Source organism: Thamnophis sirtalis, unplaced genomic scaffold (genome assembly GCF_051295495.1).
Source record: "Thamnophis sirtalis isolate CommonGarterSnake01/CBP01778 unplaced genomic scaffold, rThaSir2_p1.2 scaffold_4, whole genome shotgun sequence".
NCBI lineage: Eukaryota > Metazoa > Chordata > Lepidosauria > Squamata > Natricidae > Thamnophis > Thamnophis sirtalis.
Window position 1 is genome coordinate 114031572 of NW_028261384.1, and position 66172 is coordinate 114097743.

At 38.7% G+C, this 66172-nt stretch overlaps 2 protein-coding genes across 2 annotated transcripts; both read left to right on the forward strand.

The window, feature by feature from the left end:
• The first annotated feature begins 9734 nt into the window (after nucleotides 1-9734).
• LOC148046280 (vomeronasal type-2 receptor 26-like) lies at nucleotides 9735-26285 on the forward strand. The gene is made up of 9 exons (XM_087714656.1): nucleotides 9735-9966; nucleotides 10808-10922; nucleotides 13965-14114; nucleotides 14980-15129; nucleotides 15745-16240; nucleotides 19068-19925; nucleotides 22198-22425; nucleotides 22886-23012; nucleotides 25384-26285. Exons 1-9 carry the CDS (start codon nucleotides 9735-9737, stop codon nucleotides 26283-26285), a joined length of 3258 nt encoding a protein of 1085 aa, XP_087570782.1.
• Nucleotides 26286-34227: 7942 nt separating this feature from the next.
• Nucleotides 34228-45586, forward strand: LOC148046281 (vomeronasal type-2 receptor 26-like). The gene is made up of 7 exons (XM_087714657.1): nucleotides 34228-34463; nucleotides 36694-36843; nucleotides 37445-37940; nucleotides 40225-41082; nucleotides 42040-42267; nucleotides 42725-42851; nucleotides 44682-45586. The coding sequence occupies exons 1-7, from the start codon at nucleotides 34228-34230 to the stop codon at nucleotides 45584-45586; spliced, it is 3000 nt and encodes a 999-aa protein (XP_087570783.1).
• The last annotated feature ends 20586 nt before the right edge of the window (nucleotides 45587-66172 follow it).

Sequence of the window (66172 nt, forward strand, 5' to 3'; positions counted from 1 at the left end):
GAACCCTTAGGGATCAGTCTGGCCTGTCTCTCACTTTCTTTTTCTATGATTAATGTTTTTTGTGCTTGGAGCATTTATAAGGCACCATAATGCTCCCATTGTGGTAGCCAACAACTGGGATATGACTTACACTCTCCTCATCGCCCTCCTGCTCTGCTTCCTTTCAGCACTGCTATTCATTGGACAACTAGGAAAGTTTACCTGTCTCCTAAGACAAACAACTTTTGGAATGGTCTTCTCAGTGGCTGTTACTTCTATCTTGGCAAAGACCATCACAGTGGTTCTGGCTTTTATGGCCACCAAACCAGGATCCAGAATGAGAAAATGGGTTGGGAAAAATTAACTACTTCCATTGTTATTTCCTGCTCCCTGATTCTAGCAGACATTTGCACTCTGTAGTTGACAGTCACTCCCCCCTTTTCAGATATTGATATGATCTCAGTGACTGAAGAAATTATCCTGCAATGTAATGAAGGCTCTGTGACCATGTTTTATTGTGTCCTTGGCTATATGAGTCTCATGGCTCTTACCAGTTTCATCAGAGCTTTTCTTGCCAATAAATTGCCTGACAGTTTCAATGAAGCCAAGTTCATCACCTTTAGCATGTTGATCTTTGGTAGTGTTTGGTTGTCCTTTGTCCCAGCATACCTGAGCTTCAAATTGTGTGGTTGTTGAGTGTTTTTTAAATTGTTGTAGTTGTTTGTCTGTTGTCTTTTTTCCTCCTGTTTGTATACCCCCCCTCCCTACTTGCTTTGTGAGCCGCCCTGAGTCCCTCTGGGAATAGGGCGGCATAGAAATGCAATAAATCAAATCAATCAAAGGGACATACATGGTAGCTGTGGAGATCTTTTCTTCCACAAGTCTTTTTTATTTCCATTTCATTCTATACAATCACATGTTTACTGTGCATAACCGAGGCATATAACATTGGGTAATAAACACAGCCCTCACTTTTATAGAAAATGCCCCCTACAATACAAACCCAATATACCGCCTTAGCCCACCATACACCCTCTTTCAACCCCCTCCAACTTTCATTCTTCCTTCTCTCATACCCCTCTACACCTACTTCCCCTCCCCCTCTATCTAACCCTAACCCTATCACTCCCTCTCTTTCCCTCCCTTCCTTCTCCTCCTCCTCTCTCTCACCCTCTCCACCGTCCTTCTTCTTTCACTCAGCTCCTCCCTTCGGTATACTTCTATTACCTTCCAATATATTCAGTTTGTTCTGTTTTGACACTAGCATTAAAAAGCCACAATATACAAGTGCAATCATGCTTTAAAATTTAACACATATTATATTTCCCCCTCCCCCTAGATCCCCACCTCCCTTCCCTCCCCCCGACTTCCCAGAGCCCATACATGGTATAACTTTTTGACAATCACAGTCTAAAATATCTCTACATTGAACTCAGCTTCTTGCTGTTACCCAAATTTTTAACAGTTTAAGTTGTTATTGATTTTAAGCATAAGCTATCTGGAGTTTCTTAGTCCCGTATTTGCTTTGTATATAATCAATCCATTTTTTCCAGTCTCGTTTATATCTCTCGTTTGAATGTTCTTTAAGATATGCTGAAATTTTTGCCATTTCGGCTAAGTTTATAACCTTCAAAGTCCATTCTTGAATTGTAGGCAGGTCTTTCTTCTTCCAGTATTGCGCCACCAAGAGTCTTGCTGCCATTATTAAATACAGAACCAAATTAATCTCTACTGCTGCAAAGTCAATACATATACCTAGTAAAAACAGCTGGGGAGTGAATTTTATCCTTTTTTTGAAGATATTTTGCAGGATCCACCAAATTTTTATCCAAAATGCCTTAACATTACGACATGTCCACCATATATGAAAATACGTAGCATCAAAAGAACCACATCTCCAACATTTAGGCTGAACATTTGAATACATAGAAGCAAGCTTTTTGGGATCTAAGTGCCATCTATAAAAAATCTTATAAAAATTTTCTCTCAGATTTTGTGCTTGTGTAAATTTTACATTTCTTACCCATATTTTTTCCCATGTGTCCAGCATTATAGGTTCTTCAATATTCTGAGCCCATTTTATCATACAGTCTTTAACCATTTCCGTTTCTGAATCCATCTGTATTAATACATTATATATCCTCTTTATGTGCATTAAACTTTGATCTCTTATTTGTTTAAACAAGTTATCCTCAGCTTTTACAAAGCCTGTTTTTTGGTCTATTTTCCACCTGGCCTGTAATTGGCCATACTGAAACCACGTTTGAACTACCTTCTCTTTTTTAAGTAGCTCTAAGGATTTTAATTGCAACACCCCTCTTTCTATAATAAGGAGTTGTCTATAAGTGGTTCTATCGTGTTTTTGTTCTATATTCATATTTTCAATTGTATGTCTAGGAATTGCCCATATGGGCAATTTGTCATTTAGTTTATGTTGATATTTTTTCCAAACCCGCAATAAGGCATTTCTTAAAATATGATTTTTGAAATTCTTATCCAGTTTTTTGTTAAATAACAAGTAAGCATGCCAACCATATACCAAATCATGTCCCTCAATATTCAATATTCTGTCATTGGTTAAATGGATCCAATCACTAATTGCAGATAAGACCACTGCACCATAATATAATTTTAAGTTTGGTAATTTCAATCCTCCTCTTTCACGTACATCTTGCATTATTTTCATCTTTACCCTCGGCTTCTTTCCTGCCCATACAAATTTGTTGATACCCTTCTGCCATTCTAAAAGATTCACATCTCTTTTGAGTATTGGTAACATTTGAAACAAAAATAAAATTTTTGGTAAAATATTCATTTTCACTGCCGCTATCCTTCCCAGCAAAGATAAATGCAGTTTCTCCCACCTTTTCATCTCCGTTTGTATACTATGCCAGAGTGGTTCATAATTATGCTTGTATAATTTCCCATTTGAAGTTAAAATATTAACTCCAAGATATTTGACTTTTTTAACAACCTCACATCCTAACATCACTCCCAATTCTTCCTTCTGTTTGGTATTCATATTCATTGCTAATATTTTGGTTTTTCCTAAATTAATTTTAAATCCAGAGACTTGACCATATTGATTAATCATATTCATTAAGACCTTACTGGATTCCTGCGGTTGTTTCAATATTATAACCAAGTCGTCCGCAAAGGCTCGGACTCTGTATTCTTGCTGTCTGATCTTGATCCCTTTTAAAGCATCCAAGCCCCGTATCTTATTCAACAATACTTCCAAAGTTATAATAAACAATAGTGGGGACAAAGGACAACCCTGTCTTGTACCTTTTTCTATTTGAAAGGAATCTGTTAAACTTCCATTGACTATAATTTGGGCTTTTTGCTGCTGATATATTGCACCAATTGACCTTAAAAAGCCATCTCCTATCTGCATTTTTTGCAGTATCTTCAACAAAAATTGCCAATTGACTCGATCAAAGGCTTTCTCAGCATCCAAAAATATGAATGCGGCAGGGATTTGATTGTTCTTTCCCAAGTATTCTAAAGCATTAATAATTAACCTGACATTGCTCTTCATCTGTCTGCCCTGTATAAAACCTGTTTGGTCAGTATGTATCAGTTGTTGGATAACCACCATTAACCTATTTGCTAATATTTTAGTAAAAATTTTATAATCTACATTAAGTAATGAAATAGGTCTATAATTTTTCGGCTGAGTAAGATCTTGGTCTTCTTTGGGTATCAACGATATGAACGCTGTCTTCCATGAAGGGGGCACTTTACCTTCCGATTGAATTTTATTAAATAATTCTCTAAGAGGTTCTACCATTTCTAACTGTAAGTTTTTATAATAAACAGCTGTTAAGCCATCTGTACCTGGTGCTTTCCCTAGCTTTAATTGTTTGATTACCTGCAGGATTTCCCCAGAGGTTATTTGTTGGTTCAACCTATACCTATGTTCTTCGCTAACTAGGGGGATTTTCTCTTTATCTAAGTATTTATTTATGTCTAAGTCCCTAATTTTGTCCCCTTTATACAACTCTGTAAAAAATTCTCGAAATCCTTTTTGGATCTCTTCCTGTTGAAACACTTCCTTCCCTCTGTAACACAATTTGGATACATTTCGAGTTTTCCTTTTTTTCCTGATCTGATAAGCCAACCACCTACCGGGTTTATTTGCATTGCAGAAAGTATTATGTTTGGCATATAATAAACTGGTGGCTACCTGGTCAGAGATCAGCATATCAAATTGAGATTTTAATATGGAAATTGCTTCTTTAGTCTTTGTATCACCCGGGTTCAGCATTAATTCCTGCTCTTTCCCTTTAATTTCCTCTTCCAATTCTTTACATTTTTGCCCTTGTTTATGTCTATGTATTTTGTTTATATTTATCAATACTCCTCTCATATAGGCTTTGCTTGCATCCCATACATATTCCATAGGTGTACCCTTATTCATGTTAAAAACAAAGTATTCAGATAACAATTTTTTACAATCATTAACATACTTTTCATATCTGAATAAATTTTCATTCAGCCTCCAAGACCTTCTTGCCTGAACTACCCTTCCCAGCTCCATCCAAACTGGGTTATGATCCGAAAGGACTCTGGCCGTAATCTTTGTCCTCTTCACCCTAGAAAGTAAATCAATAGTAATTAATATAAAATCGATCCTTGAAAAAGATTGATGTCTGTCGGAAAAGAAGGTAAAGTCATATTCTTCTGCATGCCTTTCACACCAAACGTCTCACAGTTCGAAGTCGTCCATCATGTCAAAAAAGGATTTGGGTAATTAAGCTCGGAATTTAGTATTCGGGCGAGATGTCTTCTTATCTCTTTTGGTGTCAATCACGCCATTCCAATCACCCAATAGTATGCATGACTTAAAGTCCCACTGTACTAATTTAGCATGGAGATTTCTATAAAATCCATCTTGTTGTTGATTAGGAGCATAAATTCCCAAAAGCAATGTCTTTTTCCCTTCTAAGATTAAATCTAATACGATATATCTTCCAAAGGGATCTGCTTCGATTAGCTCGGCTTTAATGTCTTTCCTTAAATATACTACTATACCATTTTTTTTTCCGTAGCAGAGGTCACAAAGTGTTGACCAAGTTTGGGATTGAACAAATATTTTTGATCAGTTGTTTTGATATGAGTTTCCTGCAAACAAATTATGTCGTTCTTAGACTGTTTAAGATAATGAAATATTTTCTTTCTCTTCTGTGGAGAATTCAGTCCATTAACATTCCATGTCAAAATCTTAGTTGTCATTTTTGGTTGCCTGAAGCTTTTTTAGAGCCTCCCGCATGGCCTGTCTCACCTTTGGTCTGGCTCCTCCCACAGCTTCTGAGCTTGTTGCTGTAGCTCCTTGATCAATGGCCGATGATTGTGGAGATTGTTGCGTTGTGATTTGTTTTTCTGTTTGTCTGGTGGTCATATGGTTAGATCTTTGTTCCTTAACCCCTTGCCCTTCCGGGAGGGGGAGATGATACATTTTGTCTGGTAATTGTGTAGTTTGCTGTTTCTCTTGTCCTGCTCGTGGTTTTTCTCCATATCCCGATGGTTCAAGGTGCCCCACTTTCAGAATCTTATGATAGAAATCTCAAACTTTACATACAGAGTTGATTCAACTTCAATTCAACTTCAACTCAACTTCAACTCAACTCAACAAAGCTGTGGAGATCTTTTCCATCCTAGCCTCCAGTGCTGTGCTTCTGGTTTGCATCCCCTCCCCCCGCAAAAAAAATTATATGATTGTGTTTAGGCCACACCTGAACAAAAGGGCACAACTAATGAGAAGAAAAGAGTAATTAATCTCTTTCTTTTTAGATCAAACATTTTTAATCTAGATTTTTGCATTTCTAGTAGAATATTCATGAAAATGTCCCTCTCAGAAAGTGATTTTATTTAATTGTTCTGCATTTTTCAAACATTCTAATATATCTTACCTTTTCTCATCAGTTCTTGGCATTCTCTTTTTCAGCATATTTGCTGAAGCTCATTCATTTTTCTTTCATTATTGCTTCCTTCATGATGAGAAGAATCTCAATGTCTAGTATAGGTTACCATCTTTCTGGAATTTGTCAGAGACATTTTGGTGAAGAAGAAACATGAGTAAGTAAACCTTGAATGAGGCTAGTCAATAAATGCTCTAATATTTTCAGAGGTCAGTTAGTGACTGGAAGAAGACACCTCAGTTTATTGGGTTTAATTAAACAGAACTGAAATCATCCAAGATTTAAAGAAGTATCTGTTACACTAGACAACATTTTTTCAAAGGTTTTGTTTTCTAAAAAAAATCCTATGGTGATTATTACAAATATACTTTCAGAATTACTCTATCATGTATGAATCTTGAAAAACATTAAGTTTTAATTATTGTGTTGTATTAAATTGCACAATGTTTCCAACATTGACAATGAGTTCAACATGATTAAAAGTATTTTCTTGCTTATGTGCATGTGTACTTTTTGTCCATTAATAATCAGCCAGCATTGAGGGAATTCAGTTATCCTAGTACCATTTTTCCATTATGGCAATGTCCAGGTGAAACCTGTTCATCATTGACTGTACCTAGAATTTTGGGAAAGAAGTCCAAGTGTGGACTTCTTAAAGAAAATTAATCTTTAGTAACATATTGCAGTTCATTATCTTGTATGCTTAAGAGGTTTGTCAACCAACTGTATATAGCAGTGATTGTGAACCTTTTTTGGCTGCCGTGCCAAAAGCGGGGGGAACAGAGGGGTGGCATGTGCCAGTGTGTCATACCCATAATGCTATGCACACATGCCCACCAGCATGCATGCATGCTTGTGATCAGCGACCTCCCCCTTCCACTTTTGCCTTTTTCCCCTCTGTTTTTTCGCCTTCCCCAGGCTCCAGAGGCTTTCTAGGAGCCTGGGGAGGGGAAAAACAGCCTCCCCCCTGCGATACCCTCCAGAAGCCTTAGGAGCTTCCCTGAAGCCTCCAGAGGGCAAAATCAGACCTACAGGGAACCCAGAAGTTCGGGAATGGTGACTTCTGGTTTGTCCCTAGGCCCGACTTTTGACCTCTGGAACCTTCAGGGGATTTCTATAAAGGCTCCGGAGGGCGAAAAATGGCCTTAGGTGGAATTCGGAAGTCACTTCCAGTTTGCTCATAGGGTCAGTTTCTGCCTTCCAGAGCCTTCAGGGAAGCCTCCTGAAGGCCTCTGAGGGCTCCAGAGGTCAAAAATCCACCCTATGGACAAACCGGAAGTCACCATTCCTCAACTTCTGTATTCCCTGTAGAGCTGGTTTTTGCCCTCCCTGAAGGCTTCGGAAGGCCCTCCCTGAAGGCTTTGGAGAGCAAAAACCAGCCCTACAAGCAAACTGGAAGTGACATCAGGTGTATGAAGGGACACTCAGGCTTCAGAGTAACAAACAGCTCTTTGTTAGCACAATTCAACTATGTACAATCCAGCGAAGGTTGAGTCTGACAGCAGCCCTTTTATAGGGAGCTATCAGACCCTTCGACCAATCAGATTGAATCTCTGTTCCTGCCTGAAGAGAGCACCTTGGCGAAAACCATTAGTACTGTTTCTGATATCTAACACCCCTTCCCTCTTAGATTGGATCAACCGACTTGTGCCATAGTCACACAGGTAGAAGGGCTTTCTAGTGGCTCACCCAGACGTGAGCAGTTCAGTTGGTGGGTGTACTTCAGTCAGGTCAGATGGACCTGTTGTCTCCTCATCTTTGCCTGGTGGAAGTTCCTGGAACTTCTCACAAGCCGCGGCTGGAGTTTCTGGACCTGGTTCACTTGGAACTCGCTGTGGGCCTGCAACAATTTCAGATAAGTGCCCCAGTACCTTCGGGATTGAGTTATCTGTGGAAGGAGTGAATTTGTGCTCCTTTTGAGTAGGGCTTTGGATAACTCATGCAGGAGTTACCTCTGGTTGCCTAAGATTGGACTTGGAGATGCAGCCACAGAGTTGGTCAATGTGCTGTCTCCAATTTTGACCGTCCTCGGGCTCTAATAGGTAAGAGCGAGATCCGGTGATGCCTATTACTGTGGCAGGAATCCAAAGAGACTGGATTACTGTAACACGCTCTACATGGGGCTGTCCTTGAAGAGTGTTCGAAGACTCCAGTTAGTCCAGAATGCAGCCACGCAAGTGATTGTGGGCATACCTAGGTACACCCATGTCACACCTATCCTCTGGGAGCTGCACTGGCTACCCATTGGTCTCCGGACACACTTCAAAGTGCTAGTCATTACTTTTAAAGCCCTACATGATATCGGACCTGGTTACTTGAGAGACCGCCTCCTGCCAATTACCTCCCTGAGGCCTATAAGATCCCACAGATTAGGCCTCCTCCGGATTCCATCTGCCAGTCAATGTCGGCTGGCGACCCCCCGCGGGAGGTCCTTCTCTGTTGCTGCTCCGGCCCTATGAAATGATCTCCCCGTGGAGATCCGGACCCTTACTACCCTTCCGGCCTTCTGCAAAGCGACCAAGACCTGGCTGTTCCGTCAGACCAGGGGCTGTTGAATTTGTCCAGCCCCATCCTAACTTGTGAATGTTGTGGATCTTTTAATGTTGTCTTGTTTTAGTATGTCCTTCCCTTCCCCTTTTTTACTTGTAAGCCGCCCTGAGTCTCTCTGAGAGTGGGCGGCAAACAAATTAAATAAATAAATAAATAAATAAATAAATAAATACATACATACATACATACATACATACATACATACATAGTTCCCCCAGCATAGTTGTGGGCATAAACGTGATCCCCTATGCTAAAGTTTCTTATTTTGCCGATCAAATCTGGGGGCGATGCAGCAGAGTAGTTTGGGTGTAGCCGGTCTAAGTGGGACCTTAGTCAGTGACCCATTAGAAGCTCAGAAGGGCTTCTACCATTGGTAGCACTTGGCGTAATGTGCTGTATGAGGAGGAATTGATCAACCCATGTTTGCCAATCTCCCGGGCCCATCCTGGATAGGGCTTCTTTTGCAGATCTCACCATTCTCTCCGCCTGACCATTGGTAGCCGGATGGAATGGAGCGACCAGGGCATGTTTGATTCCCTCTTCTGTTAAATAGATCTCGAATTGCATGGGCTTAAATTGGGGCCCATTGTCAGAGACTAAGACATTGGGCAGGCTGTGAGTGGAGCAAAGTCTCCGTAGTGCCTTGATGACCACTTCTGCCGTGGTGGAGGTCATGAGGAATACTTCTAGCCATTTCGAGTAGGTGTCCACAACTACCATAAAGGTCTGGCCATGAACTGGGCCAGAAAATCTATGTGCACCCTAGACCATGGTGCTTGAGGTCGCTCCCACTCCTTCGCAGGCGCCTCTGGGGGAGCTGGTCTGGACTCCTGGCATGGTGTGCAGGTAGCTACCCATTCTTCTATCTCCCTGCCCATGTTAGGCCACCACACGTAACTCCTGGCCAAAGATTTCATCCTGACAATTCCAGGATGCCCTATGTGTAAAGCCTCTAATACTGCAATGCGCAGTTTGGGTGGAACAATGACACACACCCCCCAGTAAAAAACCATTTATTACAGACAATTCATCACGTTTGCAGTAAAACATTTTAAATTCAGACCCCATAGGTCCCTTTGGCCAGCTCCTCCACACCCAGCTTAAAACCTGTCAGAATGTAGAGTCTTTTGCTGAGTGACAGATGACATCACAAGACAACACAGGACCAGCCTCAAGACAGTCAATGAGGAGGACAGGCATCTCGTGGGTAGGGTCTGGAAGCAGTTTAGGCAGTGGGCAACAACTCAAGGCATTGGCATGCCCCAAGGTAGAGCCAGGTTGATGGACAAGGTGATAACTGTAGGCGGCGAGGAAGATTGTCCATCTGGTCATTCATGGCGACAAAGAAGCAGAAGTAGGCCAGTCCCCAGCCAGCAAGCCCAGCAGTGGTTTGTGGTCTGTAATGAGTTCAAAGTCACGGCCGTAGATGTACTCATGGAACCGGTTCATGCCGGCAACTGCAGCCAGAGCCTCACGGTCCAGTTGGCTGTAGTTCTGCTCAGCCGCAGACAATGTTAGTGAGTAGTAGGTGATGGGTACCTTGATTCCATTGGGTATGCGGTGGCTGAGGATGGCTCCGATGCCAAACAGGGAAGCGTTGCACATTAGGACAAGTGGCAGGGTCTGGCTGTATTGGACCAAAAATGTGTGCACTGACAGCAGTTTCTTCACTGCGGCAAATGCGGCTGCTTCAGCTCTGCCCCAGGACCACTTGGTGTGTTTGCTGAGAAGCTGATGCAAAGGCTCAGCAACTGTGGCTTTCTGTTTGAGAAAGTCGATGTAAAAGTTAAGGAGCCCAAGGAACGCATGCAGTTCGGTCTGATTGCGAAGTGTAGGGGCGTCCTGGATTGCCTTGATTTTTTTGTTGATTGGGTGAATTCCATGGCTGTTTTTCACCCACCGGAGTCATCTGGGAAGCTTCCTGAAGGTTCTGGAGGGCAAAAAAAATGGTCCTATGAACAAACTGAAAGTCCGATTTGACCATAGGACCAGTTTTTCGCACAGAGTGTGAAAAATGGTCTTAAAAGAAGGCTGAAATCAGCTGGCCAGAGCATGCATGCATTCTAACCATCTGACAGGGCATTGCCTTGCGTGCCCTGACAAATGGCTCCGCGTGCCACCTGTGGCATGCGTGCCATAGGCTCGCCATCACGGGTATATTATTTGGTCTTTTGTGGTGTCAAGAAACAACAGCAGCATCCTTGAATGGTTTCCATGTATTTTTTTCTGTCTCCAGTAACAAATCTTTGAACTACTTGTCATTGATGATATATCTCATTTGTGGACCAATCAAGTGCCTTCCTTAATCTTAGTATTGCAGCAGATTTGAGGTTTGCAATCTATCCCTTCTACAGGTATTTGGCTTGTTGATGCCCTAGAGTCTCCTGAGCTACTAGGTGTGGTTCCCCTTGAGTATTGTCGTGATAAGGATCATGGTGTTCCTGGCAATATTACTTCTAGTGGAGGCATGTAAGGCGGTGGTTGGGGCAATTCTTCTGGGGCACTAGCTAGGACTGGTGGTTTCTGCTTGGGACTTTTGGGGAGTGTAACCCGAACAGCCATAAGCACACACTGTTGGTTTTGGCATTTCTTTAACCAAGCTGGAGGTCTCCTCAACAGATTATACCACATGTCAATATATGGGCTTGATCCGGATGTCCTAAATCAGGATCAAACACCAACCTATGGACATTTAAAGCTATGTTGGGATCAAAAGTACCTTTGTCAGGCCATCCAAAAGCAAAAGTGGGCCATTCAGATTCACAAAATTTCCTAAGCTCATGCCTGCTCCACTTAATGCCATAGTCCTGAGTCATATACCCTTCCTTAAAATGGTTTAACATACATTGTAAGGGGGTCAAGGGAACACTGCTACCCCCACCCATGGTCCTCCCAGGGTACCAGACAACAAAGATTTAACAATCACCTCACACAGGCTCTGACCCAGGGTACCGGGTAAACACAGCTACCGTAGGGAAATGCAGTAGCCCCCCCTCAATCACACACACTCATGCACTAGACAATCCACCCCCAAAACCTTCCACCTAGCGAGGGAGATCAGGCCTCACCTCTGGCTCAACAAGGAGTCCAGGCCTAAATAGGGTTTTCCCACAGTACTTGCCTCTTGTACTTGGCTTCCCTCCTGCGATGCTGGCCAGCCTTTCAGACACCTGGTCTCTGGTCCTTCTCTGGTGGTTCTTGGAATCGCCAACCGCCACTGCCGGAGCCCTCTGTCACTGGGAAGTCCCTCGGATCAAGGGTCCGTTGGCGCCAGGGAGGTTTCCCCTGACCAGATGAGCCCCGACACTGGGGTGGGGCGTCCCAGAGGGTTTGTAAAAACCCCTTGGCTCCTGGCTGGCTCACCAGAAATGTTGCAGCAGATTTGAGGTTTGCAATCTACTTACGAAAGACTAGGAGCCAAGACCACAAAGGTTCCAAGAGAAGACAGGTTTATTGGACGCGTCCAGAGTTCAAGTGTGATTGACACCAAGACTGAACTGCCGGGGCTATCCCCTGGCAGAGATTTTATACTTTTTAATTAAACATTACAAATCAAGAGGCGTTACAATAGGCGGATACATTTTAGGGTCAAGACCCTGCTGAGATCAGTAAAATACATTTTTGGAAAAATTACAAATACATGATTCTCATAAAGTTCCAAGTTACAATAGGGAAGTGAATCTTGGTTACTCATGAAGCAAACAGGTTATATTGCTAAAATATTGCTAAAATATCGCTGATTGAAGGTTAAAATATTGCTGATTTTAAAGCACGCACAAGGCTGTCATGATTATTTTTGGTTTGTTCCTTACACTCATGCTTCCTGTTTCACTCTTGTGCAAAGCTTGCATTTACGTTCCCTTAATTTTTGCAATACGAAAAAGAGGAAGTTTTTAGGCAGTAGTTCAAAAGTGAGCTTTGATTTTGATATTTAGCGTTTTAAAGGTTATAATATTTAGCCTGTTAGAATCACCTAACCTGGTCAACCATTGGTGGGTTTACCTCTGTACCCCCTCCTGCATCATTAGCATCAGTTATTCTTGAAAACATCTGTCTCAAATACATCCTTGGTTGTATAAATAGAGGCATAGAATCAAAATCACATGAAGGATTAGTACCACCTATAAATCTTTAATAAGACCACACCTGGAATACTGCACTCAGTTTTGGTCACCACATTATAAAAATGATTTTGAGACTTTGAAAGAGCAACTACAATTATTAAAGCCTTGAGACAAAAACATATGAAGAATTGTTGCAGGAATTGGGTATGGCCAGTCTAAAAAAAAGAAGGAATAGGGGTGACATGCTAGCAGTATTCCAATATTTGGGGGCTGCCAAAGAAGAGGGGCTCTGCTTATTTTTCAAAGGACCAGAAGGAAAGGTAAGAAGCAATGGATGGAAACTAATCAAGGAGACATGGAACTTGTAGTTAACTAGAAACTGCCTAAAGACAATTAACCAGTGGGACAGCTTGCCTTCAGAAGTTGTATGAGGATTCATCACTGGAGGTTTTTAAAAAAGACTGGATCTACCTTATTCATTGCTTTCAAAAAAATTTTATCAGTCTGATATATCATACCAGTTTTATGTGAAGTGGAAACAAAAATATCAGGAAAATATTTTATTTTTACTGTAGAAGGGGGCAAACATAAAGAGGCCTATCTGAATACACTTGGATATCTAATTCCATTGGATCCTTCCCTATTTCTCTCTCTGTTCACCTCTGAAAGAGATTAAGCAGTCACTCGGACTCCATTCCTTTTATTCCTGTTTAAGCAGAAATGCTTCCTACTTATATTGCAATAAATCATTTGGTGGTGCTCCCCTTTTCTATTCAAGTCTGGCCATATTAAATTGACCATCCAAGGTGATGCATAATATCAGTAAGTTAGCTACAATATACCACCTCAAATAAACTGTTAAAAATATCAAGCATATCTCTTGGCATCATCACTTTGTTCACAAATACAATCAATCTTTTCTTAAAATATCAATGTGATATTCAATCACTCAGATATTCCCATTCATGATTCTTGCCCAATACCCATAAAGATAGGAATATTAGAAAAGTTAGCTCCAAAAAAAATTTCTTTAGGTCTTCTCTAGGGGACTGAACTTTGGCTTAATAATTATCTTCTTGTTTGTGCATCTAAATTGCTATTATTAAATCTGCTATTCTCAAAATACCAATGAATTTCAATGCCCATTACAAAGACTAGGAAAAAAGATGCAGCATGTTCCTTCTCTCTTTCTCTTAAAATGTCAGGATCATTTCAAGCTGAAGAGAAACATAGTAAGCTTATGAGTGAAAAAGGATTCCCCACATCTGTTCTTGGTTAAATCAAGATTCAGACACAAGGAAGCCGGATGTGTTAATGGAAAAATTGCTAATGGTTTTATCCTAAGGAATGAGAGAAGTTCTTTGAGATTTGCCCTTGTAATGGGGATGGAAAATTTATTGATCTTAATGCTACTGTTGAGTCCCCATGTGGCGTGCATAACTCACAGGTGCAGTATCTTTCATCCATATCCTCCACATCACAAGTACCATCATCCAGGAGACCTTACGGTTGGTGGAATTTCATCTCAACTTGGTTCAGTCTCTGAAAAAACCACCTTTGAAGGTTATCCCCCAGCAGCATTGCCTGGACAGTTTCTGTAAGGAACGTAATTATTTATTTATATTATTCCTGCATTTATGACTGACAAACAAAAATAATTATAGAATTTCCATCAGAAAATAATAGATGAGGTGAAATTAAAGAAATGCTAAGAATAGCATTTTTTAATCCCCCAAACAACATATACTGTGGAAAAGAATTAATTAATTAATTAATTAATTAATTAATTAATTAATTAGACTTATATACCTCTTCATAGGGCTTTCAACCCTCTCTAAGCGGTTTACAAATTTTTTAGCAAATTGAGTCAGCAACTTGCCCCCACAGTCTGGGTCCTCATTTCACCCACCTCAGAAGGATGGAAGACTGAGTCGACCTTGAGCCGGTGAGATTTGAACCACTGAACTGCAGATGACAGTCAGCTAAAGTGGCCTGCAGTACTGCACCCTAACCACTGCGCCACCTCGGTTTGCTTTAAAAGCAAACTTCCTAAGACTTCCTAAGAGTATCTACCAGTATGATTCTCAGCCATTGCCATATTGCCCAGGTGATACAGTGGGGAGAAAGCTTGGGAACGCTGATTACACCTCTTATTCATTTTTCTGTATAGTCCTCCTAAATAAAATGTATTAAGTTGCCTTGTATCTAATAAAACAATGGCCTCCTTCAAACACACAATAATTTCTTCTACTCCAACTAACAATACAGGAGTGTCTACAAGCCTGGCTCTGTGTCAGAAGACTGTCTACCTTTTTGAAAGCCACATGTATATATATGGCCAAATATGGTTTTATCCTAAGGAATGAGAGAAGTTCTTTGAGATTTGCCCTTGTAATGGGGATGGAAAATTTATTGATCTTAATGCTACTGTTGAGTCCCCATGTGGCGTGCATAACTCACAGGTGCAGTATCTTTCATCCATATCCTCCACATCACAAGTACCATCATCCAGGAGACCTTACGGTTGGTGGAATTTCATCTCAACTTGGTTCAGTCTCTGAAAAAACCACCTTTGAAGGTTATCCCCCAGCAGCATTGCCTGGACAGTTTCTGTAAGGAACATAATTATTTATTTATATTTTTCCTGCATTTATGACTGACAAAAAAAAAAATAATTATAGAATTTCCATCAGAAAATAATAGATGAGGTGAAATTAAAGAGATGCTAAGAATAGCATTTTTTAATCCCCCAAACAACATATACTGTGGAAAAGAATGAAGTTTTAAAAGCAAACTTCCTAAGACTGAGTATCTACCGGTATGATTCTCAGCCATTGCCATATTGCCCAGGTGATACAGTGGGGAGAAAGCTTGGGAACGCTGATTACACCTCTTATTCGTTTTTCTGTATAGTCCTCCTAAATAAAATGTATTAAGTTGCCTTGTATCTAATAAAACAATGGCCTCCTTCAAACACACAATAAATTCTTCTACTCCAACTAACAATACAGGAGTGTCTACAAGCCTGGCTCTGTGTCAGAAGACTGTCTACCTTTTTGAAAGCCACATGTATGTATGTATGTATGTATGTATGTATGTATGTATGTATGTATGTATGTATAGATAGATAGATAGATAGATAGATAGATAGATAGATAGATAGATAGATAGATAGATAGATAGATTCCAGACATTCCCTGTTTTTATATCTGCAATTGTTTGCACAGATTTCTTGCAGAAATAAATATTGAATTCTTTACGCCTATACAATTGCACTTGTCTACAGATTTATTCTACATCCTCGTAGCTGAGTTTTGCCATGTTAGAAGTATAGGATTACTTGTTATAGAAGGGGCTGGCATGTTAGACTATGTTAGAATGTACAAACCTCTAGGATCCCCTTCTGATGTGCAATGCAACTCTCATTGTAGTGGAATTCCTAAGAATTACCAGCAAATCCTGACTTTGGCGTTTGCAATAAAGGAGATCAATGAAAACCCACAAATCTTACCCAATCTCACCCTGGGCTTCCATATTTATGACAGCTATTGCAATGCTCGAAAGACTTATCAGGCCATCATGCTGCTCCTATCAGCAACTGAGACACTGGTCCCCAACTATGTATGTAACATCCAGAATAAAGTCATAGCTGTTATTGGAGGACTGGATGCTGAAACCTCCCTTCAAGTGGCAACTCTCTTGGATATCTATAAGATTCCACAGGTAATCTGAACATTCTTGCATGCCAAGATCATTCTACTTTTAGTGTCCCACTTTTACAATTGAGCCTTGTTTTTTAGTGTTACATACAGTCTATTCAAGTAAATAATGTAGATGTTCATTGACTGTGAATGGCTGTTAAGTATTAAACTCCCACAGGTAGAATGGACATCCTTGCATGGAATGTGATGCTACTTATGACATGGTCCTTTCACAATGCAATTGTCAGCCTCTGCTTTGCTGTTGCTTCGGCTGCCATGAAACGGGGAGGGAGGGCATGGTATTTGGGAGGGGTTACTAATTGTGCTGGAGGAAGGTTCTGGAGCTCAACTGCCTGTCGGACTACGCATGCGTAGGAGATTCCCGCCAGGACTAACGGCACCGACATTCCATCTTCGTGATGCCTTTTGAAGTTATCTCACACCTGACACTTGGGAGAATTATGATTGGACTGTAACTGTGATGCCAAGGGGAGGGGTATGGATTATTCTATATATCAATCGCTTTCGCGCCTAAATAATCAGACTTCGCTTCGCTATGCCTTTAATCATTTATAATTAGTAAAAGTACACTTGATTTCTACTCATGGAGTCTCGTGGTCTTCTTTCCTAATTATCTAATGGAGAGGTTCTGACAGCAATTTTGTTTTTCAGGGTTAAATATATTCAAATAGTAAGTAGTATTTGGAGTCAAATAGTGAATAGTTCTGAACTAGAAATATAACTCTTCTCTGAAATTTGGCATCTTTGTGTTTCAGCCAAGTCTAGCCATTTTTCTTGAATTTAACTTAAGTTTTTTAGCCCAAAACAGGGCATCATCTGCAAACAAACGTTTTCACACATTCATGTCTTAATATTCTCCAGAAAGCATTTCATGTGTCTAAGGAAGATTAGAAGCATTCAATATAAAAATCAACCCAATAGCAGTTATGCACCAGAACCCATTACATTACTGAAGGGTAAAGTACCTGGCTCAACACTACAGTGTGCCCACATCTGTAATTTTTTTAATTTTTTGAATAAATACAAACAGACAAAACACACACACACAAAACCCACAAAACTATCTTCCATTACAAATTGTAGAAAGTGTGTTGATTGGCTACAAAAACTTTTGTGCAGCCCTTCCACAGTCATCACCTACAATTCATATCAAATCATACATTTTAAATGAAGTATATTTATAGATATTACTATCATCAAACTTCAAACTTCATTTGACTATAAATGTTTTTATGTCCTTTTCTATAAAATATTCCAGATTTAAAGCAAAATCACATAATGACATTCCATTAGCTCTTCCCAATATCATCCAGTAACATTATATCTTTATCACGTTCTAATTAAAAATTGGTTATATTTAATAACAGAGTTTTTAAACATCCTTTTCCTCTTATCAAACATATATATATAACTGTATCCATTATCACTTCATTTTATACATAATGCTCTAAATTTAAGTAAATTTGACTTATTTTTTTTATTATAAGTTTTCATTACATCAACCTGTGTCTTTCCAGTAATAATGCAGTCTTATGTCTCTTGGTACTTTCACAATGCAATTCTGTTTTTTAGAGTTAAATATATTCAAATAGTAAATAGTATTCGGAGTCAAATAGTGAATAGTTCCAAACTAGAAATATAACTCTTGTCTGGAATTTGGCATCTTTGTGTTTGAGACAAGTCTAGCCATTTTTCTTCTGTACCTTGGGGTCATAATGCCCAATTATTCAATGTTTTGAAAATTGTTGTATAAAGCTTGGTTTGCTGTCTCTGGATCTTGATTTGGTTTTTGTTTTAATATTTATAAATTGCAGTCTGATTAAGAATAACTTCATGAAGTGAATCCCAACTGGGTAACTAACGTAAAGTTTAATAGTTTAATGGTTTAATGTAAAATGTATATCACCTCCCAGTTGAAACCATCTCTGTTCTGAAATTGAAGAAATTTCATGACGTCTTTGACTGCCAATTGACCTTCACACATTTGTCCTGCATAATCAAATCAAGAGTTTATTCCAGTCTTAGCCTTTAAATTATATATTCCATATGAATGCTTTATATTTTGTAACTAAAAGTCTTTGGTTATGTTTATGATGCACTCAATTTATTTTGCTATCTTGGGCCTTATAGGGATGTCAAAAGTTTGTAATAAGTTCTTAGTGTCTGAAATGTTTCTGAGATATGGCAGAGCTGTTTTTCCCCCATGAGATGTGAAGATTGCACTGTGATTTTATATGTGGCTAGATATTTCTTTATACAGTTACATTTTCTATTTTTATATAGTGAATGATTTTACAACAAAATGAATGTTTATGAAGTATAATATAAAAGGTCTGTAACAATTCCTGAAGTTTTGTTTTACCTTCAATAGTAGAAATCTAACATTTTAAAATTGTACATCAACATACAAATTACTTGTTCTTCTGTGCATTTAGTCAAAACTATTGGATTTTGCATGTGGAAAAGCAAGGATTATATAGTCTATTTTGATATTTGAAAATATGAAGCAGCAATTACCAAGAATCTACTCCTTGGTTTTAGATAAATTCATATCAGTAATTCCTCCAGATCTGGAGCATCACTGAATGCCATTCAGCAGACTTACAATATCTTCCACGCTATTAGACTTTCCAGAACCACTATCTCAATGGAATTCTCATTTCAAGAAGGCAATGAATTCCTTTCCAGAATTCCCATCTCAGTCTGGCACTCAAGACTGTTTTCAAGGGTTGGTATAATGATTATTAATTCAATATATGTTGATTGTTTTGAACACTTGAAAATCATATCTAGATACTGCTCTTATCTTCTTTTCCTTTTCCTCTCAGCTCATTTATGGCTCTGCTCCAATAATGAATGATAAAACTCCAGGCCTTTCATTTTATCAGATGGTTCCTCCAGAAGAACTTCAGCATAAAGGGATTCTTTCACTACTGCTACATTTTAATTGGACATGGGTTGCGATCCTCATCATGTACAATGATCAGGGAGAAAAATTTGTAGAAACAATGGTTCCTCTGTTGTCCAAAAATGGGATTTGTGTTTCTTTCATTCAACAAGTCCCCAAAATTACTGATTTCAATAGCCTTGAAGGCATGCTTCAGCAGGCAGCAAAAATCTATGATCATGTCATGGGTGGTAATACCAATGTACTGTTTTACCATGGAGAATCCTTTGCTCTGAGCTATTTGTTATGGATACAGTATGTTCCTAATATAGAAGAGGTGAGAAGTAAACCAAAAGGTATTGTGTGGATAATGACAGCACAGGTGGAGTTCAGTTTAAATCCTTTTCAGCGTGCTTGGGATATCAAAATAATTGATGGTGCCCTTTCCTTGATAGTGCACTCCACTGCTCTACCAGAGTTCAGATCATTTGCTAGGAAGCAAAACCCCTTCACTGCAAAGGGAGATGGATTTATCAGACAGTTCTGGCAAGAAGCCTTTGACTGTGTATTCCCAAATGTTATGAGTGATGTGCCTGAGAATATTTGCAGTGATACAGAGGATTTGGAAAGCCTTCCTGGGACTCTTTTTGAAATGGACATCACTGGCCACAGTTACAGTGTCTACAATGCTGTTCATGCCATAGCTCATGCTTTACATGCTCTTACATCCTCTAGAAATACTGAGAGATCAATGGTGGGTAGAGTAAAAAGAAACATTCATCATCAAGACTTCTGGCAGGTAATAAATATCCTCATTAGGAAAAGTACTATGAGTAAGCATGATAGCAGCCTTGAATCTGTATTTAGACTATTTCCCATGTTGTAGAATTGGGGAAAAAAATGCTTCAATAAAAATGTTGTGCTTCTTTAATAATTGATTTTTTTCTTATTTAACTATTAATTACTACATGCCTATTATCCATTGATTTCTTTTGTTTCTTCTCCATTATTAGATAACTTGTAACTTTTTAAATTTTCGATTCCCCATGAACCTCACATGGAAATATATCTGTATATTTTTCTACATTTTTATTATCATAAAGAGAGAGATTTAATTTAGCTCTGGCTGTGGGCAAGGATGAAAGCCTTTGCTTTCACCAATACTGAGAAGTGGCATCGCATCATTGTGCTTCATGAAGAGGATTACTCCTGTGCAGAAATAGCCAAGAGAGTGAAATGCCATCGCACCTCAGTGAACAGAGTGGTTGAAAAATACCAAATAACTGATTCAGTTGATGACAGGCTCCACTCCGGAAGACCAAGAAAGATGACAAAACGGCAAGATTGGGCTCTGAAACACATTTCAATGGCTGACAGGAAGCTCACCTCACCTCAGATTAGAAGAATTTGGGGTGAAACATGGTGTAAAAGTGTGTACAAGCACAATGCATTGCAGACTGCTTGCCAGAGAGCTCAAAAGCTGCAGGATTTGAAGTAAACCTTTGCTCACAGACGCTCACTGCTCTCGTTGACGTCCGTGAGCCAAGAAGTATGCCAAGTGGACTAACGAATAGTGGGCCAAGGTAATCTTCAGTGACGAGAGCAATTTCTACTTGACTGGGAATCAATGCAATAAGTATGTCAGAAGACTGCCTGAATCTATTTGTGAAGCATCCATTGCACGTGATGATCTGGGGCTGTATCGCTGCTTCTGGTATTGGTCAGATACAAATCATGCAGGGAATCATGAATTCCAAGCAGTATGTTGAAGTCCTGGAAAAGACTATGTTTCCTTATGTTCAGCAACTTGTAAGGAAGAATTTTTACTTCCAGGATGACAACACTCCCTGTCATCGAGCCAAGTCCTTCCAGCAGTGGATGAAGAAGCCTGGCGTTCAACTCCTGGATTGACCAGCTCAGAGCCTGGATTTGAACCCAATTGAAAACTTGTGGGCCAAGATTAGTTAAAAATAAGCAAGAAGCATCTGAAGACCAAGCAGGAGCTGATTGAATCCATTATTGCAGCCTGGTACCACATTGTCACCAAAGATCACATGCAAAGGCTTATGCAGTCTATGCCAAAACAATGCCGCCTGGTTACAAGCAATAAGGACTGGCGAATTTCATATTAGTAACCATGTTTGGTTACATAAACGGTCCTTTTCAGGGCCACAAACAATAAAAATGTTAACAAAACACTAGCATCGGCCTTAGTAGTTGCAAAATGTATGCCACTAGATATGCATCAGTTAATCTGTTTTCATAGTCATTGTAAGCATGCATTGTAAGAATGCAAGAAAATTCACAACCCCCATCCAAACAGCACCAAATTGCAAAATGCTTATGTTTTTCACATAAAAACCACCAGTGTTTATTTAAATATAACAATATTTACATAGCAGTTAGCATAAAATATCATAAAATCAATGGCCTATCCAAAAAAATGTCATAAACCATAAACTGTAAACTGTAAAGCGTGCAGGACTTTTTCACAAGCTGTATGTGCTTCTATTTAGGATTTCTACACATGACCAGACAAATGATACTGTGGTGATGCTGACCAGGTATCTAGGGATCTAAGAATCTGGATGGAGAGTACTGAGAAACTTTAGGTTTGACCCTTTAAGACTAGCTTCTAGTTTCCTTCCAGATGCAATTCAAAGTGTTGATCAACAGTTTTAAAGCCCTGTGGGGTACAGGGCCAGGTTATCTGAAGGGCCACCCATTCCCTAAGTACATCTATTCATCCTACCAGGTCACATTGGGTAGGAACACTCCTACTGTAGTTCCTGCCCCTAAATATTACCATCTTATGGAAACTAGAAAGCATGTCTTTTCCATGGCAGTCCCTGTCCTTTGGAACATTCTCTGCCCTGACATTTGAAAGGTCTCTGTCCTACTTGCCTTGTTTTAAATAAACAAATTATTTTAATTTATATCTTTGACTGCATCTTCTCTTTAATTGCAATACAATGAGAAGGAAGTAAAACGTGACTAAATATCTACATTTCAGTTCTCTATCAGCATGGAGTCTGTAATCCAAAATTCTTGCATTTTTATTTTCAATTTAGTTCCAATATTTTTTGAGAAGTGTGGCTTTTAACAATAATGCCGGGGAACAGATCTCCTTTGATCAGAATGGGATTGTAGCAGCTGGCTTTGATATTATCAATATGATACCTTTCCCGAACAAGTCATTTCTTCGTGTGAAAGTTGGAAATGTGGACCATTCAGCCACTCCAGATAAAATATTAACCATCAATGATGAGATGATAACATGGCACAGCTGGTTTAACCAGGTAGAGTTTAATTATTGTCCTTATTTCTGAATCAACAGGCTTTCTCTAATTTATGAAGTTTTATCATATTGGACAAAATGAATTTTTTATATAGAGTTAGTTCCACATAAGCAACTTCTAGACCCATATTGCATTATGAATAAAATTGACCATTAACTTTTCTAGTTGAAAGTTAGTGAGGCATCATGTTTTCATGATATAATAATATTGTAATGTAATGTAATTATGACAGTATTATTATATAATAATATTATAAGAATTTATGAGTGCATTTGTTTAATCTAAACACAAGTATATTTAACTGAGCTTTATATTGGTGTTTTTGCAATATAAAAGTCTTTTCTGAACCATTATTTCTACCCCTAAACTGGAAAAATGCCCATGCCATGTTTGCATCATTTCAAATATGGACACTAGTCCAAAAGCTTCCAGATATATAAGGTTTGTCTTTAATCACCAGGTGAAACCTGTTTCTGCCTGCAGTGAGAGCTGTTATCCTGGGTTCAGCAAAAAAGTGAAAGAGGGGGAGCCATTTTGCTGTTATGACTGCATCCCATGCCCGGAAGGGAGGGTTTCAACCAAGAATGGTAAGAGATATTCATCTACTCCTCATTTTTTTCTATCCATAAAACAATTAATTACATGTTGATTAAAGTCAAGATGGTGTTCACTCTAAAATGTGGGGAAGTTTTCTGAACCTGAAAATTAATCATTTATTCTCTCTGGAAGAGTCAAATATAAATTGACCATTAGATGATGATGATGATGATGATGATGATGATGATGATGATGATGATGATGATGATGATGATGATGATGGATAAAATGGACAACTATTTGTCTGACATGATATAAAGTTTCCTGCCTGAGCAGTGCATTGGATAGAAGACTTCCAAGGTCCATTCAATTCTGTTATTCTATTCTAAATTACATTAAATGATCTCCATTCACACCCTGAGGGCTATCATCCAATTATTTATGAACCATCTCTGTAAGTCCTATACACAAGCATCACTGAACAATATTTACATCACTTTTTTTGTTTACCATAAATATATAAACTTTTCTAAACCAATGGTTTTCATCACATTAAATAACTTTGGTGGCTACAGACCATGGCCACGGACACCCCATGATTTAACTCAAGATTTGTATCATAACATTTTTTTCAAATCTTCAAGGACCCCCTGTGACCACTGGTCTAGATAATTTTCATTTACATGCGTCAGATCCCATCTTCAAAACAATGATATCTAATGGAATCCAGAAGTTTCTCTACCCCAGTTTCTGCCTTCTTGAAATACTATCTCTCTAGTAGTTTGAGTAGCCTTAACCTTGCTGTTTTTAAAACAAGCTTGGTAACAAGCTAGACTCTGTGTTAGGGAAGTAGAAGCTTTCTGGTTGAAATTACATTAATGTTTCATAGGTTAACACCACCTTTTACTAGACTGATTTTCTATTTTTCAATTGTATGCCCTCCAGAATCAGAAAAAATGGCCTTTTAGATTTCATAGACAAAGAAATGTTTCTCCTGACATACATATCTTCTATTTCTATAAAACAGCATGGGCAAAAGTGTGTGTGTGTGTGTGTGTATATGTGTGTGTGTTTGTGTGCATGTTCATGCACACTTATATATAGACTTTCTTTCTTTTAACATCTCCCAACATTTATATATCTTGACTTTTCACCATCAATATTATCTTTTTTAGCCAATATTCTTTCAATTATCTATTTGCTCTGATCTTTTGCCATTTATGGATCACTTGCAAAAATTTGTATTACTTTTCAAATCTATATTCTTTGTTGCCTGATAGCAAAAATTAAGCAGAACTTAAGTTTTTTAGCCCAAAACATGGTATCATCTGCAAACAAACATTTTCACACATTCATGTCTTAATATTCTCCAGAAAGCATTTCATGTATCTAAGAAAGATTAGCAGCATTGTATAAACAACCCATGCTCTTTTCACTATCACTCTCTGTAAACAAGCTGAGGAACCTTGAAATGCAAAATCAAATGACCAAAGAGAAAAAAGAATAGAAAATATTTCCAAGCTTTCCAAGCCTCCAGCCTTCAAGTGGCAGTGTTACTTCCTTTTCCTCTGTTATTACAGCCCTCTTTGTATTCCTTTTATATTTGCTTTATATTCCAGGCTGAAAGAAAACTAAATTGTTAAATGGAGCAAAAAAAAAACCCATCCAATCCAGCATTATAAAAATAAGAACAAAAATTAATCCATAGGTATAAAAAATATTAAAAAGTAGTAGAAGAAAAACTAATCCATTCAATTTAAAGAATAGGAAACATTTGCAAAAATTCCATCCATAAAAGAATTTTTTTTAAACGAAGGATGACACACTGTCTAATGTAGATTAATTTCACTGCTTGTTCTCTTCTGTTTTCAAATTTAGCTTTAATTTTTTTGTGGGTAATCTCTTTTATTATAATAAGATTTCCTCACCAGATGGACACACTTTCTCTTTCTGTTTTCCTCTCATTCTGGAGCTGTCCCAACTTCAGCATCTTCAATGGCTGCGCTTCTGTCACCAGCAAAAAAAGATTGTCTTGGCTCAATCAGGGACTTTGCAGTGTCCCTGAGATCAGCAGGACATACTCTTCACATCTGTACTTTTAGGGATGTCCCCAGGGAGTGGGCGGCATACAAATCTTATTAAAGTTGCAAAGTTGCAAAGTTCTAGGTTAGAAGCTATCCAAATATTCAAAGTTCCTAATATGGGTTTCTTATGTTACCCTTAGCCCTCTTATCCACCTGGAATTAGGCTCTATCCTTTAGAAGTTCTTCAGATATTAGTTAAAGGGATTTCTTTAGGAAACGTACTTGTTGACATTACCTTGATTAAAAATTATCTGTATGATAATATATGCTATAGCAGTAATGCAAATGTAGAAATGCAGACCATACATGAGGATAACATATCAATCTTTTTTTTCAGATAGAAATGAGTGTTCTAAATGCAAAGACAAATTCTATCCAAACAAGAAACATGATTTTTGTATTCCAAAAACTATTAGTTTCTTGACTTATGAAGAACCATTAGGAATCAGTTTAGCCTGCCTTGCTTTTTCTTTTTCTTTTTCTACTGTTTTTGTGCTTGGAGTATTTATGAGACACCACAACACTCCCATCGTCATAGCCAACAACCGGGATCTCTCCTATACACTCCTCATTGCCCTCCTGCTCTGCTTCCTTTCGGCACTGCTCTTCATTGGCCAACCAGGAAGATTTACCTGTCTACTCCGACAAGCTATTTTTGGTATAGTCTTTTCAGTGGCTGTTTCTTCTGTCTTGGCAAAAACCATCACGGTGGTTCTGGCTTTTATGGCCACCAAACCAGGATCCAAGATGAGTAAGTGGGTGGGGAAAAAAATATCTAATTCCATCATTGTTTCCTGCTCCCTGATTCAAACAAGCATCTGTATTTTGTGGCTGGCAAGAGCTCCCCCCTTCCCAGATGTTGATATGATCACGGTTATTGAAGAAATTATCCTGCAATGTAATGAAGGCTCTGTGACCATGTTTTATTGTGTTCTTGGCTACATGGCTTTCCTGGCTCTTATCAGTTTCATCACAGCTTTTCTTGCCAGGAAATTACCTGACAGTTTCAATGAAGCCAAGTTCATCACCTTCAGCATGTTGGTCTTTTGTAGTGTTTGGCTGACCTTTGTCCCAGCGTACTTGAGTTCCAAAGGGAAATACATGGTGGCTGTGGAGATCTTTTCCATCTATGCTTCAGGTGCTGGGCTGCTGGGCTGCATCTTTTTCCCCAAATGTTATATCATTGTGTTTAGGCCAGACTTGAACAACAAGGAACAAATAATGAGAAAAAAAGGGTGATTAATAACCACTCTCTGTCATCCTCAATCAAAAGTTTTTAATCTAGATTTATAAACAATATAGAATATTCATGGAAATATCTATCTGAGATCCTGATTTAAATAATTTTTAAGATTTAACTAAGGGGAAAGTATGTACCCTGATTCTTTGTTTCAGTTGTTGAGACATTAACTTGTCTTTTAAGCATCTTTTCTGAAGCACATTCAGCTATATAATCTATGTATAGTAGCTTCAATCTTGAACATTGGCCATTGTAGTCTAAGATTTTTTTTTCTTAACCTTTGGGCTGTTAACTGTTAAAGACATTTGGGTTAGCAGATCTCCAGGGGAAATATGGTGAGTTAAAGATGAACAACGACCACAGCAAAAACCAAGAGACTTATGGTTATTCAGTTCCTTGGAATCTTTTCAAATAAAGAGAGGAAGGGTGAATGCCTACATGTGCTACAGATAACTGTTCCTCACAAGTAGATCACAGGACCTGGCTGCTTAGGGATCCCAACACCCACAAAGACTGCTTAAAATTACAGCAGGGTAAAAATACAGCTCTGCAAACAATCCTCACATTTAAGCATTCCTACAGCCTCATGAATGCCCGTTAGGCACATGAATGCCAGTCACAACTAGCTTACAACAAGCAGAGTTTGTTGTAAACCAGTAGCAAAATTCTAAGTCACAAGCATTTTATTTTTCCCACTTAGCATCTGTGTCACTCCATTTAACAATAGAAGGGAAAGTAAGATCATATGTCTGCTGAAGTCACATGATTTTCCACTTAGTGGTAAAGTTTCCTATCCCAATTGAATGACTAAATGGGAATTACTTGTATATTCAAAGGCTTCAGGGCAGGGGTATCAAACTCAATTTAATTGAGAACCATATAAGGGTTGTGTTTGATCTCAGGGGGGTGGGGCAAAGGTGGACGTGGCCAGTGTGGGCATGAACAGCTCAACCTCACTCGTGTCTGGCGTTCCTGTGGTAGCCCAATGCTCATCTAGCAAAAAGGACTCCCAAGCTCCATTTTTGACTGCAACGGCTTCCTGCAATCTTGTGACAGTGAAAACGGAGCTTGGGAAGGGCCCTTGTATAAAACTTTTCCTTTAGATGAAAAATTTTATGTGAAAACATTTGTTTTCTTATATAAAATCAAAGTTCCATGACTTTTCCAGTTGTTTGTCCATTCATGTGTCCCCCCACAAAAAACGGCTCTTGTTTTAGATGTAGTTTAATCTCTAAACTTCTCTGAATTAATATGTTTTTCTGTCCAAAATTGTTTGGGCTACTTACACATCCATCAAATATAACATTTCTATTATAAGCTGTCCAGAGTTTAATAAATAAAAAACTAAACAAATTCTGCTGCTTAAGTACTTGGTCAATGCCTGGAGGCTATAAGAGCCTGAATTGGGGGGGAGGGGTGACAGCAGCCTCTCATTTTGTTGAATGTTTAGAGAAATATCCTGCTCAGGAGAAATATAAAGAATCTTGATGATATTCATTTGATTTTTTTTCCTCCCAAATATATTCCATTGGAAATTGATTTTCCATTTTTAGAGAAAGAAATCCAATGGTATATAGGTTATATACATAACCTATACCTATACATTATATGTTATAATGTTTATATACAAGTTTAAATTTTGAAACTCAGAATAACCAAACAACAACTAGTTATCCCAAATAAATGAGAATTATTCAGATCTGTATAGGAAGAGAAAAAGAATAAAACCTGAATGCTAACCCAGGATAGAAAATAGAAACTACCTAGCGTGGTACTCCAGCTCTATGTAAAATGAACCGATTTGCTCAATCTACCACCAGACACTGCCATTATCATCACTATCACTAGGCACCATCTTTCACCATACTCATTTTCTGTTTTTCAGTTGTATGCCCTCCAGAGTCATAATAAATGGCCTTATAGATTTCTTTTCAGACTTTTTGTTCTATCATTCATCCCCACATGAAAGAGTAGAACGTGATAATAATATGTGGACTGGATTATTTTGGTAAGCCTCTTTGTTATAACTTTGACCGCTCCTGGGAGACAACATATCAGAGAACATATTAGAAACAACAATGGAACAAGGGATGTTCCTAGGTTAGAAGGTGTCCAACTCAAATTTTCCAATATGATAATATGGGTTCCGTATTCTAACACTCTTATCTACCTAGAATGGGGCTCTATCTCCCTAGGAACCCTTCTGAGGTTCGGTTGTTCAGGTCCCGATTGATGGAAGACTTTTTGTCATGAAGACAAAAAGAGTTAGACTGGCTTACTGAGACATCCATGCATCCCATTTTTGACCTTCTCAGCCTTCAGAAGATGGGTGCGGAAATATGGGTAGAGCAGCATTGTGGTCCAGTGCAGGCCAGATTAATGGCTTCGGCAGGCCATATTTGAGGACTTCTGGACTACACCCTTTAACTACACTCTTTTTGAATAATTATTTAATTCCAATGGGGAAAAGCAATTATTTAGCTACCTGACCCATGCCATACAGTACTATATTATTGAACAGATTTAACTCAAATGTACAGATGCTATTTAATGCAAGATACATTATCTTATCCAGAGAATACACTAAGGGCCAATATACTATAGTTCTTAGTTACTCATATAAAATATATATGTTCTGTACACATAGAAAAGATAAATTAAAACATTTTTTCATAATTTATTAGCAGATATTTCTTTCATTCCATTTGTCAAGTAATATATAAATGATATATTAATAAAACAAATGTCAAATATTATGAAACACAACTTGTGTGCCAATAAAATTTAGCAGGATTTTTTAATAATCTATAATTATATATTTATAATAATATATTAACTTTATGATTATGCATGATGGTTAGGTACATAATATGTATGAGAAAAACATCACATCATTTGTTTTCTTTTTTAGACAGAAATAAATGTTCGAGATGCAAAGACAAATACTACCCAAACAAAAAACACAATTTTTGTATTCCTAAAAGTATCAGTTTCTTGAGATACAAAGAACCCTTAGGGATCAGTCTGGCCTGTCTCTCACTTTCTTTTTCTATGATTAATGTTTTTTGTGCTTGGAGCATTTATAAGGCACCATAACGCTCCCATTGTGGTAGCCAACAACTGGGATATGACTTATCCTCTCCTCATCGCCCTCCTGCTCTGCTTCCTTTCAGCACTGCTATTCATTGGACAACTAGGAAAGTTTACCTGTCTCCTAAGACAAACAACTTTTGGAATGGTCTTCTCAGTGGCTGTTACTTCTATCTTGGCAAAGACCATCACAGTGGTTCTGGCTTTTATGGCCACCAAACCAGGATCCAGAATGAGAAAATGGGTTGGGAAAAAATTAACTACTTCCATTGTTATTTCCTGCTCCCTGATTCTAGCAGACATTTGCACTCTGTAGTTGACAGTCACTCCCCCCTTTCCAGATATTGATATGATCTCAGTGACTGAAGAAATTATCCTGCAATGTAATGAAGGCTCTGTGACCATGTTTTATTGTGTCCTTGGCTATATGAGTCTCATGGCTCTTACCAGTTTCATCAGAGCTTTTCTTGCCAATAAATTGCCTGACAGTTTCAATGAAGCCAAGTTCATCACCTTTAGCATGTTGATCTTTGGTAGTGTTTGGTTGTCCTTTGTCCCAGCATACCTGAGCTTCAAATTGTGTGGTTGTTGAGTGTTTTTTAAATTGTTGTAGTTGTTTGTCTGTTGTCTTTTTTCCTCCTGTTTGTATTCCCCCCCTCCTACTTGGTTTGTGAGCCGCCCTGAGTCCCTCTGGGAATAGGGCAGCATAGAAATGCAATAAATCAAATCAATCAAAGGGACATACATGGTAGCTGTGGAGATCTTTTCCATCCTAGCCTCCAGTGCTGTGCTTCTGGTTTGCATCCCCTCCCCCCGCAAAAAAAATTATATGATTGGGTTTAGGCCACACCTGAACAAAAGGGCACAACTAATGAGAAGAAAAGAGTAATTAATCTCTTTCTTTTTAGATCAAACATTTTTAATCTAGATTTTTGCATTTCTAGTAGAATATTCATGAAAATGTCCCTCTCAGAAAGTGATTTTATTTAATTGTTCTGCATTTTTCAAACATTCTAATGTATCTTACCTTTTCTCATCAGTTCTTGGCATTCTCTTTTTCAGCATATTTGCTGAAGCTCATTCACTTTTCTTTCATTATTGCTTCCTTCATGATGAGAAGGAATCTCAATGTCTAGTATAGGATACCACCTTTCTGGAATTTGTCAGAGACATTTTGGTGAAGAAGAAACATGAGTAAGTAAACCTTGAATGAGGCTAGTCAATAAATGCTCTAATATTTTCAGAGGTCAGTTAGTGACTGGAAGAAGACACCTCAGTTTATTGGGTTTAATTAAACAGAACAGAAATCATCCAAGATTTAAAGAAGTATCTGTTACACTAGATAACATTTTTTCAAAGGTTTTGCTTTCTAAAATGGTGATTATTACAAATATACTTTCAGAATAACTATGTCATGTATGAATCTTGAAAAACATTAAGTTTTAATTATTGTGTTGTATTAAATTGCACAATGTTTCCAGCATTGACAATGAGTTCAACATGATTAAAAGTATTTTCTTGCTTATGTGCATGTGTATTTTGTGTCCATTAATAATCAGCCAGCATTGAGGGAATTCAGTTATCCTAGTACCATTTTTCCATTATGGCAATGTCCAGGTGAAACCTGTTCATCATTGACTGTACCTAGAATTTTGGGAAAGAAGTCCAAGTGTGGACTTCTTAAAGAAAATTAATCTTTAGTAACATATTGCAGTTCATTATCTTGTATGCTTAAGAGGTTTGTCAACCAACTGTATATAGCAGTGATTGTGAACCTTTTTTGGCTGCCACGCCAAAAGCAGGGGGAACAGAGGGGGGGCATGTGCCAGTGTGTCATACCCATAATGCTATGCACACATGCCCACCAGCATGCATGCATGCTTGTGATCAGCGACCTCCCCCTTCCACTTTTGCCTTTTTCCCCCTCTGTTTTTTCGCCTTCCCCAGGCTCCAGAGGCTTTCTAGGAGCCTGGGGAGGGAAAAAACAGCCTCCCCCCCCCCCGATACCCTCCGGAAGCCTTAGGAGCTTCCCTGAAGCCTCCAGAGGGCAAAATCAGACCTACAGGGAACCCAGAGGTTCGGGAATGGTGACTTCTGGTTTGTCCCTAGGGCCGACTTTTGACCTCTGGAACCTTCAGGGGATTTCTCTAAAGGCTCCGGAGGGCGAAAAATGGCCCTAGGTGGAATTCGGAAGTCACTTCCAGTTTGCTCATAGGGTCAGTTTTTGCCTTCCAGAGCCTTCAGGGAAGAGGTCAAAAATCAGCCCTATGGACAAACCGGAAGTCACCATTCCTGAACTTCTGTATTCCCTGTAGAGCTGGTTTTTGCCCTCCCTGAAGGCTTCGGAACGCCCTCCCTGAAGGCTTCAGAGAGCAAAAACCAGCCCTACAAGCAAACTGGAAGTGACATCAGGTGTATGAAGGGACACTCAGGCTTCAGAGTAACAAACAGCTCTTTGTTAGCACAATTCAACTATGTACAATCCAGCGAAGGTTGAGTCTGACAGCAGCCCTTTTATAGGGAGCTATCAGACCCTTCGACCAATCAGATTGAATCTCTGTTCCTGCCTGAAGAGAGCACCTTGGCGAAAACCATTAGTACTATTTCTGATATCTAACACCCCTTCCATCTTAGATTGGATCAACCGACTTGTGCCATAGTCACGCAGGTAGGAGGGCTTTCTAGTGGCTCACCCAGACATGCACAGTTCAGTTGGTGGGTGTACTTCAGTCAGGTCAGATGAACCTGTTGTCTCCTCGTCTTTGCCTGGTGGAAGCTCCTGGAACTTCTCACAAGCCGCGGCTGGAGTTTCTGGAGCTGGTTCACTTGGAACTCGCTGTGGGCCTGCAACAATTTCAGATAAGTGCCCCGGTACCTTCGGGATTGAGTTATCTGTGGAAGGAGTGAATTCGTGCTCCTTTTGGGTAGGGCTTTGGATAACTCATGCAGGAGTTACCTCTGGTTGCCTAAGATTGGACTTGAAGATGCAGCCACAGAGTTGGTCGATGTGCTGTCTCCAATTTTGACCGTACTCGGGGTCTAATAGGTAAGAGCGAGATCCGGTGATGCCTATTACTGTGGCAGGAATCCAAAGAGACTGGATTACTATAACACGCTCTACATGGGGCTGCCCTTGAAGAGTGTTCGAAGACTCCAGTTAGTCCAGAATGCAGCCGCGCAAGCAATTGTCGGCGTACCTAGGTACACCCACGTCACACCTATCCTCTGGGAGCTGCACTGGCTACCCATTGGTCTCCAGACACACTTCAAAGTGCTAGTCGTTACTTTTAAAGCCCTACATGGTATCGTACCTGGTTACTTGAGAGACCGCCTCCTGCCAATTACCTCCCTGGGGCCTATAAGATCCCACAGATTAGGCCTATAAGATCCCACAGAATCCTCCGGATTCCATCTGCCGGTCAATGTCGGCTGGTGACTCCCCGGGGGAGGTCCTTCTCTGTTGCTGCTCCGGCCCTATATAATGATCTCTCCATGGAGATCCGGACCCTTACTACCCTTCCGGCCTTCCGCAAAGCGACCAAGACCTGGCTGTTCCGGCAGGCCTGGGCTGTTGAATTTGTGCAGCCCCATGCTAAGTTGTGAATGTTGTGGATCTTTTAATGTTGTCTTGTTTTTGTATGTCCTTCCCTTCCCCTTTTTTATTTATAAGCCACCCTGAGTCTCTCTGAGAGTGGGCGGCATACAAATTAATTAATTAATTAATTAATTAATTACATACATACATACATACATACATACATACATACATACATAAAGAGTTCCCCCAGCATAGTTGTGGGCATAAACTTGATCCCCTATGCTAAAGTTTCTTATTTTGCCGATCAAATCTGGGGGCGATTCAGGAGAATAGTTTGGGTGTAGCCGGTCTAAGTGGGACCTTAGTCAGTGACCCATTAGAAGCTCGGAAGGGCTTCTACCATTGGTAGCACTTGGCGTAATGTGCTGTATGAGGAGGAATTGATCAACCCATGTTTGCCAATCTTTCGGGCCCATCCTGGATAGGGCTTCTTTTGCAGATCTCACCATTCTCTCCGCCTGACCATTGGAAGCCGGATGGAATGGAGCAACCAGGGCATGTTTGATTCCCTCTTCTGTTAAATAGATCTCGAATTGCATGGGCTTAAATTGGGGCCCATTGTCAGAGACTAAGACATTGGACAGGCCGTGAGTGGAGCAAAGTCTCCGTAGTGCCTTGATGACCACTTCTGCCGTGGTGGAGGTCATGAGGAATACTTCTAGCCATTTCGAGTAGGTGTCCACAACTACCATAAAGGTCTGGCCATGAACTGCGCCAGAAAATATATGTGCACCCTAGACCATGGTGCTTGAGGTCGCTCCCACTCCTTCGCAGGCGCCTCTGGGGGAGCTGGTCTGGACTCCTGGCATGGTGTGCAGGTAGCTACCCATTCTTCTATCTCCCTGCCCATGTTAGGCCACCACACGTAACTCCTGGCCAAAGATTTCATCCTGACAATTCCAGGATGCCCTATGTGTAAAGCCTCTAATACTGCAATGCGCAGTTTGGGTGGAACAATGACACACACACCCCAGTAAAAAACCATTTATTACAGACAATTCATCACATTTGCAGTAAAACATTTTAAGTTCAGACCCCATAGGTCCCTTTGGCCAGCTCCTCCACACCCAGCTTAAAACCTGTCAGAATGTAGAGTCTTTTGCTGAGTGACAGATGACGTCACGAGACAAGACAGGACCAGCCTCAAGACAGTCAATGAGGAGGACAGGCATCTCGGGGGTAGAGTCTGCAAGCAGTTTAGGCAGTGGGCATCAACTCAAGGCATTGGCATGCCCCAAGGTAGAGCCAGGTTGATGGACAAGGTGATAACTGTAGGCCGCGAGGAAGATTGTCCATCTGGTCATTCATGGCGACAAAGAAGCAGAAGTAGGCCAGTCCCCAGCCAGCAAGCCCAGCAGTGGTTTGTGGTCTGTAATGAGTTCAAAGTCACAGCCGTAGATGTACTCATGGAACCGGTTCATGCCGGCAACTGCAGCCAGAGCCTCATGGTCCAGTTGGCTGTAGTTCCGCTCAGCAGCAGACAATGTTCGTGAGTAGTAGGTGATGGGTACCTTGATTCCATTGGGTATGCGGTGGCTGAGGATGGCTCCAACGCCAAACAGGGAAGCGTTGCACGTTAGGACAAGTGGCAGGGTCTGGCTGTATTGGACCAAAAATGTGTGCGCTGACAGCAGTTTCTTCACTGCGGCAAATGCGGCTGCTTCAGCTCTGTGGCTTTCTGTTTGAGAAAGTCGATGTAAAAGTTAAGGAGCCCAAGGAACGCATGCAGTTCTGTCTGATTGTGAAGTGTACGGGCGTCCTGGATTGCCTTGATTTTTTTTGTTGATTGGGTGAATTCCATGGCTGTTTTTCGCCCACCGGAGTCATCTGGGAAGCTTCCTGAAGGTTCTGGAGGGCAAAAAAAACGGTCCTATGAGCAAACTGAAAGTCCGATTTGACCATAGAACCAGTTTTTCGCACAGAGTGTGAAAAATGGCCTTAAAAGAAGGCTGAAACCAGCTGGCCAGAGCATGCATGCATTCTGGCCATCTGACAGGGCATTGCCTTGCATGCCCTGACAAATTGCTCTGCGTGCCACCTGTGGCATGCGTGCCATAGGCTCGCCATCACAGGTATATTATTTGGTGTTTTGTGGTGTCAAGAAACAACAGCAGCATCCTTGAATGGTTTCCATGTATTTTTTTCTGTCTCCAGTAACAAATCTTTGAACTACTTGTCATTGATTATATATCTCATTTGTGGACCAATCAAGTGCCTTCCTTAATCTTAGCATCAGTTATTCTTGAAAACATCTGTCTCAAATACATCCTTGGTTATATAAATAGAGGCATAGAATCAAAATCGCATGAAGGATTAGTACCACTTATAAATCTCTAATAAGATCACACCTGGAATACTGCACCCAGTTTTGGTCACCACATTATAAAAATGATGTTGAGACTTTGGAAGAGCAACTACAATTATTAAAGGCCTTGAGACAAAAACATATGAAGAATGGTTGCTGGAATTGGCCAGTCTAAAGAAAAGAAGGAATAGGGGTGACATGCTAGCAGTATTCCAATATTTGGGGGTTGCCACAAAGAAGAGGGGCTCTGCTTATTTTTCAAAGGACCAGAAGGAAAGGTAAGAAGCAATGGATGGAAACTAATCAAGGAGACATGGAACTTGTAGTTAACTAGAAACTGCCTAAGGACAATTAACCAGTGGGACAGCTTGCCTACAGAAGTTGTATGAGGATTCATCACTGGAGGTTTTTTAAAAAGACTGGATCTACCTTATTCATTGCTTTCAAAAAATGTTTATCAGTCTGATATATCATACCAGTTTTATGTGAAGTGGAAACAAAAATATCAGGAAAATATTTTATTTTTACTGTAGAAGGCGGCAAATGTTCAACATAAAGAGACCTATCTGAATACACTTGGATATCTAATTCCATTGGATCGTTCCCTATTTCTCTCTCTGTTCACCTCTGAAGAAGATTAAGCAGTCACTCGGACTCCATTCCTTTTATTCCTGTTTAAGCAGAAATGCTTCCTACTTATATTGCAATAAATCATTTGGTGGTGCTCCCCTTTTCTATTCAAGTCTGGCCATATTAAATTGACCATCCAAGGTGATGCATATTATCAGTAAGTTAGCTGCAATATACCACCTCAAATAAACTGTTAAAAATATCAAGCATATTGCTTGGCATCATCACTTTGTCCACAAATACAATCAATCTTTTCTTAAAATATCAATGTGATATTCAATCACTCAGATATTCCCATTCATGATTCTTGCCCAATGCCCATAAGAATAGGAATATTAGAAAAGTTAGCTCCAAAAAAAGAATTTCTTTAGGTCTTCTCTAGGGGACTGAACTTTGGCTTAATAATTATCTTCTTGTTTGTGCATCTAAATTGCTATTATTAAATCTGCTATTCTCAAAATACCAATGAATGTCAATGCCCATTACAAAGACTAAGAAAAAAGATGCAGCATGTTCCTTCTCTCTTTCTCTTAAAATGTCAGGATCATTTCAAGCTGAAGAGAAACATAGTAAGCTTATGAGGAAAAAAGGATTCCCCACGTCTGTTCATGGTTAAATCAAGATTCAGACACAAAGAATCCGGATGTGTTAATGGAAAAATTGCTAATGGTTTTATCCTAAGGAATGAGAGAAGTTCTTTGAGATTTGCCCTTGTAATGGGGATGGAAAATTTATTGATCTTAATGCTACTGTTGAGTCCCCATGTGGCGTGCATAACTCACAGGTGCAGCATCTTTCATCCATATCCTCCACATCACAAGTACCATCATCCAGGAGATCTTACAGTTGGTGGAATTTCATCTCAACTTGGTTCAGTCTCTGAAAAAATCACCTTTGAAGGTTATCCCCCAGCAGCATTGCCTGGACAGTTTCTGTAAGGAACGTAATTATTTATTTATATTATTCCTGCATTTATGACTGACAAACAAAAATAATTATAAAATTTCCATCAGAAAATAATAGATGAGGTGAAATTAAAGAGATGCTAAGAATAGCATTTTTTAATCCCCCAAACAACATATACTGTGGAAAAGAATGAAGTTTTAAAAGCAAACTTCCAAAGACTGAGTATCTACCGGTATGATTCTCAGCCATTGCCATATTGCCCAGGTGATACAGTGGGGAGAAAGCTTGGGAACCCTGATTACACCTCTTATTCGTTTTTCTGTATAGTCCTCCTAAATAAAATGTATTAAGTTGCCTTGTATCTAATAAAACAATGGCCTCCTTCAAACACACAGTAAATTCTTCAACTCCAACTAACAATACAGGAGTGTCTACAAGCCTGGCTCTGTGTCAGAAGACTGTCTACCTTTTTGAAAGCCGTATGTATGTATGTATGTATGTATGTATGTATGTATGTATGTATGTATGTATGTATAGATAGATAGATAGATAGATAGATAGATAGATAGATAGATAGATAGATTGATTCCAGACATTCCCTTTTTTTATATCTGCAATTGTTTGCACAGATTTCTTGCAGAAATAAATATTGAATTCTTTACGCCTATACAATTGCACTTGTCTACAGATTTATTCTACATCCTCGTAGCTGATTTTTGCCATGTTAGGAGGATAGGATTACTTGTTATAGAACGGGCTGGCATGTTAGACTATGTTAGAATGTACAAACCTCTAGGATCCCCTTCTGATGTGCAATGCAACTCTCATTGTAGTGGAATTCCTAAGAATTATCAGCAAATCCTGACTTTGGTGTTTGCAATAAAGGAGATCAATGAAAACCCACAAATCTTACCCAATCTCACCCTGGGCTTCCAAATTTATGACAGCTATTGCAATGCTCAAAAGACTTATCAGGCCATCATGCTGCTTCTATCAGCAACTGAAACACTGGTCCCCAACTATGTATGTAACATCCAGAATAAAGTCATAGCTGTTATTGGAGGACTGGATGCTGAAACCTCCCTTCAAGTGGCAACTCTCTTGGATATCTATAAGATTCCACAGGTAACCTGAACATTCTTGCATGCCAAGATCATTCTACTTTTAGTGTCCCACTTTTACAATTGAGCCTTGTTTTTTAGTGTTACATACAGTCTATTCAAGTAAATAATGTAGATGTTCATTGACTGTGAATGACTGTTAAGTATTAAACTCCCACAGGTAGAATGGACATCCTTGCATGGAATGTGATGCTACTTATGACATGCTCTACATGGGGCAGCCCTTGAAGAGTATTCGGAGACTTCAACTCGTCCAGAATGCAGCCGCACAAGCGATCGTGGGTGCACCTCGGTACACCCACGTTACACCTATCCTCCACGAGCTGCACTGGCTACCGATCAGTCTCCGGATACGCTTCAAAGTGCTAGTCGTAACTTATAAAGCCCTTCATGGTATTGGACCTGGGTACTTGAGAGACCGCCTGCTGCCAATTACCTCCCAAAGACCCATTAGATCACATAGGGTCGGCCTCCAATGCCATCTGGCTACTACCCGGGGGAGGGCCCTCTCTGTGGCAGCTCCGGCCCTTTGGAACAAACTCCCCACAGAGATTCGGACCCTCACCTCTCTCCAGGCCTTCCGGAAAGCCGTCAAAACCTGGCTGTGCCGGCAGGCCTGGGGTTGACGAGTTCCCCTCCCCTCTCAACCTGTGTGGCTGTGTGATTCTTGGCTATTTTAACTACTTGTATTGTGTTCTATGTTCCCTTTCCCCCCTTTGAGTTGTTCGCCGCCCTGAGTCCCTCCTGGAAAAGGGCGGCATATAAATAAAACAAATCTCAATCTCACATGATACTTTCACAGTGCAGCTTTGTTTTTCAGAGTTGAATATATTCAAATAGTAAATACTATTTAGAGTCAAATAGTGAATAGTTCTGAACTAGAAAAATGACTCTCCCCTGAAATTTGGCATCTTTGTGTTTCAGACAAGTCTAGCCATTTTTCTTCTGTACCTTGGGGTCATAATGCCCAATTATTCAATGTTTTGAAAATTATTGTATAAAGCTTGCTTTGCTGTCTCTGGATCGGGATTTGGTTTTTGTTTTAATACTTATAAATTGCAGTCTGATTAAGAATAACTTAATGAAGTGGATCCCAACTGGGTAACTAAACTGTTAAACAAAAGTGGTATGCAATTTTTTTTGGTTCAATGATTTTTTCAAAACCTAATCATCTTAGAAAGCTACATGAATAATGCCCTAAATAAGTGATTCATTTAACTAGATCCATTGTATTTCATAAGCTATACAATTTATTTCTACATGGCTATTGACAGCTAATTTGGCATGCAGGTAATCTGAAAATCACTAAATTCTTCTAGAAGCTTTCTTACTTTCTTAAACCTGGTTTAATATAAAATGTGTATCACTTTCCAGTTGACACCATCTCTGTTCTGAAATTGAAGAAATTTCATGATGTCTTTGACTGCCAATTGACCTTCATTGATATGTTTCTATAAATCTTGCACACCTTTGTCCTGCATAATCAAATCAAGAGTTTATTCCAGTCATAAACCAGCCTTTAAATTATATATTCCAAATGAATGCTTTAGCATAAGTCTTTGGTTATGTTTATGATGCACAGAATATATTTTGCTATCTTGGGCTTTATAGGGATGTTATTATGTTTATAATAAGTTCTTAGTGTCTGAAATGTTTTTGAAATATGGCAGAGCTGTTGTTTTTCCATGGGCTGTGATTGTATATGTGGCTAGACATTTCTTTATACAATTACATTTTCTATTCTTATATAGTGAAAGATTTTGCAACAAAATGAATTTTCATGAAGTTAGCTAATATCAAAGATCTGTAACTGAAGCTTTGTTTTAACTTCTAGAAATTTAACCTTTTTAAATGTTGCATCAACATACAAATCACTTGTTCTTCTGTGCATTTAGTCAAAACTATTGGATTTTGCATGTAGGCAAACAAGGATTATATATCCTATTTTGATATTTGAAAATATGAAGCAGCAATTACCAAGATTCTACTCCTTGGTTTTAGATAAATTCATATCAGTAATTCCTCCAGATCTGGACCATCACTGAATGCCATTCAGCAGACTTATAATATCTTCCATGCTATTAGACTTTCCAGAACCACTATCTCAATGGAATTCTCATTTCAAGAAGGCAATGAATTCCTTTCCAGAATTCCCATCTCAGTCTGGCACTCAAGACTGTTTTCAAGGGTTGGTATAATGATTATTAATTCAATATATATTGATTGTTTTGAACACTCGAAAATCATATCTAGATACTGCTCTTATCTTCTTTTCCTGTTTCTCTCAGCTCATTTATGGCTCTGCTCCAATAATGAATGATAAAACTCCAGGCCTTTCATTTTATCAGATGGTTCCTCCAGAAGAACTTCAGCATAAAGGGATTCTTTCACTACTGCTACATTTTAATTGGACATGGATTGCGATCCTCGTCATGGACAATGACCAGGGGGAAAAATTTGTAGAAACAATGGTTCCTCTGTTGTCCAAAAATGAGATTTGTGTTTCTTTCATTCAACAACTCCCCAGAATTACTGATTTCAGTAGCATTGATGTCATGATTCAGCAGGTAGCAAAAATCTATGATCGTATCATGGGTGGTGATACCAATGTACTGGTTTACGATGGAAAATCCTTTGCTCTGAGCTATTTGTTATGGATACAGTATGTTCCTAATATAGAAGAGGTGAGAAGTAAACCAAAAGGTATTGTGTGGATAATAACAGCACAGGTGGAGTTCAGTTTAAACCCTTTTCAGCGTGCTTGGGATATCAAAATAATTGATGGTGTCCTTTCCTTGAGAGTGCATTCCAATCCTCTACTAGAGTTCAGATCATTTGCTGGGAAGCAAAACCCCTTCACCACAAAAAGAGATGGATTTATCAGACAGTTCTGGCAAGAAGCCTTTGACTGTGTGTTCCCAAATGTTATGAGTGATGTGCCTGAGAATATTTGCAGTGGTACAGAGGATTTGGAAAGCCTTCCTGGGACTCTTTTTGAAATGGACATCACTGGCCACAGTTACAGTGTCTACAATGCTGTTTATGCCATAGCTCATGCTTTACATGCTCTTATATCCTCTAGAAATACTGAGAGATTAATGGTGGGTAGAGTAGAAAGCAATATTCATCATCAAGACTTCTGGCAGGTAATAAATATCCTCATTAGGAAAAGTACTGTGACCAAGCATGATAGCAGCCTTGAATCTGTGTTTAGACTATTTCCCATGTTGTAGAATTGAAAATAAAATGCTTCAATAAGAATATCATGCTTCTTTAATTATTGATTTTCTCTGTCTTAATTATTCATTACTACCTGCCTACTATCCATTGATTTTATTGTGTCTCCTCCAATATTAGACAACTTTTAACATAGAAAGTTTATTTTGCATCCCCCATGAATCTCACATGGAAATATCTGTTTTTCTATATCTTTATAAGATATAATTTGTTTTTTTTCCTATTCTTTCCATTAAACAAAAGATTGTGGAAAAGGTGCAAAACAATTCACTTAACTTTATGATCTTGATGATCTATGTGCTCCTATTCAGAATTTCCACCCATAACCAGACAAATAATACTGTGGTGATGCTGACCAGGTATCTAGGGATCTAAGAATCTGGATGGAGAGTACTGAGAGACTTTAGGTTTGACCATTTAAGACTAGCTTCTAGTTTCCTTCCAAATGCAATTCAAAGTATTGGTCATCAGTTTTAAAGCCCTGTGTGGTACAGGGCCAGGTTATCTGAAGGGCCACCCTTTCCCTGAGTACATCTATTCATCCTACCAGGTCACATAAGGTAGGAACACTCCTACTGCAGTTCCTGCCCCTAAATATTACCATCTTATGGAAGCTAGGAAGCATGTCTTTTCCATGGCAGTCCCTGTCCTTTGGAACATTCTCTGCCATGACATTTGAAAGGTCTCTGTCCTACTTGCCTTGTTTTGAATAAACAAATTATTTTAATTTATACCTTTGACTGCATCTTCTCTTTAATTGCAATACAATGAGAAGGAAGTAAAACATGACTAAATATCTACATTTCAGTTCTCTATCAGCATGGAGTCTGTAATCCAAAATTCTTGCGTTTTTATTTTCAATTTAGTTCCAATATTTTTTGAGAAGTGTGACTTTTAACAATAATGCCGGGGAACAGATCTCCTTTGATCAGAATGGAATTGTAGCAGCTGGCTTTGATATTATCAATATGATAGCTTTCCCAAACAAGTCATTTCTTAATGTGAAAGTTGGAAATGTGGACCATTTAGCTACTCCAGATAAAATATTAACCATCAATGATGAGATGATAACATGGCACCATTGGTTTAACCAGGTAGGATTTAATTATTGTCCTTGTTTCTGAATCAATAGGCTTTCTCTAATTTGATGTGTAATTTTATTATATTAGACAAAAGGAAATTCTTACATAAAGTTAGTTCCACATAAGCAACTTCTAAACGTTATTGCATTATGTGCAAAACTGAACCATTTATTTTTTTAGGTGAAAGTTAGTGAGGCATCATGTTTTCATGATATAATAATATTGTAATGTAATGTAATTATGACAGTATTATTATATAATAATATTATAAGAATTTATAAGTGCATTTGTTTAATCTAAACACAAGTATATTTAACTGAGCTTTATATTGGTGTTTTTGCAATATAAAAGTCTTTTCTGAACCATTATTTTTACCCCTAAACTGGAAAAATGCCATATTTGCATCATTTCAAATATGGGCACTATTCCAAAAACCTCCAGATATATAAGTTTTGTCTTTAATCACCAGGTGATACCTGTTTCTGTCTGCAGTGAGAGCTGTTATCCTGGGTTCAGCAAAAAAGTGAAAGAGGGGGAGCCATTTTGTTGTTATGACTGCATCCCATGCCCGGAAGGGAGGGTTTCAACCAAGAATGGTAAGAGATATTCATCTACTCCTCATTTTTTTCTATCCATAAAACAATTAATTACATGTTGATTAAAGTCAAGATGGTGTTCATACTAAAATGTGGGGAAATTTTCTGAACCTGAAAATTAATCACTTATTCTCTCTGGAAGAGTCAAATATAAATTGACCATTAGATGATGATGATGACCACGATGATGATGACGATGATGACGATGATGATGATGATGATGATGATGATGATGATGATGATGATGATGATAATGATGATGATGATGATGGATAAATTGGACAACCATTTGTCTGAAATGGTATCGAGTTTCCTATCTGAGCAGTGGGTTGGATAGAAGACCTCCAAGGTCCCTTCAACTCAATTATTCTATTCTAAATTATATTAACAAATCTCCATTCACACCCTGTGTTAGGGAAGTAGAAGCCTTCTGGGTGAAATTATATTAATGTTTCATAGGCTAACACCATCTTCTACTAGACTGATTTTCTGTTTTTCAGTTGCATGCCCTCCAGAATCATAAAAAATGTCCTTTTAGATTTCATAGACAAAGAAATGTTTCTCCTGACATACATATCTTCTATTTCTATAAAACAGTATGGGCAAAAGTGTGTGTGTGTGTGTGTGTGTGTGTGTGTGTGTGTGTGTGTGTGTGTGTTTGTGTGTGTGTACACATGTATGCGCTTATATAGACTTATTTTTTTTAGCAAATATTCTTTCAATTATCTATCTGCTCTGATCTTTTGCCATTTATGGATCACTTGCAAAAATTTGTATTAATTTTCAAATCTACATTCCTGATAGCAAAAATTCAGCAGAACTTACATTTTTTAGCCAAAACATGGCATCATTTGCAAACAAAAGTTTTCACACATTCATTTCTTAATATTCTCCAGAAAGCATTTCAAGTGTCTAAGGAAGATTAGCAGCATTCAATATAAAAATCAACACAATAGCAGTTACGCACCAGAACCCATCAAATTATTCAAGGGTAAAGTACTTGTCTCAGCACTATAGTGTACTCACATCTGTACTTACCATATTTTTCATAGTATAAGAAATAATTATTATTATTATTAATAATAATAATATTTTTACCTCAAAAAAGAGTCTGAAAATCTGGGTAAGTCATACACTGAATACAGCATTTTTTGTTTCCCGAACCCCACCCCCTTCACCAAAATGGTCATGTGTAGCTTGTAGGAAGCTTTTAGAGAGCTCCTGGGATCTGGGGAGGGCAGAAATGAGCAAAAAAACAGCCCATTTTTTGCTCAATTTTAGCCCCCCCCCCCAGTCCCCAGGAACACTCTATATGCTTCCTAAAGGCTATTCATGCCCCTTTTAAGGAAAAACGGGCCATTTTTGTCTGGCCCCACCCCCAGGAGCACTTTGCAAGCTCCCTAAAAGGCTATTCATGCCTGGGGAGGACAGGCCATTTTTGGGAGGATTGCAGAGTGCAAAAACATTTTTTTTAATTTTCCTCTTCAAAAACTTGCTGTGTCTTATACTCCAGCGCATCTTAAACTCCAAAAAATACGGTATAAGGCTGTTCCTAGGTTAGAAGCTATCCAATCCAAATGTTCAAAGTTCCTAATATGGGTTCCTTATGTTGCTCTTAATTCTCTTATCCACCTGGAATTAGGCTCTATCTCTTTAGAAGCCTATCTGAAGATTTGTCACTTCAGATATTAGTTGAGGGAATTTATTTAGGGAACATATTTGTCCACATTACCTTAATTAAAAATTATGTGTATGATAATAATATAAACTGTAACAATAATGCAAATGCAGAACATAAATGAGGATAACATATCAATCCTTTTTTTTTAGATGCAAGTGAATGTTCTAGTTGCCAAGACAAATTCTATCCAAACAAGAAACATGATTTTTGTATTCCAAAAACAATTAGTTTCTTGACTTATGAAGAACCATTAGGAATCGGTTTAGCCTGTCTTGCTTTTTCTTTTTCTTTGTCTACTGTTCTTGTGCTTGGAGTATTTATGAGATACCACAACACTCCCATCGTCATAGCCAACAACCGGGATCTCTCCTATACACTCCTCATTGCCCTCCTGCTCTGCTTCCTTTCGGCACTGCTCTTCATTGGCCAACCAGGAAGATTTACCTGTCTACTCCGACAAGCTATTTTTGGTATAGTCTTTTCAGTGGCTGTTTCTTCTGTCTTGGCAAAAACCATCACGGTGGTTCTGGCTTTTATGGCCACCAAACCAGGATCCAAGATGAGTAAGTGGGTGGGGAAAAAAATATCTAATTCCATCATTGTTTCCTGCTCCCTGATTCAAACAAGCATCTGTATTTTGTGGCTGGCAAGAGCTCCCCCCTTCCCAGATGTTGATATGATCACGGTTATTGAAGAAATTATCCTGCAATGTAATGAAGGCTCTGTGACCATGTTTTATTGTGTCCTTGGCTACATGGCTTTCCTGGCTCTTATCAGTTTCATCACAGCTTTTCTTGCCAGGAAATTACCTGACAGTTTCAATGAAGCCAAGTTCATCACCTTCAGCATGTTGGTCTTTTGTAGTGTTTGGCTGACCTTTGTCCCAGTGTACCTGAGTTCCAAAGGGAAATACATGGTGGCTGTGGAGATCTTTTCCATCTATGCTTCAGGTGCTGGGCTACTGGGCTGCATCTTTTTCCCCAAATGTTATATCATTGTGTTTAGGCCAGACTTGAACAACAAGGAGCAAATAATGAGAAAAAAGGGTGATTAATAATCACTCTCTGTCATCCTCAGTCAAAAGTTTTTAATCTAGATTTTTGCATTTCTAAACAATATAGAATATTCATAGCAATATCCATCTGAGATCATGATTCTATAACTTTGTTCCATTTTCCAAACATTCTAAGATTTAACTAAGGGAAAAGTATGTATCTTAATTTTTTGTTTCAGTTGTTGAGACATTGACCTCTCTTTTAAGTATCTTAAAAAGAGCACATCTTTCTGAAGCACATTCAGCTAGATAATCTATGTATAGCAGCTTCAGTCTTGAACATTGGCCACTGTAGTCTAAGAGTTTTTTGTTAACCTTTGGGCTGTTAACTGTTAAAGACATTTGGGTTAGCAGATCTCCAGGGGAAATATGGTGAGTTAAAGATGAACAACGACCACAGCAAAAACCAAGAGACTTATGGTTATTCAGTTCCTTGGAATCTTTTCAGATAAAAGGAAGGGTGAATGCCTACATGTGCTACAGATAACTGTTCCTCACAAGTAGATCATAGGACCTGGCTGCTTAGGGATCCCAACACCCACAAAGACCCATGTACCACAGCCACAAGTGCTGCCAGCACTGAGCCCTCCCCTCATTAAATTTGACCAATTGCAGTTTAGTTAAGGGTAGCTTTCAGTGCTGAATTCAAATTAGAAGTATGTTATAGAACCTGCTGAGCTAAATTAAAATAGATGAGTACTGTATGCATCCTTTCTACATATTTTCTTTTGTACACATCAACTGACTCTAAACTGGTTTAAGAGACTTCTTAAGAATGAGTCGCTGACAATAGCTGCCATGGCATTCAACCCTGTGTATAAGCTACTATTTCTTATGATTGGATAATTCCATACTACTGAGCCCTCTTTACGTTTCCAAGAAATCTGTGCTCTTCTTGTGTATACGTGTTCCTGGTTATATTGATTTTGTATATACTGCTTGAAATCACAGCAGGGTAAAAATTCAGTTCTGCAAACAATCTTCACATTTAAGCATTCCTTACAGCCACATGAATGCCAGTTAAGCACATGAATGCCAGTCACAACTAGCTTACAACAAGCAGAATTTGTTGTAAACCAGCAGCAAAATTCTAAGTCACAAGCATTTTATTTTTCCCACTTAGCGTCTGTGTCCCTCTGCTTAACAATAGAAGGGAAAGTAAGATCATATGTCTGCTTTACTCACATGATTTTCCACTTGGTGACAAAGTTTCCTATCCCGATTGAATGGCTAAATGGAATTACATGTATATTCAAAGGATTTAGGGCAGGGGTCTCAAACTCAATTTCATTGAGGACCTTATCAGGGTTGTGTTTGATCTCAGGGGGCTGGGGCAAAGGTGGACGTGGCCAGTTTGGGCATGAACAGCTCAACCTCACTCATGTCTGGCATGCCTGTGGTAGTCCAATGCTCATCTAGCAAAAAGGACTCCCAAGCTCCATTTTTGGCTGCAACGGCTTCCTGCAACCTTGTGACAGTGAAAACGGAGCTCGGGAAGGGCCCTTATATAAAAGGTTTCCTTTAGATGAAAACTTTTGTATCAAAATATTTGTTTTCTTATATAAAATCAAAGTTCCATGATTTTTCCAGTTGTTTGTCCATTCGTATCCCTCCCTCCCTCCCCCGCCAAAAGGCTCTTGTTTTAGATGTAGTTTAATCTCTAAACTTCTCTGAATTAATATGTTTTCATATCCAAAATTGTTTGGAATTTTTACACATCCATCAGATATAACATGTCCGTATATGTTGTTCACACATTCAACGAAGATTCAAAGCATCTTTATAAATTGCTTTAGTATCAAATAAAATGGATCTTTAAATAAATTTCTTTTTAAAGATAGAATAAAATATACATTTGAGCCACATATTTTATTATTTATTTATTTTTTAAATCTTTATGCCACCCATCTCCTCGATAAAGCAATTCTGAACAGGTTACAAATCATAAAATAATTAATTAAAATAATTAAAAATGTAAGGTTATGCAAATTATTTTTTAAAAAAAAACTATGCCAAAAACAGGAACCAAAGCACAGATGGTACAGGGATAGATCTTATCCCCTCAACCCCTTCCAATGGTCAGAGTTTCCCTTACAGGCCCTAGCCAACTGGCAAAACCAAATTTTTGGTCTTCTGGAAGTCCAAAAGAATAATATAAAATTCCAGCCACTTTCTTGGCTCCAAAGCCTGATCTCCAGAACCAAAACCTGGTTAGATATAGAGGGAGATATCTTATCTTGGAAACATGCCCTTCTGGGTTTTGACTGTGAGAATATCCTCAACTCCACTGCCAATATGGGGATGTATATATGCTGGACTGCATTGACTCGAGAGTGGGATGGAGCGAAATGATTTACAATTGTTAACCTTTCTCTGTGGGCAGCACCAGTTTGTGTTATGGAGGGGGGAGTACATCCTTAGATCCATTGGGGGAATCCTTAGGTCTCTCTAGTAAGACTGGCCTCCTATTTATCATCTATTTGAAACTACTGGCTGATAGAATGGGCTTTTGCTTCATTAACCTGTTAAAGGTATCAAACTGAGTCCTGCTCTTTGGAACATCTTGTCCCCTGGGTGAAATCTACTCTCACCCTCCTGACCTTCTGTAAGGGCCTGAGGATCTGGCTTGAGACCCCAATGGGAAAGTATCATGCTGTAGGATGTTGCTGGACCATTGGCAGATCCTACCTGCCATAATGTATGTGTCTATGTGTGCAAATATACACATACACACCACACACACACACACACAAACACACACACACACACACACACTTTTGTTTTATTTTTTAAACTTGCACCTCTATAACTGTCTGGTTTGGCTCTGCAACCAAACAAGACAGACAGAGACTTCAAGGGATAATCAGAACTACAAAAAAAATGCTATCAACCTGCCTTCCATTGTGGACCTGTATACTGCATGAGTCAAAAAGAGGGCTATGAAAATATTTACAGACCCCTCTCATCCTGGACATAAATTGTTTCAACTTCTACGCTCAAAATGACATTATAGGGCACTGCACACCAGAACAACTAAACACAAGGACAGTTTTTCCCCCAAATGCCATTACCCTGCTAAACAACTAATTCCCACAACATTGTCAAACTATTTACTAATACTATATTACTATTATTCTTCTCATCCTTCCTAGTACCTATCTCTTTCCACTTACGATTATAAACATGTTGCTTGTATCTTTACAATTTATATTGTTTTATTTGTTTTCTAGTAGGATTTGATTGCTTATTAGTAACATATGACTATCACTATCTTATGATTTTTGCTGAATGTATTCTATTTTATTTGTGTACACTGACAGCATATGCATCAAAGACAAGTTCCTTGTGTGTTCACACTTGGCCAATAAAGAATTCTGTTCTGTTCTGTTCTGTTCTGTTCTACTCTATTCTATTCTATTCTATGCTGCCCAGAGTTAAATAAATGAAACATTAAGCAAATGATGCTGCTTAGATACTTGGTCAATGCTTGGAAGCTATAAGAGCCTTAATTGGGGAGGGGGGACAACTGCAACTCACCCCTTGCAAAATACAGTATCTGTGCTTTTATGTCACACTTGGGGTCAGGAAATGTGACATTTCTGAACCTGGACAGGCTTTTAGTGCACTCATGTCCTAACAAATACCTGAACAGACAAGTTAAAAATATTCCACTGGAAAGAAGGTCTAATGGGATGGGGTGAGAAGGAACTCTGTTTACATTTCACTGACAAAAATTGAGTGAAAAGCTGTAAAAATGTGTACTTGGGCCTCCCTGTATATGAAACTTTTATCAGCATTAGAAAGACTGACAATCTCTATGGTATTCTTTCCCCATTCTCTCCACTCTGATGCATTGCAATGATGCATATGAATCCCCACAATACCCATAGAATTCAGATTCTTCCTGAGGTTTACAAAGTCCATTCTGATCTATTTATAGATATTTTATACACAGTAACGTGTCCTCAACTGTACTAGCTGAAAAGGTCATTGTCAATAGATTAAAAAAGATTAGTTTTTAGTGAATGTCCTTGGTAAATCCTTGTTCGCTTGCCATAATTGCATGCCAGTGAATGAAATTTAAAGTAATTGGGTTTTTTAATGGCTAAAAATCAAAGTTATCAAGCTGATAGCCCATATTTCATGTTTAAAGTAGTCACTACATCAGGAAAATAATTTCTGATGGTAGAATTTAAGGCAAATCTTTAGCTTAAAGGGTTCTATCAGAACACTCAAAATGTTACTTTCTTGGGTCTGTCTGCATCTCCACAAATATTTGGAGCTCAGTTTTGAAAAAAATTAAGCAATCATTTGGACTGAATGGTTTAGAAATCTGTGCCTTCTATTCATTTTTAAGCAGACATTACTCATATTTATACTATTATACATAATAGGTGGTCCCCTATTTATGTAAAGTTTAGGTTTAGTCATGCTAACTTCTTTGATATTCCAAGACTTACCCATATCAGCAACCCAACTTCAAATACCACATCAAAAAACTCATAAATGCCTTACCCACAAATTGTGGCATCATCATTTTGTTCACAATCACCGTCAAACAATAAGTCAACTTTGAAAACATGATTTCTTCAGATCTCCTCTAAAGAACTGAACTCAGACTTAATAGTTACCTTCTGGTTCATTCACTTAAATTACTCTTATTAATTCTGTGGTTTCTTAAAATCCCACTGAATCTCAGTGCCCATTAGAAAGAATAATAAAAAGACAAATGTAGGCTATTCCTACTCTTTCTCTTAAATTATTAATACCATTTAGAGCTGCAAAAAAATTTTGGCAGGGTTGTTAAGGATTCCCAAGTCTGATCTAGTATCTAACAGGAATAAAACTTAGGATGTGTTAATTTCAAAAACACTAATGGCTTTATTCTAGTAATAAGAAGGGTTCTTTGAGATTTGGAAATGTAATAAGGGGTTTCTTTGACCTTTTGCCCTTGAAATGGAGAGAGAAATTTTATTGGTCTTTATGCTAGTGCTAAGTCCTCGTGTGGTGTACATGACTCATAGATGCAGCATCTTTCATTCATATCTTCCGTATCACAAGTATCCTAATCCAGGAGACATAATGGTTGGTGGAATTTCATCTGAAGTTGGTCCAGTCTTTGAAAGAGTCACCTTTGAAGTTCACCTCCCACCAGTATTGCCTGGGCAGTTTGTGTAAGGAATATAGTTATTGTTTGTTCATGTTGTCCTGTCTTTTTGATTGCTAAAATAATATTTCCATCTAAAAATAATAGCTGATTGTCTAGGTGAAATTAAGGAGATGCTAAGAACAGAATTCTTTTATCACTCAGGCAACATATAATGTGGGGAAAAACCAAAATAGATAAAGCAAACTTCTTTACAACTGAGTATCTACAGGTGGACTTCTACTTCTAGTGATTTCTACACAGCCTGGGCAATACTGTGGGACATGGAATGCTGATTTAGAGCACTTTTGCATTTTTCTATATATACATTAAGTTGCTTTATATCTAATAAAAACACAACTTCTTCAAACACACTTCAGGAATTTCTAACAATACAGGGGTGTCTTCAAGCTTGACTCTTTGCCAGATGACTTTCCTTTTGAAAACCACATTATACGTGTGGATTTCAGACATTCCCTGTGTTTTAGGTCTTAAATTATTTCCACAGTTTTCCTGCCAAAATGTATGTGTTTTGACAATGAATGTTGAATTCCTTATCATATATCCCTGATACTTATCTGCCTATTGATTCTACAGCCCAATAGCTGTTAGTTTTCTGTATTCAAAACATAGGATTAATTGATCGGACTGGCCTGTTATACTGTAACTATTGATTAGAATGAAAATGCTGGTAGAATATCATTCTGATGTGTAATGCAATTCTCATTGTAGTGGAGTTCCTAAGAATTACCAACACATCCTGGCGTTGGCATTTGCAGTAAAGGATATCAATGAAAACACACAAATCTTACTTCGGCATGCCTTTAAGTGCCGGCTTGCCTTCCGGGTGTCCTGGCTCCATCTGAGATGCTTCTCGCCGCCATCGCGTTCCACCGCCTTGCCCTCCCGCCTCCTCCGACAAACAATCCTGCTGCCCCAGCCTGCAGCCCACCCACCCCCGCCCGACCTGCTCTCTGCCTGGACTCACCGCTCTCCTCCTCCCCACTCAATGCTGGGCTTTAAAGGGGTCTCCCCTCCCCCAGCCAGCCAGCCCACCCAGCCAATTCCTCCCACCACCACCGTGTCCAACAGGCCAGGTGTCTCGTGTTTATGGCGGACATAAATGCGAGACGCCTGGCCTGTTGAAACACAGTGGTGAGAACGTCCCTGCCGCTTCCATGCTCCGCCGCCTCGCCCCCCTGCCTCCTCCGACCCCACCGCTGTGAAGAAAGAAAAAAACACACACACAAACCTCACAATAAAAAATTAAATTTTTTATTAAATTACAAATTACAAATTAAATTACAATAAATTTGAATCCCCCCCTCCCTCCGTCCGATCCACTTTTTCCAGCTGTGGAAACTCTCTCAACTCTCCTCTTGTCCGCCCAACATAAGCGTGCTCAACGTAAGCGTGCTCTTAAGGCATGATTCGCTGCTCCCCGATCAGGAGGCGGGAGAATCAGTGCCTCTTTTGCATATGAAAGTTTTCGCTTGTTAACTCCTCCTTAACTTTTAAAAGGCGAACAATTCCTTAGGCAAAAGGGGCCCCGAGTTCTCTGGCCTCCTCCCATAGTTAACACTGAGAGCAGACACCAAGCCACTGTGACTTTGAATCTGGTAGCAACTACCCTGGCTTTAATTATTTAAAAAATATTATTTAAAATTCTTCCTTTCCCCCAGGAGACTGGTGAGGCCCCGCCTTCCCTGCCTCTAGTGACTGCATGTCCCTGGTAATGGGAGCTAATGTAACATGCTATTACACAGCTATGCGTTTATATGTTTATAAATTATATGTTTACTGCTATGAAAATGTTATCTAGATATTTCTGTTATGTCCTTTTTCTATTTTTCTCTAGCTCATTTATGGTTCTGCTCCAATAATGAATGATAAAACCCCTGGCCTTTCCTTTTATCAGATGATTCCTCTAGAAGAACTTCAGCATAACGGAATTGTCTCTCTGCTCCTGCATTTTAACTGGACATAGATAGGGATCCTTATTATGGATATTGATAAGGGAGGACAATTTGTAGAAAGTATAATTCCTCTTTTTTCCAAATTTAAGTGTTTGTGTTTCTTTCATTGAAAAATTTCACAAACTGATTTCAGTAGACTTGATAGCATGCTTCACCAGGGGTCAAAAATCTATGATCATGTCATGGGTGGTAAAGTTAATGCACTGGTGTTCAATGGAGAATCCTTTGTAATGGGCTATTTGTTATGGCTGCAGTATATTCCTAACATAGAAGAGGTGAGAAGTTAACCAAAAGGCAATGTTTGGATAATGACAGCACAGATGGAGTTCAGTTTAATCTCTTTCCAGTGAATTTAGGATATCAAAATAATCGATGGTGGCCTTTCCTTCACAGTACATTCTACTGCTCTACCAAAGTTCAGATTATTTTCTGGGGAACAAAATCCCTTCAGTGTAAAGAAATATGGATTTATCAGACAGTTCTGGCAAGAAGACTTTGACTGTGTATTCCCAAATTTTGTTATGAGTGATGTGCCTGAGAATATTTGCAGTGGTACAGAGAATTTGGTAAATCTTCCTGGACCCTTTTTTAAAATGGACATGATTGGCCACAGCTACAGCATCTACAATGCTATTTTTGCCATAGCTCATGTATTACATGCTATGTCCTGCTCTAGAAATACTGAGAGATGAATTTTTGATAGAATAGGAAGGAAGATTCATAGTGAAGATTTCTAGCCGGTAATATTCTTATTAGTAAAAATACTATGAAAATTTGATCTCAACTGGGAGAGATATATTTTGAGTATATTCCTGTATCCTAGAATGGGAAAAAAATCATGCTTCAGTCAGAATGCTATGGTTCTTTAATTATTGATAATCTTTACCTTAATTATTATTACATTACAATAGTCCTTTGATTTTTGCATATATATATATATATATATATATATATATATATATATATATATATATATATATATATATATATATATATATATATATATATATATATATATATATATATATATATATATATATATATATATATATGTTGTATTTGTGCTGATAAATAAATAAAGGGAGACTAATATAAATCTATTTCAAGCTATTTAGCTCTCATCAGCTAGCCATACCCTTACTGGGATTCGAACCTGGGCTGTATTACATATTAGGCAGATGTGTTAACCACTAAGCCACAAGGTTCTCCTCCTTTATCAGCTGAGCCAGGGAAATAGGTATGTATTTAGTATTTGGGCATACCGGGGGTTGTGACACTAAATACATACATACATACATACATACATACATACATACATACATACACTTAGTGTCACAACCCCTGGACAACTTCCTCACATATTTCAACAGCCTACACCCCAAAATACAATTCACTATGGAAATAGAAGCAAATAACCAATTTCCCTTTCTGGACATCCTAATCTACAAAAAACCCAATGGCTCCCTAGGACACATCATCTACTTGGGAAAAAAAAAACACCGACCGCTACTAAAATGCAATCCCATTACCACCCTGCACAGATCAACTCTGTAGCCAAGACGCTAATCTCCAGAACTAAATGCCTAGCTGACAAAGACCACCTGAAAACTGAATTACACACTCTCACAAATGTATTAATCTCCAACAGATTCCAAAGAAAAACAATTGCCAACCTAATCCAAAGGGAGACTGCCCCCCAAAACCGAGACACAGAACAGGACAACAGCATCACTCTCCTCCCTTACATCAAAGGCACTACAAATAAAATCAGCAAAATTCTCCACAAGCACAATATCAAGACAGGCTTCAGCACTGAGCAAAAAATAGCCAGCATCTTAAGAAACCCCAAAGACACGATCCAGCTAGAAAACCAAGGAGTCTACGAAAGAAATGTAAATGCCAATTGTTCTCTTGGCTACAACTCTGCATCATCTAGCACTACAGGTGGGTCAGAATTATCTCCTGTATAGTTCATCCCCTACTCCTACATTCTCAGTACTAGAGAAAACTGCACTTGCAACTATGGCAACCACAATATAGTACATTGTCTACTATAGCCTAGGAGCTCTGTGTTAGCCTTTAAACCAAGGCTGTCAAACTCCTGGCCCATGGGCCAGATGCCGGTTTAGTGAAGGAGGGAAAGCCCCAATACATCACATGATGCTACCGTGACATGAGTTTGACACACCTGTTTTAGACTGTTAACTGCTTAATTATCCAATTTACATAAACTTTGCCAGTGGTGAGATACAAATTTTTTTACTACCAGTTCTGTGGGCATGGTGTGGCTTGGTGGACATGACTTGGTGGGCATGGTAGGGGAAGGATACTGTAAAATCTCCATTCCCACCCTACAGATTGGCAAGGCTACTCTGAAAGGGGCAGCCCTGCTCCTCCTAATGAGTACCAGCAATATTTGATGATGGGGTATTTCTATTAACTCTAAATGGTTGTTTGCCCTGTTTTGGACAACTACAGATCTATCACCAACATTCCTTTTCTTTGAGAAGTTATGGAGAAAGTGATGGCCTTTCAGCTGCAAAGGTCCCTAGAAAAAGTAGATTTGAGCTTCTTGCAATCATGGTTTTTATGAGGCTACAGTAAAGGAACTATATCAACCTTAGAGAGATCAGGATCAGTGATCTTCTTAATCTCTCAGCTTTCATAAGAATACTATCCAAGTGCCCAGAATCTTGAAACTCCTTCTGAGCTTTTCAAAATCCAATCTGATATAGTTATAGACGTTTTCAACAGATTATTTTCCCTAAACTGTACTGGCAGGAAATTGTCTTTGTCAGGTAACAAGATTACTTATATTATTAAAGGTTTCTATTCCATTGGAACAGTTGCTTTTTTTCATTTTGAACATCTAAAAGGCTGACTTATAAAATAGATATCCCTTTTTTTTAAAAAAAAATTTGATTTGGACTGAATAATTTAAAACTCCATCCCATTTATTCCTCTTTAAACAGTAATGATTCCTATTTATACTGATATAAATCATTTAGTGGTGTCTCGTTTAAGTCAATTTCAGATCTGACTATGCTAACTTCTTTAATATTCCAAGGTTGGCCCATATTATTAGCATTTCAGTTTCAGAATATATTCTCAAACAAACACATAAAATCTCAAGCCCGATTTCTGGGCATAATTTCTTTACCCACCATCACCATCAAACAGTCACCAGAATATGAATGTGCCTTTTAGTCACTCAGATGTTCCCCATTCATGATTAATCCTAGTTCCTATCAGAGTAGGAGAGAAAAAACAACATAATTTCTGCAGGACTTGCCTAGAGGGAATTGAACTCCGATTTAATAAATCACCTTCTTGTTTGTGCATCTAAAGTACTATTTTTAATTCTTCTTTTTCTCAAAGACCCACTGAATCTCAGTGTTCATTAGAAAGATGAATAATAAAGATTAATGTATGGTGTTACTTCTCTCTCTTTCTCTTAAAATATCAATACCATTCAGAGCTAGAGAGACACATGTCAGGCTTAGGGATGTGTAAGAATCACTAAGTCTGATCCTAGATAAATTCGTTTTATACAATGTTATTCCAAACAATGCTAATGGTCTTGATATAAGAACAAACACAGCATCTTTGAAATCTGTTGTTATAATAGGGATGGCAACTCTATTGGTTGGCTGCTAGTGCTGCTCCCTCATGTGGGGTGCAAAACTCAAAGGTGTGGCATTTTTCATCCATATCCTCCATATCACAAATATGATCAACCAAGAGACGTTATGATGGGGGGGATTTATTCTGAAATTGCTCCAATCTCAGATGAAGTCACCTTTCAAGAACACCCCCCTCCAATATTACCTGAACAACATATATAAGGAATGGAATTGCTACTCTTGTTATATATTTTCATAAACTTCTGATTGCTGAAATAATCCATTATAGATGATTGACTGGGGTCAGTATAAGTGGATGATAAGAAAAGCATTCTTTTCTCAATCAGAGAACATTATCTATGGATTTATGGGGAATGGGAAAGCCCATCATTATGTTGATATTCTGTGTTAGGACACTTCTCAAATCAGAGCATTGCCACCTGAATGGACTTCCAAGTTTGCAATTCTCTACTTTTGCTGTGCTGCTTGGGGAATACTCCTTGGTGACATACGCATAGTTCAGTATCACACAGGAGGACTGATTTAAAGCTCTTTTACCTTTTTGTTGTTTGTCCTCTGTGTTTAAAATTCTCTGCACAACTATCCTTCCAAAATGTCTGACAATAAATATTACTGAAGCACATTCAACTGTAGATATGTTCTTATTAATTCAAATACAGAAGAAAATCACTTATAGCAGCATATATAAGGGATAAGTTGGTGAAACTAGCCTGTTAAATTCCCCTTGTGTATAACTATTGATGAGAATGTAAGAATTCACACCCTGGCTTTGCATTTGCAGTAAAGAAAATCAATGAAAACTCACAAATCCTACCCAATCTCCCCTTGGGCTTCCATATTTATAATAGTTGTAACAATGCTAGAAGGACTTATCAAGCCACCAAGCTAATTCTATCAGCAACTGAGAGACTAAGCCACAACTACCTATGTAACCTCCAGAGTAATCTTATAGGACTTTTTGGAGGACTGGGTGCCCAAATCTCCCTTCCTGTAGCAACTATCTTGGATATCTATAAGATTCTACAAGTAAGGCATCTTTTCAATATAAATTTCATGCTACATAGTTTTACAAGGCAACTTCATATTGGAATGTTAAACATATTCAAGTTGCATAGATGAAAAATTATTATCCTGAAATTTCTAGAGTCAGATATTCAGAAATGATCCATGCAGCTCGCAAAATCTTCCAGGACTCCTTTAAAAAGTAAGTAAACGTAAAGTAAAAGTAAAATAATTTCAAAAAAATAATTTCAAAAAGTAAAAGTAAAATAATTTCAAGAATCTATCATGTTCAGGTTTCCTGGACTGTCCCGCCTATTTAAAAAGCTTGTTGGAAAAACATTCTGGGAATAAAACTGGTTATTCTGATTAATGTTTACAGTGTTTATTGCATAGATAGGAGGGAATGCTAATAAGCAACAGGCATGAAACTAATAGCGAGAAAATCTCAAAATGTTTACCAGGGAAGAGACAAGTGGCAGAAGGAGAACAACATTATTGTTTCAGTACAGAGAATGCAGGAGGAATAGAAAGAAATTAAGTGAACCAGTAACCTATTCTACAAGTCAACGAGGGGAGATGAGAAAAAAAGGATATGGACTGTAAAAAGAAACCATTGCACAAGAAAACACCAATCAGATTTCAGAAAAGAAAAGGAGACTTACTCAGAAGTATTGAAGGAAAGTTGTAACTCTTCAGAGAAACTGAAAAGTTAAAAAGCGCACTAGTTCTCCAAGTCAACTTGGATCATTAAAAAGTTTTATTTCACTAGCTGATAAGCCAGCACTGTCCAGGTATTTATTTATCCCAACCCTCCTTCCATGAACATTGCCACAATTTATAATGTTGGATTTTCCCCCTTACCAGAGGAGCCCCCTTGTGGAATACTGTGAAGCTGTTACCAACTCCACAGCGTTGTACAGTAGAAGCGATTTACTGCAACTGAAAGAGAGTTGGAAGTCAATGCTTTGCTTTTCTTTTTCACTATCTTTCCTCACTTCCCTTCCCTCTTTCCCTTCCCTCCTCATTGTTCTTTTATTTCCTTTTGTATTTTATAATACTTAATAACTTAATAAAAATGTTTGTCAAATAAAAAGAATTTACTGCTTTGGTTTGGTGTTGCGATATACGTGCAGGTATGCATCTGCCATACTGTAACACGTATAGAACAGAAGCAATAATTAACCATATGATTAAATCAGTAAACTAAAAGCAATAATTGGCCATATGATTAGATCAGTAAGACAAACTGTCCAACTCCAAGCGTTGATTAAATCAGTACCCTTAACACTAAGCAGATCAGCAACCACAGACTTGTAACTAAGCGTTGATTAAATCAGGGGTTACAACTGTTTAACTCTCAAACATTAATTAAGCATTGGATGTTTGCATGATGATAAAAGGTTTATTGACTATGAGTGTTCTTCGAGTCTACATGAGAGTAAATGAGTTACCATATACTGTAAACTTGCACAATCGTGATTGGTCCCCATTGGCTATGTGAATCCACCCCTCCCTTGTGTATGATCAATAAAAGAAGCCCCCAGACTTCGTTCTGGGTCGGTTTCGTCCCGAAGGAAATTCGTGTCCGAGTCTTCTTTCCTCATTGGCTTCATGAACCACCCGCGGAGAAATCGCATCTGGTGACCCCGACGTGATGATCTGTGCTGCCCATCTCATCTCACCCCCGGCCGGGAAAAGCCTCGCACCCAGGGCCGGCCGTCAGCGAACGGAGCACCCTCCCATTTCGTGAGTATGAGGTCGGGCTTCTCGAAGGAACGCAACTTCGGGATATCTCTAAATTTTCTGGTGTAATTATTCAAGTGATGGGCAAGTCGCTTCCCGTTTTCCCCTTGAAAGCATTTAATTGACTTATTGATTTATGTCTAAAATCATTGACCAATCTACCTTGAAAAAGGGGTCTTTAGGTGAAAACCTGAGAGTTCTGTTTTTTCCCTTCTTATTTTCTCCTTGTTCTTGTGTAAATGTGTGCCTAAGTTTTTGTGCACCCTCAAGGTAAATGTACCTAAAGTGTCTTCAATCCAAAAGACAGGGATTTTAAAGTGTTCAAAGAAAGAAAAGAGTAAACTGGCAGAAATTGCCTTCGCTCAGTTTGTTCCCCCCCCCAAAAAAAAGGAGTACAGAGAAGTGTTTTTCTTTCTTCCTTCCTTCCCTTTGCCTTAAAGTAACAACCCAGGAAATGTTTTAAGTTCATTTACAGGAAAAGTTTCATCCTTGCTTCTATCGTGTGTTTAAATGATTTTACCTGTTTATTTCCTTCCTGAAGCATGTGAATCCAAACCCCACTTTGCATCTGTGATATCCCCATAATGTTACCAGTTTATCTGTTTAGTAACTGATGATTTTACCTTTTTTTTAATTCTGCCTGCAAGCTTTCTACCCTCCCCAAGCCCCTCCCTTACCCTTAATCCCCCAACAATGCCTTTTCTGTGGGGGAGGGAACCTTGTTTTCATGTTTTTCAGGCCTGGAAGATTTACTCTTCAGGTGAGTAAAGATTTTTTCTTTTGGGGGAGGAGGAGAGTGTAGCCTTGTGTGTGTATGTATAAGATGAAGGAAATTCCTACTAAAGGTTTGCCTTCACCCTGAGTAAAAACCCTCTGCACATTTATCTGGCCAACCTACTCGAAACCTGGCCCCTAGAAGACAGTTTTCATTTAGATTTTGTAACAAATTTGCTGATTTTCTGGCCACCATCAGATGAACTGAAGATAAATTCTACCTGAGTTTCTTCCCCAAAGCGATTAAAGCCTGACTGAATGGGAAGACCTAGGTAATTGGACTTGATTACTTTGATGTAATGTCTGTTAAAAAAAATTCTTAGGTGTGCATCTAATAACATGTAGAATTGAATTGAATTGATGTTTGATCAGCTAGCTAAATAAAGACATTTGAAGATTTAAAGTGACAGAACCTCCCCCAGGCCTGAAAGTGTTGTTTCATGGTATGTGTGCATGTGTGTGTGTAATCATTTTCAGACCTGGAGGGAAGTTGAAATTTCTTAATAATAGAAAATGGAGCTCATTGGCTTATGTACAGCTCCCTGAAATAATTGTAATGATTGCTTTGCATGAAGAATGAATGAAATGGGATATTTTTGTGTGTGAAATTAATTTACACAAGCAGTCTGATTGCAGTGCAAATGTACAGTAAGTTGCAAAGTTGTTTAATGGTATGTGTGTGTATGCTTGTGTGTTATAATTTCCAAATCTGAAGGGAATGTGAGATCCTCTAATAAATAAAATGAAGCTTGGTGGCTTGTGAAAAAGCTTCCTGAAATAATTATAATGATTGGTTGGCATGAGCAAGCATGAGCTCTGATTGCAGTATGAATGTATATGTCCCCGAAAGTGATAACTGAAGAGATCCAAAGACCTGTGATTGCCTGCGTGAAACACCCCCCCCCTTTTTTTCCCTCTGAGTCATTCTTTGGAGGGAAGCAGGAAAGGTGGGGAGAGAGTGTGTGTCTGCTCATTTTTACAATGAAGGTGTGTATGAATGCTTCTGTGCATTTCCCCCCCCCCCTTCTTTCCCTCATTCCTTTTGAAGGGGGGCTGAAGTTTTCTGCTCACTTTAACTATTTTTTTCCTCTCTCTTCTGAAAATTTGGAGTAAATGGGTGACTTACTCCTTCACCTTTACCTTTTACTGTTATCTTTTCATCTATAAAAGTTATGCAACTACATTTCCTTTTCTGCTCTGAATGCAATTTTGATTTTTTCTCTTTTCCTTCTGGAACTTTTTGAGGTTTAAAATGCTTAATTAAACCTATAAACAGAAATGATTTTGAGATATTTTGCTTACATTTGTAAATGTTCTAACATACTTGATGAGAATTTGCTTCCATCTGAATGGAATCTAATATTTTGGAGTGTTGCCTCAAAGTACCTCTTTTTTTAATTGCATTTTTTTTAAAAAAGCTATTTTTCTTCCCTTTCTCTTCTACACCTGAGTGCATTTTTTTAAAAAGCTTGTGAGTCAAGGTACTCTACCCTATGATATTTTGTTTGTTTGTTTGCAATACAAGTTGTTGTCTCTTTTGAAAATTTACTCATCTTACTGCAAAAGTGTTTCAATCATAGAAGCAGTGGGAATGTCCTGTTCCATGAAATTTACATCATTTACATTGTCTGCCTTCTGGAATAATGTTTGGATTTCCACATTTGGACAGAATGGGTGAGATTCCACAACATGGGACTAAAGATATGTCTGTATAGAACTGTATATTTGGCCTCTCTTTTTCTTCACCTAAGACACAAAGGACTGCTAACTCTTGAATTGGCTGCTGGTGATTGCATTCTGATAAAATCTGACATGAGGAGAAAAAATTTAGCCAAGCCTGGGACAGACTCTACCTAGCCTGACTGACCACTCTTATCAGCAAGCTAAGCCTAATGCCATCCAGCAGATATGAAAGAATAGACCCTGAGATGGAGAAGTAAAGACCAAAGGACTTTCTTCCATCCCCAGAAGTCAGCTGTAAAGACTATAGGGAAGGGTGAAAATTGATCCTAAAGTTTTCTTTCTTTGCCTTCTTCACAGAAATTCATTGTAAGGTTTCTTTCTTGTCTCATTGATATTGTAATCAGTTTTAATGTATTCCTGTAAGAATTGTATTTTGAGAAGGGCTAGCACAGCAATTCTGAACACCTTGGATTTATGTCTGGTGGGAGGGAAAGTTTGTCCAAAATGTCTGTATTTTCTGTATTGTAGAAGCAGCTACACACACACACACACACACACACACCAGGAGAGAGAGAGAGAAGAGCCTATTCAGAATTAGATTGAAACTATCTCCTCTACACACAGTTTTTGCACATTAGCTAAACTCAATTTGGCCTCACTAAAATAAAAGCCAGGGCAGGTTGAAGAACCATCCCTTTTAAAATTGGCAGCCTATACCTTAAAGGGAAAGCAAGGCTGTGAATTTCTGCTTGTTTAAAACCTGTCTGGAAGCTCATATAAAGTGATATCTGAAACTAATTGGCATGGAAAATTGGATACTGTAAATTTCTTTCCAGAAATTTGTACCCTCGTTGCTAGACCTTCATGGCTGAAAGCTAAACACATGTGCATTCCACTCACATGTTTTGAAGAAAAAACAAAAGGAAGGGGGAGTATGTGGGAAATTTAATTTTACAAATTGCTGTTTTCAAATTGATGAAACTGGCAAGGTAGTGGCCAATCTCAGTTGCAGAAATTGGTACACGTACCCGTGCAAAAATGGACAGGATTAATGGATGATGCAGGCTTTCTGGGAGGAATTTTTTGCAATTGGAAACAAGCCGCCTTCATGGCAGGCATGGCGCTCCTAGGGTTTCTCCTTTTACCCTGTTTAATCCCAGTGATCCGAATCATTCAATCCACAGTAGAAAGTATGACACAGGGCAAAAACATTAACACAGCAATCTTTGATTCGCAACACAAAGCCCTACTGACAGCATTCTCTGATGAAGACCCAGAGAAAAACGATACTCCCTTCCGACTCCTCAAAATTTAAAACAAAAGGAGGAGATGTTGCGATATACGTGCAGGTATGCATCTGCCATACTGTAACACGTATAGAACAGAAGCAATAATTAACCATATGATTAAATCAGTAAACTAAAAGCAATAATTGGCCATATGATTAGATCAGTAAGACAAACTGTCCAACTCCAAGCGTTGATTAAATCAGTACCCTTAACACTAAGCAGATCAGCAACCACAGACTTGTAACTAAGCGTTGATTAAATCAGGGGTTACAACTGTTTAACTCTCAAACATTAATTAAGCATTGGATGTTTGCATGATGATAAAAGGTTTATTGACTATGAGTGTTCTTCGAGTCTACATGAGAGTAAATGAGTTACCATATACTGTAAACTTGCACAATCGTGATTGGTCCCCATTGGCTATGTGAATCCACCCCTCCCTTGTGTATGATCAATAAAAGAAGCCCCCAGACTTCGTTCTGGGTCGGTTTCGTCCCGAAGGAAATTCGTGTCCGAGTCTTCTTTCCTCATTGGCTTCATGAACCACCCGCGGAGAAATCGCAGTTTGGATGAGGTCAGGTTCCATAATATTCAATTGAACATTCCTCCTCATCCATAGCAACACTGAAAGGCAACTCAACAAACCTTTCTTCTTGTTCTGCCTTCTAGAACTATAAAATATAGGTGCCTTTTAAAGATGATTCATTTTCTTCTACAGAAAGAGAAGTCTTCCCATAAAGTATCAGGACATTGGATCTCAACATAGCCTCTGACTGAAGAAGTATTTCCATCACCCTTGATGGAGTTGTAATATGACTTAGGATCATGAGGATCTAATCAAGATATATGATTGTTTTGGATAACTATGGAACTATCTCTAACATTCCTTTCCTTGAAAAAGTTGTGGACAAACTGATTGCCCACAACCACAAAAGCCCCTAGAGAAGCAGGTTAATTGAACATCTTGCAGTTAGAGTTATGAGATGATTCAGTAAAGGAACTACCTCACACTTGCACAGACCAGAATCAGAGGAGTACAACTTTCCCAGTCCATATTTATCTCTCTGTTTTCATGAGAATCCTTATTCAGTACTCAATACAATACAATAGCAGAGTTGGAGTGGACCTTGGAAGTCTTCTAGTCCAACCCCATGCCTAGGCAGGAAGCTCTATACGGTTTCAGACAAATGGCTATCCAACATCTTCTTAAAGACTTCCAGTGTTGGGGCATTCACAACTACTGAAGGCAAAATGTTCCACTGATTAATTGTTCTAACTGTTGGGAAATTTCTCCTCAGTTCTAAGTTGCTTCTCTCCTTGATCAGTTTCCACCCATTGCTTCTTGTTCTACCCTCAGATGCCTTGGAGAATAGTTTGACTTCCTCTGCTTTGTGGCAACCCCTGAGATATTGGAACACTGCTATCATGTCCTTCTTTTCATTAAACTAGACATACCCAGTTCCTGCAACCATTCTTCATATGTTTTAGTCTCCCCTAATCATCTTTGTTGCTCTTCTCTGCACTCTTTCTAGAGTCTCCACATCGTTTCTACATCGTGGTGACCAAAACTGAATGCAGTATTCCAAGTGTGACCTTACCAAGGCATTATAAAGTGGTATTAACACTTCACATGATCTTGATTCTATCCCTCTGTTTATGCAGCCTAGAACTGTGTTGTCTTTTTTGGCAGCTGCTGCACACTGCTGGCTCATATTTAAATCGTTGTCCACTAGAATTCCAAGATCCCTCTCATAGTTACTACTATTGAGCAAGGTACCACCTATACTGTACCTGTGCATTTCGTTTTTCTTGCCTAAATGTAGAACCTTACTCTTTTCACCATTGAATTTCATTTTATTAGATAATGCCCAATGTTCAGGTTTGTCAAGATCCTTCAGTATCTTAAGCCTGTCTTCTGGAGTGTTGGCTATTTCTGGCAGCTTGGTATCATCTGCAAATTTGATGAGTTCCCCATTTATTCCCTCATCCAAATCATTGATGAAGATTTTGAAGAGTACTGGGCCTAAAACAGAGCCTTGGGGTACTCCACTGCATACTTTCCTCCATGTAGATGCAGTTCCATTGAGGACTACATGTTGAGTGCGGTTGGTCAGCCAGTTACAAATCGATCTGGTGGTGATACTGTCAAACCCACATTCTTCTACTTTATCTAGTAGTAGGTTATGGTCTACCTTATCAAATGCCTTACTGAAGTCCAAGTAAACTATATCGATGGCATTCCTCTGGTCCACTAATTTTGTCGCTTTGTCAAAGAATGCAATAAGATTAGTCTGGCATGATCTGTTTTTGACAAACCCATGTTGGCTTTTGGCTATTACTTTGTTTACTTCTAGGTGTTCAGTAATTCATTGCTTGATTATCTTTTCCAGAATCTTTCCTAGTATTGAGGTCAGGCTGATAGGTCTGTAGTTTCCTGGATTTATTTTTTTTTCCTTTTTTGAAGATGGGAATCACCTCAGCTCTTTTCCAATCCTTTGGCAGTCACCCGGTGCTCCAGAATCTTGAACGTTATAGTTCAGTGGTTCTGAGATCTTAATGACTTCAGGTTTCTACTGAGCATCTCAAACTCCATTCTGATAGGGTGATAGCAATTTTACACAAAAGCATCTCTTCTAAATTGTATCGTAGTGCCATTAAATGTTCCTGGTAATTCCTGTTCACTTGCCAAGTTGGGGTGGGGAGGAGGATGAAGGGTTTTTTCCCACTTTTTGTCATTATGAATATTTAAAAGTAACTAACTTTTCATATATAAAGTAGTCTCACAGCAAGGACACCCAAAACTGATTATGCAAGAAAATGATCAAGTAGTCATCTGGACTGAATTGTTCATGACTCCATACATTTTATTCCCATGAAAGGAACAATGCTTTCTATTTTCACTAAAGTGACCCCACATTTACATAAAATGGAGTTCTGGCCATGCTGATTTCTTTGATCATCCAAAGTTGTCACCTATTATCAAAATGGCAGCTGCAAAACATATCTTCAAATTAGTTTACGAAGTTCTGAAGCAGATCTCTTGGCATCACCACTATCAAACTTTCCTTAAAATATTAATGACATTTTACCACTCAAATATTCCCATTCCTGATCCTTGCCAAATGTTGTACTTCCTATAATAATAGGAGAGAAAACGAAATAGTTATATACAAAAAAAATGGTTTCTTTGGGACTTCTCTACGGAACTGAATTCTGACTTAATAATTACCTTCTTGTTTGTATATCTAAATTGCTATTTTTCAATTCTGCTCCGGCTTGAAATACCACTAAATTTCAGGCTCCTTTAGGAAAAGAAAGACTGATGTAAC

Excerpts from the sequence above, each read along its gene's own strand:
- LOC148046280 (XM_087714656.1), top strand. The coding sequence starts at position 9,735 with ATGGACAAGGTGATAACTGTAGGCGGCGAGGAAGATTGTCCATCTGGT. Across the intron at positions 14,115-14,979 it reads GCATTGCCTGGACAGTTTCT|GTGCAGTATCTTTCATCCAT; the intron begins GTAAGGAACGTA and ends CATAACTCACAG. Across the intron at positions 16,241-19,067 it reads ATATCTATAAGATTCCACAG|CTCATTTATGGCTCTGCTCC; the intron begins GTAATCTGAACA and ends TTTTCCTCTCAG.
- LOC148046281 (XM_087714657.1), top strand. The coding sequence starts at position 34,228 with ATGGACAAGGTGATAACTGTAGGCCGCGAGGAAGATTGTCCATCTGGT. Across the intron at positions 36,844-37,444 it reads GCATTGCCTGGACAGTTTCT|ATTTCTTGCAGAAATAAATA; the intron begins GTAAGGAACGTA and ends TTGTTTGCACAG. Across the intron at positions 42,268-42,724 it reads GGCACCATTGGTTTAACCAG|GTGATACCTGTTTCTGTCTG; the intron begins GTAGGATTTAAT and ends TTTAATCACCAG.